At 51.4% G+C, this 70,671-nt stretch overlaps 1 protein-coding gene across 5 annotated transcripts; it reads right to left on the reverse strand.

Annotated features, from left to right (window-relative positions):
* Nucleotides 1–316: 316 nt before the first annotated feature.
* Nucleotides 317–47,642, reverse strand: FRMD6 (FERM domain containing 6). Of its 5 annotated transcripts, none has more exons than XM_030949694.1 (15): nt 47,496–47,642; nt 47,198–47,270; nt 16,475–16,659; nt 15,422–15,512; nt 15,158–15,291; nt 14,485–14,561; nt 11,991–12,177; nt 10,046–10,201; nt 9,435–9,500; nt 9,283–9,351; nt 8,023–8,197; nt 5,855–6,187; nt 3,651–3,776; nt 2,189–2,280; nt 317–1,133 (listed from the first exon to the last, which is right to left on the reverse strand). In XM_030949694.1, the coding sequence occupies exons 3-15, from the start codon at nt 16,571–16,573 to the stop codon at nt 849–851; spliced, it is 1,890 nt and encodes a 629-aa protein (XP_030805554.1). In that variant the 5' UTR covers nt 16,574–16,659; nt 47,198–47,270; nt 47,496–47,642; the 3' UTR covers nt 317–848. The 5 variants fall into 5 exon arrangements, with proteins under 5 accessions (XP_030805554.1, XP_030805555.1, XP_030805551.1 ...); XM_030949695.1 differs by lacking the exons at nt 47,198–47,270; nt 47,496–47,642 and adding exons at nt 23,878–23,996; nt 25,947–26,068 and having other exon boundaries at nt 15,212–15,291; XM_030949691.1 differs by lacking the exons at nt 47,198–47,270; nt 47,496–47,642 and adding exons at nt 23,878–23,996; nt 25,947–26,068.
* Between the last annotated feature and the right edge of the window lie 23,029 nt (nt 47,643–70,671).

The following is a 70,671-nucleotide window of genomic DNA, read 5'->3' on the forward strand; positions in this document are numbered from 1 at the left end:
GTGCTTAGGAAGAAAAAAAATAGGATTTTTGATAGAGTTCATGAAAGAAGAGAGGCAGATCTTTTGTATAAAAGGTGTTTCAGAGCAGGAGTAAAATGCAAATGGGTCTATAAGATCCAGACATATATAAACATACATACCTTGATATATTTATATATGTATTCTCTAGATATTCAATGTTTGGAATGCATTATTGCATTATCCTTATAGGGGATTTATTTTTTTTTCCCATCCTGCTTTGCTTTCTTTTTTTTTTTTTTTTGGAAGGGTGGGTTCTTTTTTTTGGGGGGGTTTTGGGGTTTTTGCTCTCAAAAAAAAAAAAAAAAAAAAAAAAAAAAAAATAAAAACCAAGTTGCAAATGGCTCTGAGAGCTTCCAGCCATCATCCACCTGGCTGGGACTGCTGTGGCCTGACCTCCAGCACGTGTTTTTGGAAAAAAACTGGGCTCACGCTCTGCCCCAGGAGCTGCTGGCCATGCCTTCCTCCATGGAACATCACCTGGCTGGTTATTGCTTAATTCTCCCTTCCCATACTGGCCTTTAGGGTTATTTACATTTCTTTGGCTTGGCTTGAACAAGACAGTCTGGCACTTTCCATCCACCCCAGAGTCACCTGGGGGCAAGGAGTGGGGGGAGAGAGGCCACGACAAAGCACAGGCGGGCTCCTGCCAGCTCCAGCTGAGCTGCGCCCCTGCCCCTCGGAACGAGACAGCTTGTGTTGGGCACAAACTCCTCTGGAATCCACTCTGTGCCCGCGGGATCCCCATCCTGCCCCTTCCCCAGCAGGGCCAAGGTCTCCAGCACGGTCTGCAGGGAGCAGGGCAGGGCGGCGCCGGAGCCTCCCCACGCTCACACCACGAACTCGGGCACCTCGTCGTGGGTCAGATCCAAGGAGAAATATTTGCTGGTTCTTTTCACAGGGAAGGTGTCCTGGATGTTGATGCACTGCTGGGCCAGGCAGCCGTTGCAGTAGAGCCCCTCGTGGTCCAGGCCGTGGGCGCAGCCGAAGGTGAAGCTCTGTGCCGTGTCCTGGCACAGGTTGGCCAGCTGCAGGAAGTCCTTCTGGTAGAGCCTGATGTCATCCAGGCTCAGGCTGTGCCTGTCTGTTGATGTCTTGGGTTTCCTGCACGTCGTCTGGGAAAAGCCAAGAGGAGGCTCAGGATGTGCCAGGGAGCCCCCGGGGTTCACAGAATTCACAGAATCACAGAATTCACAGAATTCACAGAATCACAGAATTCACAGCATTCACAGCATTCACAGACTCACAGAATCACAGAATCCACAGAATTCACAGCATTCACAGACTCATTCACAGAATTCACAGACTCACAGAATTCACAGAATCACAGAATTCACAGCATTCACAGACTCATTCACAGAATTCACAGACTCACAGAATTCACAGAATCACAGAATTCACAGAATCACAGACTCACAGAATCACAGCATTCACAGAATCACAGAATTCACAGAATTCACAGACTCACAGAATTCACAGAATCACAGAATTCACAGACTCACAGAACTCACAGAATCACAGCATTCACAGAATTCACAGAATCACAGAATTCACAGAATCACAGACTCACAGAATTCACAGACTCACAGAATTCACAGAATCACAGCATTCACAGAATTCACAGACTCACAGAATTCACAGACTCACAGAATTCACAGAATCACAGAATTCACAGAATCACAGAAGTCACTGAATCACAGACTCACAGAATTCACAGAATTCACTGAATTCAAAGACACAGACTCACAGAATCACAGAATTCACAGAATCACAGAATTCACTGAATTCACAGACTCACAGAATAATGAGGTTGGAAGAGACCTCTAAGATCAAGTCCAACCTATGCCCTAACACCACAACCAGACTATAGCACCCAGTGCCACGTCCAGTCTTTTTTTAAACACATCCAGAGATGGTGACTCTACCACCTCTCTGGGAAGAGCATCCCAGTACTTTATTATTCTTTCAGTGAAAAATTTCTTCCTAATAATCCTGATAATCCAACCTGTACCTTCCCTGATGTAGCTAGGCTGTGTCCTCTGGTTCTGTCAGAGACCAACCCCACCTGTCTGCAGCCTCCCTTCAGGGAGTTGCAGAGAGCCATGAGGTCACCTCTGAGCCTCCTTTTCTCCAGGAAAGTTGGGAATCCCGAAGCCCCAGCCCCACGTACCTGGGGTAAGGAGTCGGTGCTCTGCCCGCGCAGCTTCACCACGGTCTCTGAGGAGCTGGAGGTGGAGGAGCTGATCTCCTTCACGATGAGTCCTGCACAGAGGAGGGTGCAAAGGTTATTTTGGGGTGGCTCAGCTCTCTCGGCATCCACTCCTGCTGTCCATGGGGGCAAAGGCTCCCTCAGTGCAATGCTTCAGCCCAACAGCTCCACCTGCAAACAGCGTTGCCTACAAAGCATCCCAAATTTGCCCCAAATTGGCATCCAAAGCTGTCCCCAGGGAGCCTGGCATCCCCAAAGACCTCCCAGTAGCTCCCAGCTCAGAGCTGCAAGCGACTTTCTGGGTGCAAGCACAGCTCCAGAGAAGGTCATGGAGTCCAACTGTTACCCCAGCACTGCCAAGGCCACCACTGTCCCCTGTCCCCAGGTGCCACATCCACAGGGATTTTAAATCCCTCCAGGGATGGGGACTCCAGCACTGCCCTGGGCAGCTGTGCCAGGGCTGGACAACCCTTTCTGTGAAGAAATTTCCCCCAATATCCAATCCAAACCTCCCCTGGCACAACCTGAGAGAGGTTCCTCTTTTCTTTACCCCATCACTCCTTCAACCCATTGAGTGAACAGCTTTTCCCAGCATCCCAAACAGACACCTGGGGCTAACTCTGCCCTGCCAACACCAGAGAACCACGGTGTCCCAGGGTGATGTTGTGATGCTTGTAGCCCCATCTGTGTGTTCTGTTTATGCTGAATATTATGGTCTGTGCCTTCAAAACTGGCTCTGAAGAGTGAAAGTTTTGTTTTGGTTTTGTTATCAGCCGCTCCCCCATGTCTGGCAGGACACACAGACAGGGCAGTACCTGGTGCTGCTTTTGCTTTTTGCTGGGCTTTTCGCTTTGCTCTTGCTTTTTGCTTCTGCTCATTAGTTAGTTTAGCTAAGCAGTCCAATTTTTCCCTGGACTGTTTTTCCTTTCTCTTTTTTGGACCTACTCGAGCCTGCTCCGGACTGGGGCCTGGGAACTCCAAGAGTTTGCATCTTGTGGCTGCAGCAGCTGCCCCAGCACAGGAGGGACTGATAACAGAGCGACCACCCCAAGAGAGACTTTCTGAATTTGTCATCATTTCAGAGCAGTGACAGAGTGGTGTCACCTGGTATTGTTCACTGTGTGTGCTGGGGATGCTGTGCCTGTTAAATAAACAGGTTCTTTCTACTTATCTCTGAGGAATCCTTCCCAAACCGATTGTGGGGAGGGGCTGTGTGGGTTTGCTTTCTGCAGGGGCCCCCTTTTGGAATTTTCTCCCAAATTTGCCCTAAACCAGGACACATAGAATGACCAGGCTTGGGAGAGACCTTAAAGACCTCTTTAGACCTTGAAGACCTCTTTAGACCTTGAAGACCATCCCATCCCAGCTCCCAAAGGCGTGACTGGCACCAGGGCATTGGGAAGAGAAGCAGCCAGCACCTTACCCGAGTGCCCGTTGAACTTGCGGGACAGCAGCATGTCCTCGGTGATGTAGACACACATGTCGGGGCTCACCTCCATCTCCCCAGCCTGCTCCAGCTCCCGGGGGTCATCCACCAGCATCTCAATCTCTGCAGGGCACCAGCAGACAGGACAAGTCAGCCGTGCCCCTTCGGAGCACCCTCTGTCACATATTTTATGGAAAATCCTTTCGTTAGGATCTTTTCTCCTGAGAAGCTGGGAAGCTTCAGCTTCTCCATGTTTTGCTGCTTTGGAATGTGATTTGGAGAACTGTTTACCCAGCATGTGAAATTGTTTTTACTTGATGACCAATGACAGCCACCTGTGTCAAGGCTGTGAGCAGCCACAAGATTTTGTTATCATTCTTTTCATTCCTTCTGATGAAATCCTTTCTTCTATTCTTTTAAGTATAGTTTTAGTATATAATTTTCTTTTCATATGATATTTATCATAAAATAATAAATCAGCCTTCTGAAACATGGAGTTTCGCAGGGGTTCTTTTAGTATAGTTTCTTCTATTATTTTAGTATAGTTTTAGTATATAATTTTCATATGATATATATAATAAAATAATAAATCAGCCTTCTGAAACACGGAGTCAAGATTCTCATCTCTTCCCTCAATAATAACATCTAGCAGAAAGCAAATCTGCCATTTGCAGGAATAAATTGTGCAAGATGCTGTCAAAATAACAACTATCAGGAGCTGTTACCCCCGCTAAAGAAATCTTAAAAAAATTAAAATCTTTAGTGTCTGACAATCTATATAATGAGGACCTGAGATCCTTGCAAAGACCACCACACACCCTCCAACCACCCTAGTGCCTGGACAACCTGTGGTATTCCCATGCCTGAACAGAGAGAAGCTGTGAGACAAGCAGAGAAGAAGGAAAACACAATTCTTATCTCGCTTGCTGTGCCTGTGCTGTGCTAAAGTAGAATGCAATATGGAGACTGTTTACCCAAAGCGAGGATGTTCTGTTCCCTTGGCCTAGCAGGGCCAAGTGTGTGTGTGCTGGACTGTCATGGGATAGTCATGAGAGAATCAGAGATGAGTGCAGGGTGAGCAGGTGTGTGCAGAGTGAGTGCAGGGCAGATTCAGTTTAGATACAATGCTTAGTGTCAGTGATAGGGCTAATATGAATAAGATTATGTTTATTACTCTTCTCTGGATTTAAAGCAGATTCTGAGGATTGGAAGTTGACTGTAATTAATATACTAGAAGAGTAAGATCCTCATCAGTAGATAGAAATGTAGAGGAATAATCATACGAAGTGTCAGTATCAGGCGGCTGCTTCAAATCCCAAGTGGTGATTTGATGTGAAGTAATAATAGCAATAATAAAAAAATAGTAATAAATAGTAAAATAGTAATAAATAGTAATAATAAAAAACATAGTAATAATAAAGTAATTAATTAGCCTTCTGGTGATGGAGTCTGTTGAAGATTGCAATGCAAGATGTTTTCAATTACCATCTGTATGGCAGATTATCTTTGTCAAGTGGGCAGTTTGCCTTTGAGTGACCACATTCACACCTCCCTCAGGAGGGGACCTCTGCTGATAACAGACTATTGAATGTCACTGCATGACTGATAAGAACTAGAACACCCCATTGTGAGATGCTCCGCCCAGGGGGAGGAGCCAAGCATTGCTACTCGGATATAATCCAGAGGTTTTTGAGGCACCAGCACGGCTTCTCCACGGGACTCCCCAGAGAAACAGCGGCTGTGTCTCCTTCCACTGGATCTCCAGAAGAAAAATACATCTTTCTCTACAGGACCCCCTTGCTCCAACAGAACCACCCCTGACACTGCAGGAGGGCTGCAGCCACAATTCCAATGGGACTGCCACCAAAACCCTGACCCACAGGGTGTCAGGTTGGGTTCTGACTCTGGCAGTGTTCTTCTAGTGGACTGCATTGTTTATTTTATCCTTTTATTTTTTTTTCTTCTCTATTAAAGAACTGTTATTTCCTGCTCCCATATTTTTGCCTGAGAGCCCCTTAATTTAAAATTTATAGCAATTCGGAGGGGTGGGGAAGGCTCACATTCTCCATTTCAAGGGAGACTCCTGCCTTCCTCAGCAGACTCCTGTCTTTCCAAACCAAGGCAAGTCAGATGCACCATTCTCTCTCCCCTTTGTCGGAGTCGCCTTTGATTTACAGTAACAACCCAAGGCAGCGCCTCACCGTCATCCTGGGAATCCTCCTCCAGCCGCTCCTTCCCGCCGCTCTCCACGCCCGAGGTGTGCGAGCTGCCGTGGCTGGTCATGGAGCTGCAGGTCTTCAGCTTGCGGTGGGCACCACCAGAGAAGGCGTCCTCAGGCCCCATTTCCCTGGCCTTGGGGTCGGCCTCGATGCCGGAGGTGTGGGAGCTGCTGTGGGAGGCCGTGGAGTGCCGGGACAGCCGCTTGTGCCGGGCGCTGCCGGCGCTGCTGCCGCTGGCGCGCGAGCGCTTCTCCAGCTGCTCCATGTCCAGGTCCAGCGTGTCGCTGATGTACGACTCCCGGTACTGCTTCTTCTCTGCAGGAAATAAAATATTGCACAAACATGTTTTATGAAAAATCCTTTCGTTAGGATTGTTCTCCTGGGAGGCATCAGAGGAAAAGGAAAACAATGATTATCTGCTGCTGTGGAATGCAGCAGGTGCATCTTTGATTGGTCTCATGTGGTTGTTTTTAATTAATGGCCAATCACAGTCCAGCTGTCTCGGACTCTCTGGTCAGTCACAAGATTTTATTATCATTTTTCATTCCTCTTCTTTCCTTGCTAGCCTTCTGATGAAATCCAAAAAGAAAATTATATACTAAAACTATACTAAAAGAATACTTTTAGTATAGTTTTAGTATATCATTTTCTTATAATATATATCATAAAATAACAAATCAGCCTTCTGAAACATGGAGTCAAGATTCTCATCTCTTCCCTCATCCTGGGACCCCAGCGAACTCCACCACATTTGGTGAACCCAAGTGAGGAGCATTCCCACATTTGGTGACCCCAAGTGAAGAAAAATTCCACATTTGGTGACCTCAAGTCAAGAAAAATTCCACGTTTGGTGACCTCGCGTGAGTGGCATTGATTACCCCTTCCTGGAGTCATCACCACAGGTAGGAACAGAATCAGAGTGATTCCCATGACCCCCAGGGCAAACTGGATCCTCTGGAGGGACATGGATGTCCTGGCACACAGAGGAATTGTCACCTGAGCCCTGGCACAGCTGGGGATGGCTCTGTCCCAGTGGCATTAGGGAAGGTGGGGCAGGAGCTCCAAAGCTCCTGTGCTGGGCTGCTCCTCCAACAGAGGAGGAGGAGGGAGAAGGGGAGGAAGAAGAGATGTGGAGGAAGAAGAGAAAGAAGAAGACAGAAAATAAGGAGGAGCGGGAAAAGAAGAAAATAAACGAGGAGGTAGAAGATGCAGATGAGATGGAAGAAGATGAGGATGAGAAGGAAGATGAGGATGAGAAGGAAGAAGATGAAACAAGGTGGAAGAAGATGAGGAGGAGAAGGAAGACAATGCAACAGGGTGGAAGAAGATGAGGAGGAAGGAGAGGAGAGAAAAGAGGAGAATAAGGAAGAGAAAGGAAGATGAGAAGGGGAAAGACATGAAAGGAGCAAGAGAGGAGGAGGAAGGAGAGGAAGAGAAAGAAGAGGAAGAGAAACAGGAAAAGAAGGAAGAGGAGGAAGAAAACAAGAGCAGAGTGGGATGAAGATGAGAAGGAAAAAAAGATGAGAAGGACATGGAAGAAAAAGATGAGGAGGAAAACAAAAGAAAAAGAGGATAAAGATGAGAACAAGGAAGAATATGAAGAGGATAAGGAAGAAAAAGATGAAAAGGATGAGAAAGAGGAAGAAATTGAGGCAGAAGAGGAGGATGAAGAAGAGTAGGACAAGAAGAACAAATAAGAAAAGAAGGAAGAGGGGAAAGAGAAAGATGAGGAAGAGAAGATGAGGAGAGGAAGAAGAGGAAGAAGACCTTATGCTTTCACAAGGATGAGGGACACTGGGAAAGGGACACACGAAAAGGATGAGGGAGAGGAAGAAGTTGAGGCAGAAGAGGAGGATGAAGAAGAGCAGGACAAGAAGAACAAACAAGAAAAGGAGGAAGAGGGGAAAGAGAAAGATGAGGAAGAGGAAGAGAAGATGAGGAAGAGGAAGTGAAGATGAGGAGAGGAAAGAAGAACACCTTATGCTTTCACAGGGATGAGGGACATGCCAAAGCTGTGCTGCAGCAGAACCGCAACACCGGCGACGGCAGCAGGGCTCGCGCCCATCCCTACGCAGAGAACCAGGAGCTCCTACAGGTGCAAACACCCCGTGGGAGCCTGTCCTGGCTGGAATGGGGCCTGGAGCACCTACCCTCGTTCTCCTCCAGCCGGCGCACCTGGCGCAGCACGGGCTGCAGGTTCATGTAGAGCCGGTGGCTGCTGCTGAGCAGCTGCAGGAGGTGGCGTGAGCGCAGCGGGCAGCCCGTGTAGTAGATGAGCTTCCGCGCCGAGGGCAGCCCGTCCGGCAGGATCTCGAACTTCTTGCCCTGCGTGGGACAAGGGAGGCGTCAGCCCCAGGGAGGACAAGGCTCCAGTTCTCACCCAGCCCTGCTGCAGTGTCACAGACATCTTTTATGGAAAATCCTTTCCTTAGGATTTTTCCTCCTGAGAAGCTGAGAGGCCTCAGGAATAAAATGTAAACAATGGTTATCTGCTGCTGTGGAATGCAACAGGTGGATCTGTGATTGGCCCATGTTGGATGTTTGTAATTAATGGCCAATCACAGCCCAGCTGGCTCGGACGAAGAGCTGAGCCACAAATCTTTGTTATCATTCTTTGCTCTTCTATTCTTAGCTAGCCTTCTGATGAAACCTTTTCTTCTACTTCTACTCTTTTAGTATAGTTTTAATGTAATAGATATCATAAAATAATAAATCAGCCTTCTGAAACATGGAGTCAGATCCTTGTCTCTTCCCCAATCCCAAAACCCCTGTGAACACGGTCACACTGCAGCTCTTGTTAAGCCCATGGGTCTCATCACCTGCTGCGGGTCGGTGCGAAAGCGTCCCACGCCCACATGCAAACCCTGCCTGGGGATGGTGGGATCACTGAGGGGTTTGGGGTGGAAGGGACATTAAAGAACACCTAGATCAACCTCCTTCCACCTTCCACTGTCCCAGGGTGCTCCAAGCCCCATCCAGCCTGGCCTTGGACAATTCCAGGGATCCAGGGGCAGCCACAGCTTCTCTAAACACCCTCCCCACCCTCTGAACACCCAGGGCCTCACCACCCTCACAGGGAACAACTCCTTCCCAATCTCCCACCCATCCCTGCCCTCTGGCAGTGGGAGCCATTCCCTGGCTCCTGTCCCTCCATCCCTTGTCCCCAGTCCCTCTCCAGCTCTCCTGGAGCCCCTTCAGGCCCTGCCAGGGGCTCTGAGCTCTCCCTGGAGCTTCTCCTCTCCAGGTGAGCACCCCCAGCTCTCCCCAGCTCATCTCATAGGAAATGGTGCTCCAGCCCGTGGACCATCTCCATGGCCTTCCGTGGACCTGCTCCAAGAGCTCCATGTCCTTCCTGTGCTGAGGACCCTGGAGATGGAAGCAGTGCTCCAGGTGGAGATGGTGGCACTCACCACAAACACCAGTTTCCCCACGTTCGTCCATGGGAAGTCATAGAGCAGCTGCTTTTCCTCATCCAGGTTCTGCAAAAAGAGGAGAGGGAGCTATGCCTGAGGATTCTGGCAAGGGCATGGAGCTGGGCTCAGCCATCACCTTCATCACCTACCTGGAAAATCTGGATGCCCCGTGTTGTCAGCCCCAGAGTCAGGGAGGCCTCCACTTCCCTTTTGTCCTAAGGGGGGGAAAATGCTTTTAAATACACAATTTGCAGCATGAAGTGGATAAATCCACCCCACCTCAGCCCAGAGATCCTCCCACAATCACCCCAATCACCATTCTGTGATTAATGTGCCAAATTAAAAATGGAAAGTGACTTTGGACACAGGCAGAGAGTGACAGGATAAGGGGGAATGCTTTTGAACTAAAAGAGATTTAGATTAGATGTGATGTGTGTCAGATTAGATCCCTGTGAAGGTGGTCAGGCCCTGGCACAGGGTGCCCAGAGCAGCTGTGACTGCTCCTGGATCCCTGGAAGTGCCCAAGGCCAGGCTGGAGCACCCTGGGACAGTGGGAGGTGTCCGTGCCCATGGCAGGGGTGGCACTGGATGAGCTTTAAGCTCCCTCCCAACCCAAACCATTCTGAGATTCAATTAAAACACCCCATGCTCTCTCAGCAAACAAACTGCTTTATTGCCAGGAGAGAAAAAACCAGCATTTATTTCTCAGGGAGAGCATTCCCAAAACTCAGACCCCAGCAGCCACAGGGCCAGGGCTCACCTTGTACAACCTGTAGTAGTGCACGGCCACATCGTCCAGCCTGACGGCCTCCTTGATGTACTTGAGATGGGCCTCTGAGGCTGTCAGGGCAAACTGGTCCTTGTGCATGTTGGGGACGTGCTTCAGGATGTAATCCTTGCCCCTCTTGGCAACCACCTGTTTGGAAGGGGGAGAGAGGCTCGTCCAGCCGCCCCGTGCTGGCCCCTGGGAGTGGTGGTTTCAAGGGAGAAGGGCAAATTGGAGCTTTGTTCTAGAGAGCTCCAAGCAAAAAATGAAATCATTACAGCAGCCAGTGACTTCTTGCCAGCAGGATTTCCTGCTGGGAATTGCGCTCCATGTGGCCATTCCATGGTGGCACCTGTGCTGGGGCACACGTGGGCTCCCTGTGTGTGGGCTGGGGACACAGGCCCAGGGCCACCACTCCTCAGTGAGTTGTGTGAAAAAAGGAGATTTTGGGACATATCCAAGGAAAGAGGTTGAGAAGGAGAAGAAAAGGCACCAGGGAGAGATTTGAGCACCTGAAGGGGCTCCAGGAGAGCTGGAGAGGGACTGGGGACAAGGGATGGAGGGACAGGACCCAGGGAATGGCTCCCAGTGCCACAGGGCAGGGATGGATGGGAGATTGGGAATTGTTGTGCCCTGGCACAGGTGCCCAGAGCAGCTGTGGCTGCCCCTGGATCCCTGGCAGTGCCCAAAGCCAGGCTGGACAGGGCATGGAGCATCCTGGGACAGTGGAAGGTGTCTCTGCCATGGCAGGGGTGGCACTGGAAGGGCTTTAAGGCCCTTCCAACCCAAACCACTCTGGGATTCTGTGCCACCAGCTCCCAAAGGGCTGCACCTGATGCTGGTGGGGCAATGACTGCAGAGAATCCCTCAGGAGCATCCCTGCAGCTCACAGGGAATTCCCCAGCAGCCCCAGCCTGCAGCTATTCCCACCCCCACAGCTGTCCTGTCACCATGATATTCTCTGAAAAATCCCTTCACCAGGATTTCTTCTCCTGGGAAGCTGAGAGGACTCAGAAAATAATGAAAACAACAATTATATATGAAAATGTATGGTTTGCAGATCATTTACCAACAGGTGCATCTTGGATTGGTTCCATGTGAATTGTTTTTAATTCATGACCAATCACAGCCAGCTGTGTCAGACTCTGAGAAGTCAGTCACAAGCTTTCATTATCATTCTTTTCTAGCCTTCTGAGGTATCCCTTCTCTTTCTTTAGTATAGTTTTAGTATATACTATAATATAATATATCCTGTAATACAATATACTGTAATGCAATGTAATATAATGTAATATACTATAATGTGATATAATGTGATATATGATATAATATTATATGACATAATATGATATGACATAATATGATATAATGTAATGTAGTATAATATAATATAATATAATATAATATAATATAATATAATATAATATAATATAATATAATATAATATAATATAATATAATATAATATAATATAATGTAATATAATGTAATGTAATGTAATGTAATGTAATATAATGTAATGTAATGTAATGTAATGTAATGTAATGTAATATAATGTAATGTAATGTAATGTAATGTAATGTAATGTAATGTAATGTAATGTAATGTAATGTAATAATGTAATGTAATGTAATGTAATGTAATGTAATGTAATATTATATTATATTATATTATATTATATTATATTATATTATATTATATTATATTATATTATATTATATTATATTATATTATATTATATTACATTATATTACATTATATTACATTATATTACATTATATTACATTATATTATATAATATATCAGCCTTCTGAGAACATGGAGTCTCATCTCTCACCTCGTCCTGGGAACCCTCACAAGCACCACACTGTCCCAGGTTATTTACAACCAGGACTAACCCAGGACGCAGCCAGAGCAGGGAGCAGAGCAGGATTCCTTACCCAGGCAGGGAAATAGGCCTCGGGCTCGAAGTATTTCCCGTAGTGCTTGTTCCTCTTGAAGTCCCCCAGGTCGGCTTGCAGGGCGAAGGCAGTGAGCAGGAAATAAGCCTCTTCCCTCAGCACACACTGGGAGTGCAGCACCTGCTTCCTCAGGTGCCAGTAGTAGTAGTACCGAGCTGTCCTGTCACTGGGGAGGGACAGGGGACACAGAGGGGAAATTTTCCAGAGTAGGAATCTGTCACAGACATCTTTTCTGAAAAATCCTTTCCTTAAGATTTTCCCTCCTAAAAAGCTGAGAAGCCTCAAGAACAAAATGTAAACAATGGTTATCTGCTGCTGTGGAATGCAACAAGTAGATCTTTGATTAGCCCATGTTAGTTGTTTCTAATTAATAGCCAATCACAACCCAGCTGGTTCGGACAGAGAGTCCGAGCCACAAGCCTTTGTTATAATTCTTTCTTTTTCTATTCTTTGCTAACCTTCTGATAAAATCCTTTCTTCTATTCTTTTAGTATAGTTTTAACATAATATATATCATAAAATAATAAATCAAACCTTCTGAAACATGGAGTCAGATCCTCATCTCTTCCCTCATCCTAAGACCCCTGTGAACACCGTCACAGAAATCTATTTTGATTTAGGTGAAATGTACATCTTTAAGTCTGTAGTTTGAAAATGTAGCTGTTTAGTCTGACTACCTGTTCTCATAAAAAACCTATGCTCAGAGAAACTGCTTCAGCCAAAGGAAAGAGATAAGGGGGGGCAGACAAAAAACCAAAAAGTCTGCTATGAAAGCAAGTCAAACTGACCCAGGAATTCTTTCTGATATAGAAGAATTAGCGGCAAATGTCACGCAAAATCAGTAAAAATTAATAAGTATAAACCTATTGTGAAATTGCATGCACATGTATTTGAGAGGAAGATAAAACAGGATCTGGAGTTCCCAGAGGTGCCCATGTCTTTTAAGGAGAACAATCTCCAGATGTGTCCAGCGCTGTACTAAACACAGCAGCTTTACAACTTTCACAAAGTTGTGGAGTTTGTTTGCCTCCGCAAAACACAGGGGACACCGGGAGGAGTCAGCAGCCAGGGGACACCAGCAGGGAAGCCTTCAAGGAGGGGGCACCAAAGGGTTTTGTTCCCTCTTCCCTATTTGTTAAAATTTGTTAAATTCTGCGAACGCACAGCTGCTTCACCAGCCAGGTGGAGGAACCCCCTCAAAAACTCTGTGCAGGTGCCACTGTGTCCCCAAAGCCCTCGGGACATCATTTTAACCCCAAAGCAGGAGCTGCAGCTCCCACCCAGCCTTGGGTAAGTTCAAGTCAGGCTGTGCTAAACCCCTAAACACAGCATCCATCCCCTGTGGCATTCACATTTTCTGCAAAAATCCCCTTGCCCAGGATTTTTCTCCTGGGAAGCTGAGAAAACTCAGAGAAAAGGAAAACAATAATTATCTGATTTGCTTCTCCTGTGTTTTGCTGCTTTGGAATGTGTTTGGAGATTGCTTACCCACAGGTGATTGTTTCACTGGATTTTTGGTGTGTTTTGACTCTTTGGCCAATTAGGGCCAAGCTGTGTCAGACTCTGGAAAGAGTCACGAGTTTTCATTATTATCTTTTGAGCCTTCTGTAAGTATCCTTTCTGTATTCTTTAGTATAGTTTAGTTTAGTATTCTTTAATATAATGCAGATCATAAAATAATAAATGAGCCTTCTGAGAACATGGAGTCAGATTTATCATTCCTTCCTTCGTCTGGGGACAACCCAAATACAATAATCCCAAATAAAACCCGACAAAAGGCTTTGTCTGGAGAAGATGTCCCCACCTGGCCCTGTGAGAAACCACTCAGCACCCAGCCATGTGACAGTTGTCACAAGGGGTCTTGGGTGATGGAAGAGACGAGATGGTTGACTCCATTATCAGAAGGCTTGATTTATTATTTTATGGTATATATATACTACATTATATGTATACTAAAAAGAAAAAGCAGGAGAGCTTTTCAGAAGCTTCCTAAGCTAAGAATAGAAAAGTAAAGAATGTTAACAAACCCCGCTCTCTCGGACTGTGTCTGAGCGAGCCCAGTTCTGGATTGGCCATTATCTCCAAACATCCAAGCTGGGCCAATCCAGACAGACCTGTTGCATCCCACAGCAGCAGATAACCTATTGTTTACATCTTGTTGCTGAACTTCTCAGCTTCAGCAGGAAAAATCCTGAGAGAGGATATTTCATAAAAGAAATGTCTGTGACACAGCCATAAACAGCCCCAGGAGGTGCCCAGCCACCCCAGGAGGGGTACAACAACCCCAAGAGATGTCCAGCCATGCCAGGAAAACCCCCCCACCCCAGAAAAACACAAACACCCCCGGAAAGGCACAGCATGCCAGGAGGATCCCAGCCATGCCAGGAGGTGCACAACCATCCCAGGAGGGGCACAAACACCCCAGGAAGTGCCCAGCCCCCCCAGAGGTGCCCAGGCAGGGGGCACCCCGTACCTGATGAGCCGCCCGTTCTCCACGTAGTACTGCACTCGGAAGTGGATGATCATGGGGGGGCCAAACTGGTCGATGCCCTGGAATGGAGGAGGTTTTCAGGAATCCCCTGGGGATCCCAGCATCACACCCCAGCCCCTCTTCTCATCTGTCTGGGGTCATGTCTGTCACAGCCACCCCCTGCCCCACATGGCACTGATGGTGTTTTTGTTCCTCACTTATGAGTTTGGCGCCCATTTTTCCACGTAAAATGCTGGAAATGAAGGGGGTTTGGATTTTAAAAGGCTGGGTGTGACAAGCCCAGGAGTTCTGCAACACCTCACTGCTGCTCTCCCTCTCCCACACCATCATCCACCAGCACTCAAGCCTGCACACCACCCCCTGAGCACTGAAAGAATGAAAAAGTGCTTTAGGGAGAAAAACCCCAAATTTATCTCAGAATTTGGAAGAAGGGACCTCAAAAATTCTGCTGAAGGATAAGGGAGGAAAAGAAAAATCATAGAAAAAAAACCCCAGAGCTCCAAGGACGGAGCATGCAGGACACACCCCAGCTGGGGCACATGGTGGCACTCAGAGGGACAACCCCAGGGCTGTGGTTTTGCACATCCACCCCCAGCCCCACAGTGACCAAGTGCCCCCCCACCCCTTGGCAGCATTCCCGGGTCTTGGGAGTGACCTGTGATGGGGACAGAGGTGGCCTCAGCTCTCCATGCAAGACCTCACCGCTGACCTTGCTGGCCTCCTTCTTCCACTCCTTGGGGCAGTACTTGTAGAGCTTCTGGGCCAGGTCCATGTACACATGCTCATTGTCTGCGAGGGACAGAGGTGGCATCAGCATCCCCACATGTCCCCTGCCTCCCACTGTGACCCATTGGTGAGGGGGGATGGGGAATTGTGAGCTCCTCATCATCAAAGGTGTTAATTTTTCACCCTGACTTACTCTGGATGACGCTGAGCCCGAAGAGGTGACAATCCTTCAGCCTCAGGAGGTCACACACCTGCACCAGTAACTCTTGGCACAAAATCTTCACCTGTTAAAAAAAAGCCTTTAAATGAGCCCTGGATGCATCTGTGCCCCCCAAACCCCTCAGCAGGACCCCGAGCAGGATGGGGGTGACAGGATGGGCTGTGGGGCTCAGCTGTGGCCCCAAAGCCTGGACCAGAGCTCTGCCAGGGCTGGGATGCTCAGAGGACCATGGGGCAGCTCGAGAGCAGCGGGTGGTGGAGGAACCCAGCACTGGGGAGATGTTCTGGGGGCAGAAATCAGAACATTCACAGTCATGTTCCACCCCACAGACACCTTCCACCATCCCAGATTGCTCCAAGCCCATCCAACCTGGCTTTGGACAAATCCAGGGATCCTCAGCTTCTCTGGGAAACCTGTGCCAGGGCCTCCTCACCCTCCTAGGCAAGGATTTATTACTATTATCTAATCTAAATCTTTCCTCTTTAAGTTTAAAACCATTCCCCTTATCCCCTATAAGGATAAGGGGAATAGTTTTAGATTAGAGGTGGATATCATTATCCACCTCTTTCCATCATTTTTTATAATCTCCCTTTAAGTCCTAAAAGGAATTCCAACATTTTCACGACTCAAAAGCAACATTGGGTGGGGGCGAATTAACAAAAAAATAAAAACAAAAAGTGGGGGAATTTCACATTCAATGCTCATCCCAATCTGAGCCAAAGCCCCTCCTGTTTATTCCCAGGGCTAGAGGAGGCTGAGGAGCCATCCAGAAGGGATTGGTGGAGTGATGGGGCTCGTGGCATGCTGTGGGATGCCGAGCAGCAGGTCACCCTCCCCAAACCCAGCATCACATCCATCAAGGAGACTCAGGAGAGCCTAAAACACCACTGCAACCCCCAGGGGAGTAACCCATGTGCATTTCCCCAGCAGAGCAAGGCCAGGCAGGCTCCAAATGAAACCCAGGGTGTGCAAACACAACCCAGGGGGTGAGGGAAGTGTCAGGCTCAGGAGGAGGAGGTTCCTTACGTTGATGATGATGTTGAGGGAGTCGTCGTTGGGGAGGAAGATGCACACGCTGCGCCGGTCCTGCATGACTCTGTTGTTGTGGAAGGGCAGCTTGTTCATGGTGCTCTGGCCTGGGGGCTCGGGGGGGCTGCTGGGGGCACCTCACCGGCGGGCCGGGGCGGCCTCGGGCTCTGTGGGTGCCATCCCTGGGGGAAAAGGGGGGATGAGCCCTGGGCAGGGCACCCTCAGCTCCCCAGCTGCATCCCCCAGCCCTCCCACCCACCAGCACGTCCCACACGGTGTGGGCTCGTGGTTGGGGTGTCCCCCTGCTCCAGACTGCAAGGCAAGATGTGTTCTATCACCATCTGTGTGGCAGCTGGCTTTTGCCAAGTGGGCAGTTTGCCTTATCTCTTCCACAGTGGGAGGGGACAGCTGCTGATAACAGCCATTGAATGTCCCTGCATGGCTGATAAGAACTACAGCATCCCATTGGGAAATGTGAGCCCAGAGGGAGGAGCCAAGCATTCCTACATGGATATAATCTGGAGATTCTGGAACACCAGCACGGCTTCTCCACTGGATTTCCCAGAGGATTTCCCTCTTCCCCTGGATGTTCAGAGGAAGATTCCACCTTTCTCCAGGATCCCTGCTCCAACAGAACCACCCCTGACACTGCAGGAGGGCTGAGCCACAATTCCAATGGGACTGCTGCCAGCACCCTGACCCACAGGGTGTCAGGTTGGGTTCTGACTCTGGCAGGGTTGTTTTGGTTTACTGCATTGTTTATTTTATCATTCTATTTTCTTCCCTAATAAAGAACTGTTATTTCCTGCTCCCATATTTTTTGTTGCCTGAGAGCCCCTTAATTTAAAATTTATAGCAATTTGGAGGGGTGAGGAGGGTTCCCATTTTCCATTTCAGGGGAGGCTCCTGCCTTCCTCAGCAGACACCTGGCTTTCCAAACCAAGACACCCCCAAAAACCCCAAGCACACCTCACCCCACCACAGCCACCCCACCACAGCCACCCCCATGGTTTTTGGCCCAGCCCCAAAAACCTGAGCCAGCAGTTTGATTCTCCTGGCTTGGGCTCAGGAAAACCTCAGGAAAGGCTTTTCTGGCATAATTAAAATAAATAGAAGTTTATCCACTGGGAATAACCCGGTTGGGGCAGCGAGGAGCTGTGCTGGAAGCAGGAGGTTTCCCTGCCAGCCATGGAAAGGCACGGAAATGCTGTGGGGTCTCCTAAGAGGATCCCCACATCCCTTCCAACATCTTTCCCCCCAGTTCTGACTCTTCACTGGGGTGAAATAAAACAATCCAAGCACCAGCAGGGATTTACAGACTGAGATTGACATTCAGAGCCAACAAATCCACCCTCACACTGACCCCAGGGAATTCGCATTTCCCAGGGTGAACATTCCCAAAGCACTTTTTACCCCACCATCCCTGAGGACACGAATTCCCACGTGACACCATGAGGAAGGACTTTAAACTCTGACCTAGTTCAGCCCTTTCCTAGCCCAGATTTACGCTGGCAGACAGCAGAGTGTCTCCCTTGTCACCAAATATTTGCTTTGGTCTAAATGGAAGCGCCTTTGGCTTCCAAAAGCGTGGAATTCCTGCAGCAGCACAGGGGGGAAAAGTGCCCTGAGGTGACTTTTGCTTGGTGGTTCCTGGGGTTTTGCAGAAGTTGGGAAATCTGGAGGTGATGCTTTCCCATGGCCAGGGCACTCTGGGACTGCAGCACAGAGGCTGTGTCCCTGCATCGTGGATTCTGGATTGCAAATGTGCATTGCATCCATGCATTGCATTCCTGCCTTGGGATGGTGCATTTTTGCACCTGCACGTTGCATCCATGAATTGTGGTGGTACATCACAGATTCTCTGCACTGCATCTGTGTGGATCATGGCCCTCCACTGCATCCATGCATTGTGGCATCCATGCATTGAGCTGGAACACCATGGCACCTACACATTGCATCCATGCAGCACAGATGTGCAACCTGGCCATGCATTGCACCTACACATTGCATTCATGCATTGCGGCATCCATACATTCAACTGTAACATCATGGCACCAATGCACTGCACCTGTGCATTGCAGCACTGCATTGTGGCACCCATCAATTGTGCTGGATCTTCATGGCATCCATGCATTGCATCCATGCAGCACAGACGTGCAGCCTGGCCACGCATTGCACCTACACATTGCACCCATGCATTGTGGCATCCATGCATTGAGCTGGAGAACCATGGCATCCATGCAGTGCATCCGTGCATTGCAGCAGTGCATCATGGCATCTGCACATGGCATCAGTGCATTGTGACATCCATAAATTGTGTTGGCACCTCATGGCATCCATGCATTGCACCTGTGCAGCAAACTGGCTGTGCATTGCACCTGTGCATTGTGGCATCCATGCACTGGGCTGGAGCATCACGGCACAATGCATGGCACATTGCATTACATCTGTGCATTGCAGCACTGCATTATGTCACCCATGCATTGAGCTGGAACATCATGGCACCCATGCCATGCACTTGCACAGCACAGACACGCAACCACACATTGCAACCATGCATTGCACCTACATATTGCACCCATGCATTGTGCCATCCATGCATTGAGTTGGAGCACTATGGCATCCATGCAGCGCACCTGAGCATTGCAGCACTGCAGAACAGCATCCATAAATTATGCTGGAACCTCACGGTATCCCCGCATTGCACCCATGCATTGTAACACCCATGCATTGAGCTGGAGCACTATGGCACCCATGCAGTGCATCCCTGCAGCACAGCTCTGCACCGTGGCCATGCCTGGCCCCTCTCCATGGTATCCATGCTCTGAGGCTGTGCCCGGCCATGGCCAGGTTGGTTTCAGGGCTCACTGAAGATCCCGGTGCTCACGGATCAGGGCTGAAGGAATTTGGCACGTCCTGGCCCAGACGGGCACCGGCAGCTCCCAGCACCACTGGGATGTGGCTTGTGAGGGCTGGGCTGGGGAGGGGCCGCATTCCCAGCAAAGCAGCCGTGTCCCGGGGCTCCTGCAGCACCTCCGTGTCCTGCTCCCACCCACAGGCTCCTCAACTCCCAGGGGAGCACCAGAGCTTCTTCCGGAACCAGCTCGAAATTCCAGCCACGGGCAGCACCCACTGCTGAGCGACTGGAGAATCCATCCCTGGGATTCTCTCCCCCACATGGGCAGGAACACCTTCCACCATCCCAGGTTGCTCCAAATCCTGTCCAACATGGAAAACTTCCAAAGATGGGGCAGCCTCAGCTCCTCTGGGCAGCCTGTGCCAGGGCCTCTCCTCCCTCACAGACAAAAATTCCTTCCCAATATCCCAACTAACCCTGCCCTCTGCCAGTTTGAAACCATTCCCTCTTGTCCTGTCACTCTCTGGCATCCTGGGGCTGCTCATCCCCACACCAGTCACTGCATTTCCTCCTCCTCCTGCAGCCTGGATTGATCCCAGAGCACCAGGGATTAAACCACACGAGCTGGCGTCAGCAGAGCAGGGACATGGCAGAGGAAAAAACCACCCGAGCCCAAACCCTATATTTTGGTATTTGTATAGGAAACATCCCAGCTCCTGCTGCTGAGTGGGAACATTCCATCAGCCCACCACACAGGGACGGTCCCTATGGAGATTCCCTCAGTTCCAGGGGCTTCCCAGGGGCTCTGCCAGCCCTGGAAGCTGCAGGGATTCAGCAGGGGACACACAAAGCCCTTTCCAGGGTGCTGTGCCTGCAGCAGCCCCGGCCAGACGCTGGGAAATTCTTTCCAAGCATCTGCTGCTCATTCCCACAATGCGGGCTTTGATTCCCTGGGACCCCACGCCGGGTCACTGCTGCTCCAGAGGAAGTGCTGATAGCAGGCACAAACATGGAAGCATGGAATGGTTTGGGTTGGAAAGGACCTTTTAAAGATCTAGCCCAACCTTCCTGGCTCCAAGCTGGAAATACGGATTGGAGGGAGAGCCCCCCTGGATTGCCCCACAGCAGAGGGGGTGACGCAGATCACCCAACACTCCAAGCAGGAATGTCCACCCCAGGCAGTCCTCCAAAGGGTTTTCCATCCAAAGTCAGCTGGAAAAAAACTGGGAATGAGGGCTTGGGCGTGGATCAGCAGAGTGAGGAGATCCAAGTCTTCCAGCCATGTTTCCCCTGTTATGGGGAAAAGAGCATTAAAACTCCATAGGAAGGCACTGCAAACTCCTCGTGACTCCAGAGCTGAGAAAATTCCTCGATCCACCGTGTTTTCCAGGCCCAGGCTGCTGGAATATTGTCTCCCTCCCTGGTGCTGATGCCATGGGATAAATCCCGTCACAAAGCTCGGCTGCAAAGAAAACATCCCACAAAAAAACCTGGGAAAAGCAGCCGGGGCTGGCGCTGCTGACTCGGCGAGGGATTTGTTCATCCCGGGGTCCTGCAAACACATCCGAGGGCAGGCGGAGCCTGGGATTGGTTCAGATGGAGGTGCTGGAGCAGGATCTCGTCAGAAATAGAAAGTTGGATGTAATTCCAGGGTGGGGATTGAACATGGTTTGAACTTGCTGGCTGAGGTGGGGTTTTCTTCCAGATTCCGTACGTGTGAAGCGAGGCTGAGTGGATGGGCAACGTTTTTCCCTCTCCGTGGATTTAAATGGATTTAAAAGAAGCTGATGAGTCTCCATCCTCATGGGTCTGGGGCTGGTTTGTCCCTCTGTGGTACCCACCAGACATCCCAGTGGCCCCCCATTCAATCCAGCCTCCAGGTAGATCCTGTCCACTTCTCCCTTAACCAAATCCATCCCTCCTTACCAAAATATCCACTTTTCCAAAAAATGCAGCCCTATCAGACATCCATCCCTCCTTACCAAAATATCAAATTTCCAAAAAATGCAGCCCTATCAGACATTGCCATCCCTGGAGGAATTTAACAGCCACGTGGCTGTGGCACTTGGGGACATGGGTTAGTGCTGGGGGAACGGCTGATTACAATCCCAGAGGTCTTTTCCAACCTAAAAAAACCTCCACGATTCCCTGATTCTAACCCACCTCCAGGCTTTTGTTCCAGCCCTCCTGAGGCACCCCGGGGGCGAGGGAAGGGATCCAGCCCAGGACCCACACGTAGGCAGGGGCCATCCACAGCCAGAGGCTGCCCAGAGCGCGGGGCGAGACGGGAAGATGAATTCACAGGGGCAGGAATTTCTTGTTTTGAAGAGTCTGGAGTGGGTCTCACCCCACATCACAGGCACAGGTATGCACAGAGCTGTTATTACAAGTTTTAGGGCCGTCCCTTAATGCAGCTTCTCCGAACCCAAAACCCAGATTAATTCCTGCTTGCGGTTGCCCCGTAATTAAAATCGTCTCCAATTCTTCATGAACTCAACAGTTTCCTCCTAATGAAGAGAGGCAGATGAAAGAGACCTTCACTGGGAAAAAGGACTCAGTTATAAATATTCCATTACTTCATCCACCACAAAAGCTATTTGGATGCTGGAAGCTCAGCCTGGGCAGCCAAGGCCAGCCCCCACCAGCCTCAGCAGATACCCCCGAGTGCTGGGGGGATCCAAAAAGCCTCTCCAAGGAAAATTCCTCCAGGAGCTCGCCTGTCTCCACCTCTTCTTCCTCATCCTCCTCCCCTTTGGCTACTGCAGTGGGACAACAGCAACGGGCAGGAATGGCTGGGCCATATGGATCATCCTAAAAATGGGGTGATGTCCCCTCCTGCTGGGGCTGAGTCCCATGGGACATCACAATCCCTGGGGAAACACAGGAAGCTGCTTGCCCTGCCTATCTCCTCATGCACGGAGCAGAATCCAGCCTGGAAGTGCTGATTTTCCATCCAGCCCACAGCAGAGCCACCCCAGGCCTCTTCATTCCCTGACTTTGGAGCACTAAAATATAAATAAAGCGCCCCTGGCTCCACCAGGGATGGACACAGAGATGGATTTCTCCTGGCAAGGGCTCCAGGGAGGGGAGGGACAACGCCTGCTCTTCCTTGTCCCTCCTCTGCTCCAGAACCAGCCCCTTCCATCAGATTTCCTTCCAGGAAACTTCGCCTGAGCCGTTGGGATTAGAACAATATCAGGACTGGGTTGGAGGGGGTTGTGCTCAGGGCAGCCCAGCTCTCCCATCCAGCTCCAGAGCCTGTCCCACAGCGCTCCCAGGCATTTTAGGAACCATCCCCCAGCACCAACAAGCCCAAAGCTCCCAGAGCTCTGATCCCACTCCCAGGATGACAGGCATCACTCCCAAGGCTGCACATGGATGTGGAGCACTGCCTTTGCTCCCCTCTCCGCGGGCAGGCTGCAGCCCACACCAGCAGCAGCTGCCATAAATCCCTTGGGATTTGGCTGCGGGATCCCTGGACCACAAAGCAGCCCCGAGGGCCAGAGTCACCATCCCAAACCCCTGCACCACAGAAAGCACAGCCCCAAGTCTCCAAACCACAGAGATCCCTATTTAGAAATTAAAGCCATATTTTAAATTTAATTAACAATATAATATTAAATAATTAATAATGCCACGTAAATATTAATATTACTAATATGCAATGATGAATGTTTACGTTATTTTCTATAACAACACACCCCCAAGATGCTGTGACCCTGGGCAAACCCTTCCTTCCCAGTAGGAGGCACTTTTGGGGAGCCTCATTCCCCATATCCCAATAATAGAGGAGTTCATAGGCTCCTCTACATGGGATTGGTGCCCAAACCCATTCCCACTCTGGGGACTGTGCAGTGCTTGCTGCACATGGAGAGGGAAAAAATGGGATGCAAAGTGCTCTGCAGACACACAAGAACCCAAAAACCAGCTCCATTTTATGCCAAAAAATTCAAATCCACGCCTGGACTATCCAGAGCTCCTGCTGCCCTCTGTGGAGTCCTCGCCTCCAGCTCCAAATCCAGCAAAACAAAGCCAAACCAAGTTCCTGATTTTTTTAATCCTGGGGCGGGCAGAGGGAGATTTGTCTTCCCTCAGCAGCGCCGCTCTCCAGTTTCCCAGCTGGGAAAGCTCCTCAGCCACGCCACAGCCTCCATCAACTTCCCTGCCCCAGCCACAATCAGGGAAAGCTTTATGGGAAAAATATCCAAAGTCCACTTTTCAGTCAAGGAGGGGGAAAAAAAAAAAAGTATAAAACTCAATTAAGGAGCAGGCAGATATTTTAACCAGCGCCATGGTTTGTATACTCCATCTGGAGTCCAAAGGCTGCCGGGTTTTTTTTTAGCAGGAGGGAACTGACATCATCTTAATTTCAAATTCCCATTTATTTTTACATCTGGTCTGAATTAATCTTTCTCAGCGTCCTGCCTTTCATGTAATGGAATAATTGCTTACAGACTCGGGGTTTAAAGAGCCTGAATAAACCCAGTTAAAAAAAAAAAAAAAAAAGAAACCCCTTTAAAAACCGATAGTAAAAATCCAGTACCTAGAACCAAACTCCAATATGCCTTCGGGATTGGGAATTTTAAACGGAACATCTCTTTCAGGCAAGAGAGCTCGAATTAATCCCAGCTCTATCCAAGATTCCGAGAGGGAGAGCGAGCCCTGTGGAAAAACACCAACACAAACCAGCCCAGAATTAGGCAGAGCAGCAAAGCTCCATCGGTGCCACGCGGGAAGCGGCTCTGGAAAAGCAGAGTTTGGCTCAGAGGGAAAAACATCCTGATGGCCAGAAAGGCACTGGCCACGAGCAGGAAGAGGAGGATTCAGGAATGGGAGATGGCAGAAAGGTGGCAGGGGGCCAGGGGCATGGCAGGGTCTGGATGTGCCTCACTCCCACGGGCGAGTCAAAGGACACAGGAGCACCGAGGATGGTGCTGGGAAAGCTCAGCCCCATTCCCCTGCTGCCACCAGGGCGCCCGGTCAGATAAAGCCCGGCTTAGGAGCTGCATGGATTTATCCAGAACGTGTCAGGGATGGCATTCCCGGTGGGAAACGGGGAGAGGGCCATCAGGGACACCACCAGGGAGCAGCTGAGCACCTCCACGGGGTGAGGGGAGCCCAGGGACAAGGGCATCCCACAGGTGGCTGTGACCCAGGGACAGGAGGATCCATGGATGAGAGGATCACAGGCATGGGAACCAAGAGATGGTGGGGACCACGGCTGAGGGGACCTGTGGGTCACCATGAGCCACAGAAAAGAGCTGGCACAGGCACAGGGCACCCAGGGGTGAGGGGACCCAGTGGGGATGTGTGACCCAGTGGGGACTTTGACGACGTGAGGGGGACAGTTGGGCTGAGCGCCTGGCCCAGGGACAAAGGGGACTATGAACAGAAGTGGGTTGACCAGACACCAGGGCTGTGAGAAAAGACAAAAAACGATGGGGACCCATGGGCACCTGTGACCTAGGGACAAAGGGACCCATGGGCACCTGTGACCCAGGGACAAAGGGACACATGGGCATCTATGAACCAGGGACAAAGGGACCCATGGGCAAGTGTGATCCAGGGACAAAGGGACCCATGGGCACCTGTGACCCAGGGACAAACGGACACATGGGCACCTGTGAACCAGGGACAAAGGGACCCATAGGCAAGTGTGACCCAGGGACAAAGGGATCCATGCCCAGCTGTGAACAAGGAATGAGGGGATTTGTGGGTGAAGGGACCTGGGGGTGAGTGTCACCCATGAGCAAGGGGTGTCATGGGTGAAGTGACCCGTGGGTGAGTGCAACCCAGGGACCAGGGGACCCATGGGTGACTGTGAACCAGGAATGAGGGGAGCCGTGGGTGACAGTGACCCACAAGTGAGAGGACCTGGGGGTGAAAGCAAGGGGTCCCATGGGTGAGGGGGACCTGTGGGTGAAAACAAGGGGTCCCATGGGTGAGGGGGACCTGTGGGTGAGTGCCACCCAGGGAAAAGGGTCCCAAGGGTGAGTGAGACCTGTGGGTGAGTGAGACCCGTGAGCGAGTGTGACCCAGGGGCAAGAAGATCCGCGGGTGGCTGAGACCCAGGAGCCAGGGCTCCCGCAGATGTGGGGACTCAGGGGCGAGGAGTCCCGCACATGTGGGGACAGTGTGACCCGGGGGCCGGGGGTCCCGCACATGTGGGCACCCAGGGGCCGGGCTCCAGCAGATGTGGGCACCCAGGGGCGCGGGGTCCCGCGGGCGAGCGCGCCCCGGGAGCGGCTCCGGGGTGGCCGTGGCGGTGTCGCGGCGGTGTCGCGGCGCTGTGGCGGCCGTCGGGGGCCGTGGGGGGTTCCGGCGGAGCCGCAGCTCCCGCGGGCGGGCGGGCGGGCGGGCGGGCGGAGGAAATGACTCGCATTCCTGCAGCCGGGGCCGCTCGCACCGCTCCGGCTCCAACTCGCCCCCGAGCGCAACAAGCGGCCGCGCCGGGCCCACCCGCGGCACGGCCCCGCGGGGGCCGAGCCGAGCCGAGCCGCACCGGGCTGAGCCGAAGCGAGCCGACGCGAGCCGAAGGGAGCGGAACCGGGCTGAGGCGAGCCGGGCTGAGGCGAGCGGGAGCGCGGTGCGGGGCGCCGGGCACGCACCTACCTGCGGCTGCGGGAGCGCGCTGCGTGCCGGCCGTGCCGAACCGAGCCGAGCCGTGCCGTGCCGAACCCCGCCGTGCCGAGCCGAGCCGTGCCGAGCCCAGCCCAGCCCAGCCCATCCCGCCGCCCCCGCCCCTTCCCGGGCCGCCCCGCACCGCCCCGAGCGGCACCGGCGCCGCCTCCCGCCCCGGCGCCGGGCCCGGGACAGCGGGGACAGGGTCGGGAACGGGGTGGCCCCGGGCTGGAGACACGAGTGGTGGCCCCGGAGGAGGCGTGGGGAGCCGGGCACGGTGCCCACGGAAGGCTCTGGGAAGAGCCTGAGCATGGCATCCCCTGGAAGGACACTCGGGCGCCGTCCCTGCGGGATGGAGCCAGCGAAGGTGCCCGGGAGCGGAGCGGAGCATCCTCCAGCGGGGAGCGCGGCCGGAGAAGCCTCCGAGGGCTGGGAAACCCTGCTCTGGAGGGCTGGGAGAGCTGGGGTGTCCAGCTTGGATTGACTGTAGAGCCACTTCCAGTGGGGCTCCGAGAGAACTGGAGAGGGAGTTTGGATAAGGGGGAATGGCTTCCCACTGCCAGAGGGCAGGGATGGATGGGAGATTGGGAAGGAATCCTTCCCTGGGAGGGTGGGAGGCCCTGGCACAGGGTGCCCAGAGAAGCTGTGGCTTCCCCTGGATGTGTCCAAGGCCAGGCTGGACAGGGCTAGGAGCACCCTGGGATAGTGGAAGATGTCCCTGCCCATGGCAGGGGTTGGAACGAGATTTTTTAAAAGATCTCTTCTAATCCAAACAACCCTGGGTTTCTATGATCTCCCAGGGAAGGGACTCACATGTCCTTGGGGGGGTCCCACCCTTGTGTAGGGGACCCCCCACACCCATCTCAGTATCCCCAGCCCTTGGACATCATAGAATCCCAGTTTTTAGCATGCAGGTTGAGGCAGGAGCTGAATTAAACCCCATTCCCATCAAACCCCCCCAGCAGCTGGATGAAGGTGAGTGGGGCTCACTCATGTGAGGCCTGGCCACCCTTAGGAGCTGATGCACACACAGATCCCTCTCCATAGGTGACCCAGGCCCGGAATAGCAACAGCAGCGGCACCATAAATTAGCAGCAAAGCATCTCCGAGCCGCTCCTCCTTCAGAAGTGCCATCTGGCGAGATTGTTTTTGGAGGAGTTATTTATTCCTCACTTTTAACCGTCTAAAGGCGTTCCTCGGGCTGACCTGCGAGGCCGCCTCGGCCCCCGCAGTGTCTCCAAGGCTCTGGCAGAGAGGAGCCGCTTGTTCCCAGCCCTAAATAAAGAGCAGTTCTGCTGTGAGCACCCTGACACTCCTTGCTGAAATCTGTTTGCAGCTCAACAGCTCGTGCTGGGTAATTCCATTATGGGAGTGCACGCTACGGGCGCTGGGAATCCAACGCGCCGCTCTCCTCGTGGAGAAAAACAGCCTGGCTTTCTGCAGGGATGGAGCTGGATATCCCTTGGATTTGGGCTCACTCACATCCTCCTGTCCACGCCACGTGGAATTGGGAGAGGGTTTCTACCCCACAGCTCCTGCTCGAGTCCTTACAAAGCCACTGGTGCCACTGCCAAGGGCATGGAGAGCATCCTGTCCAAGCAGGGCCTGTCATTCCAAACAGGGCCTGTCTTTCCAGCCAGAAATGTCTTTTTTTCCCCAAAAACTCCTTCTGGAAACACCCCTCCTGCAGTTAACACAAGCAAAGCCTCCCTCTGGCTTATTCCTCTGAACCCACAAATCATTTTAGGGCTGTGGGGCGGCACAAGCAGGACACGGCCCCGTTGCTGCGGTGCTGAGGAGGATGAGTGGGTCCTGCTGAGCACATCCCAGCCCCATCCCAGGCCCTGTGGAGCACAGGGATACAGGAACCCAGCTCCTGCCTTGCTGCAGAGGCTAAATAAAGCAGCAGGAAGAGCTCTGGGATGCCAGCGAGGCGATGTATAAACACCGATGTGGATGGCGCGGCTGCTCCAGAGCCGGGGGGAAAATCTCAGCTCATTCCAAAGGGAGAAGCTCCCAGGGCTGGAGGAGACACTCCAGGAAAAGCCATCCCAGGCTGCAACGTGGGGAGAGCTCGGAAAGATGGACCTCAGCCAGGGTCTGCTCTGCCTCTGCTCTCTGTGAGAGGAAAAGCCCAAAGACTCCGGTGACATTTCCCTCACAATTCTGGAATTAATCTCCCTCAGAGTCCCAAGGAGCGGAAATGCAGAAGAAAAATGGAAAAAAAAATTGAAACATTTTGGGGTTGGTTTGGTTATTTTTTGAATTGCCAAGCCCATCTCAAAATAATAATAATTTAAAAAAAAGGTGGTGTGGTTATGACTGAAAATACCATTCCCATAAAATACATGGATTTTTCTCTCACTGGATGTATTTATATGGAAAGGACAGGAAATAGCCGCAGCTCACTGTGATCCTGCATTATCACCAGGCGAGTGTCTCCCATCCCAGAATTTCAATGCTGCCATTGTCACTGGCAGGAAGGGACACAGAGACGTGGGAGCTCTCTTATCTCATAGTGTCCCTCGGATTTTGTTAATGGCATAAAAATTATTATTCCAAAAGCAACAAAATAACAACTGAACACATCCCTCTCTGCATCCCATTCCCTTCCCAAAGGCTGATGGATCAGGCTTGCTGCTTTCAGTGCCCAGCATCCATTTCTAGGGATTTTTGGGATGTCCTGCAAGGAAAATTGACCCTGGAGCCACAGCACAGAGACCTCAGCGCTGACCACAAGCCTTGTGGGGGCATTTGGGGACAGGGGTGTCACCTCTGCTCGGTGAGACCTGGCACAGCATCAGACTCCACCATCCTGATGGGCCCCTTCCACCTCAGCATATTCCAGGGCTCCAGCTCTGGCTGCAGCTGGGATTTAGAAATTCCTCCCTGGACAAGAGAGGAAAACAAATCCCAGCTACTGTGAGAGGGCTGTGCTGGGGCTGGGAAGGTTTCTCAGCCCATAAGGGGAAGAAATTAAATAAAGAATCCCTGGTGTGGAGCCACAACAGCCGGAGCGTTGCTATAAACTGCGGAGAGGAGCTGGAGCTCGCTCCCATTCCTGCATTTCACGGGGATTTCCAAGGAAGCTCTGCCTCCCTCCCTGGCCAGGCTGGGGTGGCTGAGCCCCTGTCCCCCCAGCACAGAAGCAACCAGGCTGGAGGGACCCTCTCCAGCTTTTCCTGGGCTGTTTAGGAGAATTCCATCCGATTTTTGGCCATAAATACCCAATTCACGGTGATCCCATCCAGCCTCTGCTTCAATTTGGTTTGAATGTAATATAATTAATAACCTTGAGCTTGAGCACATATTGGGACCCTTCCTCAGGGATTTTGCTCCAGTGTTGCCCCTGGGGGTACCCACCTGGGGATAGCTCCAACTCCATCCATCCAGCTGAAATTTGGGAAAACTAATCCCTGGATGGTGCTGGGAAAGGGGGAACATTCCCTGGGAGTGGCCTGGGGACACCCCAGCTCAGGAGCCAGGTGGGGAGCAGGATGGTTCCTTAATTCTGGAATTTTGGCAATGCCAAACCACCTCTGGCTCCCCAAGAATTCAGGGGATGCTCCCAGAGAGGCTCTTTCCATCCGATTTTAGCTGAGGGATGATGCAACTACATTTAACTGCCCCCCCAAAAAAATCCCCCTCTGTATTTACCGTGCTCAGCTTTTGCCTGGTAAATCAGCAAGGACAAAAATAAAAAGGAGCTGCATGAGATTTAAACCCAAAGAGGCTGGAAAATGAGAAAATCCAGCCTGAATCCCCGAGTGTTGGAACCATCAGGAAAATCCAAGCGTGCAGCCGGCAGGGGAGCATCCCCCGGCTCGGCAGCGCTGATCGGTGCCTTCTGCTGATGGAGCCCGGGCATTCGCAGCTCCTTCAGCCCAGCATCCTCCTCCTCCTCCTCAGGGATGCCATTGGAGCCCGGGACATTCCTCGGGATGGCCGGAGGGAAAGGCAGGATCAGTCCCAAACTCAACCCCCCCGCTCCTCACCCAACCCAGGCCACCAAGGTGGGATTTATCAGCAAATTGTTGATAAATTCAGAGATTTCCAGGCAGGGATTTTCTATGGAGTAAGCCTGCTTTTCCCACAGCGCCATTCCCAAATCCACTCTCATTTCCCTCTTTAAAAACCCCATTTCCCCCCTCCCATCCTTTCTGTTTTGGGGGACCCCAAAAGGCTTTTTCATGGCCTGGAGGTTATTCCCAGAGTTTGCTCCCAGGCTGGCAGAGCTGCTGCAATCCCATGGAATTGTGGTGTAAAGCAGGAAAGGGCGGTGGGGAGGCGCAGACGGGGAGGAAAGATCACAGGAGCGAGCAGGGGAATATTTTTAGCCCGTCTGTTCAGCAGCACTCCATGATTCCAATCCCATCTGACAGAGGGGCAGACGCCTCAGGGCTGCTGAAACAGGAGAGAAACCCCAGCAAGGGCCCCCTCGGGGGGGGTCACCAACAGCCCTGACCTACAAAACATCAGAGAATCCCCCTCCTCAGTGGGGTGGGGAGGGAGGAAAACTGGGAATGTGTCTGCTGAAAAAAAAAAAATTAAAAGTGGAGTTTAAGTGGTGAAAGACATCAAAGAGCCAGGGCTCTAAAGGAGGAGGTGTGGGGGGCACATCCCCCCTGGCACCCTGGTGATCCAGCTCCTGGCTCACCCGTGCCCATGGATTTTCCATGGCAGCAGGGCTGGGTTACAAGTTTGCAGGAGCCACGGTGAAATTTGGGAATGGGGTCATGAATCTGAAGGTTTTGCTCCAAACCTGATCCAGGGTGGATCTGGGATAAAGCTGGGAAAAGGGGTCAGGGGGGCAGGGCTGGGTTTGCTCTGTGCAAAGTGCAGCAGCATCAGGAACGGATTGGGCACGAGGGGTTATGGAGCAGCACCACATTCCCACTGGGAGAACTGGAGATCCTCCAATGCACTTCCTGAAGGGAACCTAGCAGAGCCCTCACAGCCTGAGCCAGTTCAATTGGCACCCTGATTTTTTTAAGATTTTCTAAGCCTTCTGATGTTTACACTCTTGTAACAAACTTTCTTACACGCTTTCTGGAAATAACTTCTTGTTTTGCATTCTTTTAGAGAGGAGGAGAAATTTGATGTATTGTTAGTTTGTCCAGTGTCATTGGAGAGGTGACACTGGACAAACTCCAATCCACTGTCACTTTTGAAAATCTATAAATGTTAGAGTCAGAAAATAACTTCCCTTTTCCACCTTGAGAACAGCAGTGTGTGCGCGTCGTTATTTCGTGTCCTATAGTGACAGTTAAAGTAGGATTCCCCATGACTTAATAATTCAATTAATTAAAATATTTTTTAAATAATTCATTAAATAAATTTAATAATTCCCTATAATTTAATTTAAACTATCACAGAAGGACACAAAGGCTCCCATCCCATCCCGTTCCCTCCACCCACACCACCGTGCCCTGGCGTGGCACTGCCCTGCTGGGATGTGCTTTCCTTGGCACGGTTTGTAACAACCCTGGTGCTAGCACAACTGTTTTTGTGGAGCTTCTTGAGTAACCCTAATCCTCATCCTAACCCTAACAGCTCTGCTGGTGCTGTTTCCATCCCCAGGGAAAGCAGGCAGGCACCTTTTGCCCGTGGAAACAGGACACCAGCCTGGTGCTGTGTAAACAGGATATTGCAGCAGGGAAAAGCCAGCCCAGTCCCCCCCTCCATGCCCAGGGAGCCCAGGGAGCTTGGCCATGGCCCCATGTGTCCATCAGGCACCCATCAATGATTTACTGCTGCTCTGAAGAGCTGTTTGTGCTCCCGGCCTCGCCGGCGGCCCCGGCCAAGGTCAGCGCTCCATTTGGCAGGGAAGGGATGGATGCCAAAGGGGAGAGCGGATGGGAGTGCAAGGCAGGGAGAGGCAGAGCCCCCTTGGACCCCAGAGCCCCCTTGGACCCCAGCAGCAGCTCCAGGAGCTCATCCCAAGCATCTCTGCTCCCACCCGAGGAGCCCAGAGCAGCTGGGGACAAATGATTCCACATTTCCATGATTTGGGGCGGATCTTAAAGCCCATCTCATTCCATTCACCACTTCCACATCTTCCTCACCCCCCTCTGGCACCCCAGGGGTGCCAAGGCTGGTGCCAACAGTCCCTGCCTGGGATTTGAGTCACAGCAGGGCTGAAAATCCCCTTTGGAGACAGCGGGAATCACTTCCCACCAGGGTCACCCACATGGCCTAAAACCTGTCCTGGGAGCACCAACATGGCCTAAAACCATTCCTGGGAGCACCAACATAGCCTAAACCAGTCCTGGGAGCACCAATATGGCCTAAAACCATTCCTGAAAGCACCAACATGGCCTAAAACCAGTCCTGGGAGCACCAACATGGCCTAAACCAGTCCTGGGAGCACCAATATGGCCTAAAACCATTCCTGGAAGCACCAACATGGCCTAAAACCAGTCCTGGGAGCACCAACATGGCCTAAAACCAGTCCTGGGAGCACCAACATGGCCTAAAACCAGTCCTGAGAGCGCCAACATGGCCTAAAACCTGTCCTGGGAGCACCAACATGGCCTAAAACCATTCCTGGGAGCACCAACATGGCCTAAAACTACTCCTGGAAGCACCAATATGGCCTAAACCAGTCCTGGGAGCACCAACATGGCCTAAAACCATTCCTGGGAGCACCAACATGGCCTAAAACCATTCCTGGGAGCACTAGCAAGGCCTAAAACCAGTCCTGGGAGCACCAATATGGCCTAAACCAGTCCTGGGAGCACGAGCATGGCCTAAAACTACTCCTGGGAGCACCAACATGGCCTAAAACCATTCCTGGAAGCACCAATATGGCCTAAACCAGTCCTGGGAGCACCAACACGGCCTAAAACCAGTCCTGGGAGCCCCAACACCAGGATGCTGGGGTTGGATCAAACCAGGCACCTCACACCAAGGGTTCCACAGGTGCCAGGGCTGCCAGGCAGGATTTGTGCAATTTCTCTGCTTTTTGAAGCTGCCGCCGTGCCCTCCCCCCGCGCCTGCCCAAAAGAGAATTGATTTTCATGAAATGGACTGAGGCAGCCTCCAGGAGGATCCATAGCTGGGCTAATATTTGCCTAATGGGCTCCCACAAATAGCTCGTTAATCCCTTGGTGTTTATTAATGGCCCATGGGAGCCAGACAGCTGCAGCCAGGCTCCCTGTGCCCCTGAGCTCCCAGAGAACCCAGATTTCGGGGTCTCCAAGCTCCCTGTGCCCCTGAGGTTCCAAGGACCCCAGATTTTGGGATTTCCAATCTCTCTGTGTCCTTGAGGTCCCAAGGATCCCAGATTTTGAGGTCTCCAAGCTCCTTGTGTCCCTAAGCTTCCAGGGACCTCAGATTTTGGGGTCTCCAAGCTCCCCAGGTCCCTGAGTTCCAAGAGGCCCCAGATTTCAGGGTCTCCAAGCGCCTTGTGTCCCTGGGCCCCAAGAGACCCCAGATTTTGGGGTTTCCAAGCTCCCCAGGTCCCTGAGCTCCCAGGGGTCCCAGATTTCAGGGTCTCCAAGCTCCCCAGGTCCCTGAGTTCCAAGAGACCCCACATTTTGGGGTTTCAAAGCTCCCAGGTCCCTGAGCTCCAAGGGAAACCAGATTTTGGGGTCTCCAAGCTCCCTGTGTCCCTGAGCTCCAAGAGATCTCAGATTTTGGGGTTTCCAAGCACCCCAGGTCCCTGAGCTCCAAGGGACCCTAGATTTTGGCGTCTCCAAGCTCTCTGTGTCCCTGAGCTCCAAGGGACCCTAGATTTTGGGGTCTCCAAGCTCTCTGTGCCCCTGAGCTCCCATGACTCCAGATTTTGGGTCTCCAAGCTCCCCAGGTCCCTGAGCTCCCAGGGACCCCAGATTTCAGGGTTTCCAAGCTCCCTGTGCCCCTGAGCTCCAAGAGATCCCAGATTTTGAGGTCTCCAAGCACCCAAGGTCCCTGACCTCCCTGGACCCCTGAGCTCCCAGGCTCTCCAAGCTCGCTGCCCAGGTTGCTGTCGTCCCATATCCCTGAATCCCTTCACTTTGGTCACCTCCTTTTTTCTCCCCACTTCACCCCAAGCCTTTCCTTCCCTCTCCCTCCCAAAAATGGGCTAAAACCCCCCATTTTTGGGGCTGCACAGGGAACCAGCACTGGACACCAGCTCTGAAACCACCACAGGCTTTGGGCTGGGCTTTATCCCAGCCTGGTTCCCTGGGGAATCTCACTGGACAGAAGTCACTGAGTGTTCTGGCACCCATGGGACAGCCTGGAGCTGGCACCATGTCCCAAAAAAGCCTTGAAACCCCCCAGATTTAGTCATGGATTGGGAATATCTCCCTGCTGTGGCAGCAAACAGTTCATTTATGTGTTCATTTGCTTATTTAGCTGTAAATTAATATCAGAGCTCAGGAATGTTCTTCTAAACTTGTGAGCAAATGCATTTGAGGGCTGGAAAAATCATGGTGTATTATTGCAATGTGTTCTTCCAGATGGGATTTTGGGGTGCTCCTTTGGTAGAGAAAGTCTGTGGAGATATATATATATATATATTTAATATATATAAATATTAATATATAAATCTATATTTTATATAATACTATATTATATACAATGTTTCATTATATAAATAAATATTAATATATAAAATATACGTTTAGATAATATTTAATATATATTATATATAATATAGAGCTAGATATATTTTATATCTATATATATTAAAATATATAAATATATGTGTTTATATATTATACATAAATAGACATAAAATGTATATTTATATATTATATATAAATCTATAATTATAGATATTATATATATTTATAATTATCTATATGAGATATGTTATTTATATATATCATTTGGTCATTTAGATATAAAACCTGAGCAACTTGTGCTAGTGGAAAGTTTCCCTGCCAATGGCAGGGGTTTGGAATGACATGGTCTTCAAGATCCCCTCCAATCCAAACCATTCTGGAATTCCATGATTCCTGCTGCCTCCCCTCCTTTCTCTGCAGCAGGAAAAGGCATAATTTCATTTTGGTTTGGTTTGAAGGGCAGCTTTCAGTGAAATGTTTGCCATACACCATTTCCCTGGCAAGCAGTAGCTGTGGATCTCTGGGGGTTCCCCCTGCCAGCCCCACACGCCGCTCCCAGCCTGTGGCACAGAGGAAAGGAGGTGTCTGAATGGTGACAATGCCATCCCCAGCTCTCACCCAGCAGGGTTACTCTGCTCCAGAAGTGTTTATCCCTCAGGAAGTCAGCAAAGCTCCTCTTGGAAGAACATTGCCTCCCAGATCATCACCAAACTGAATTTCTGGAAAACGTGGCCTTGAAATGGCATCACTCCTTCTTGTCTGGGATGTGCAGGACACCTGAAGGGGCTGAGGGGACACCAAGGCCAGGTGAGGCTCAGGGATGTGCCCCAGCCCAGCTGATTTCCATCCTGGGGGATGTGCCAGACACCTGAACGCTGAGGGGACACCAAGGCCAGGTGAGGCTCAGGGATGTGCCCCAGCCCAGGTGATTTCCATCCCAAAGGATGGGAGCTCCTGGGGTGAACACAGTGCCCAAGCCACCCCCCATGAGTGGTGTGGTACCCTGACCTGGGGTCCTGCACTTCCAGGAGGGAATTTGCTCCATGTTCAGACCCTTCCCAGGCTCTGGGATTGTCCCAGGAGCCCAGGTTTCATTAGAGCAGACTGGGAGGGGAAGAGCTGGCTCAGCCTTCCCCAGGGCTGTGTCTGGGAGCTGGGGCAAGGCAGGAGGGAGGAATCACAGCTTTGGGGACGGATCTGGGCCACCCCAAAAATGTTCTTTGCTGCCCTGGAAGCTCCCAAACCTCTGTCCCATCCCTGGAAGTGTCCAAGGCCAGGTAGGATGGGGCTTGGAGCAACCTGGGACAGTGGAATAAATGGAATGAGTCCCTGCTTCTGTCAGGGGGGTTGGAACTGGGTGGTCTTGAAGGTCCCTTCCAACCCAAATAATTCTGGGAATTTAGGGTTCTAGCCCATTGTGGGGTCCCATCCCAGCAATGGCTACAGCAGCCCTCCCCTCCAGGGCAGGACCTGTGTCTGTGGGATTATCAGGGCAAGGCTCCAGCACCAAAACCTCAATCCATTCTCCCACGAGCTCACATTTTCATGGCACCCTCAAAATCCCTGGGTTCCTACCCCAAACATCCCAGAGCAGCTGGACCTGGCCCTCTCCCCTTCCCAACCAAGCTGTTTATGAGCTCTGTGGGCACAAGAAACCAAAAGCAGCTGTGGCTACGACCTCCTTTGATGTGATTCCTTTTTTTCCTTCCTCTGAATTTTTGTGATCCAGATATAAAGCCCTGGGAAAGAGAGGTTTAAAGGAGAACCCTGACACCCATTACTGCAGGGGCATGAAATGCAGAGCCCTGACTCTCATCCATCGCAGGAGATTATTTCAATCCAATCCAAAATGATGTCAATGATCCAAATGATTTCAATCCAAATCCAATGGGGTTTTTTTTTTGTTTATTTTTAAAGAAAATACTAAAAATAAAGCTCCTGGAAGCCACTGATGGGCAGTGAGGGAGAAATCCCAGGTGTTCCTTGTTCAGCCTTGCCCACCTCATGTTTGCACAATTCTGCCCCGTGCCAACATTACCTTGTCCAAGGCCTTCCCTGAAGGAAGGAAAGGGGTAAAGGATGCTCTGGGCATCCCAGGAAAACTGGGAAACGGTCACCCCACTGCCACCTTGCTTGTGGCACCATTCCCAGCTGCTCCAGCAGCATTTGCTGTATTTAAAATTAATGCTTTTTTTTTTTTGCAGAGAGTCCTGCTGTGTTATCCCATCCAATAAACCCAATCCTGGCTCAGCCCAGATCCCATCCTGCTCCAAAGCCCAGGGACAGATGCTTCCATCTCCAGCCATGATTTTCTGCAGTGTAGGGCTCCCCTTTGCACCTTTCCTGGTGCAAACTCAGCCCTTAGACTCCTGTTCTCAAAGGATTCTCTAATTTTGGTGCTTTGCAGAGGGGGGTCCCCAGACTCAGCCATCCCAGCTAATCAAGCCCCCCCAGCCAGCTCCCCTGATTTATGGAATCCCAGAATGGTGTGGGTTGGAAGGGACCTTAAATCCACCCAGTTCCACCCCTGCCATGGCAGGAACACCTCCCACTGTCCCAGGCTGCTCCAAGCCCTGTCCAACCTGGCCTTGGGCACTCCAGGGATCCAGGGGCAGCCACAGCTGCTCTGGGCACCCTGTGCCAGGGCCTGCCCACCCTCACAGCCAGGAATTCCTTCCCAATATCCCATCTGTCCCTGCCCTCTGGCAGTTTGAATCCATTTACACCCCAAAATCCTCCCATTTACACCCCAAAACCCTCCCATTGGATGTGGCAGCACATCCCACACCCCAGATTTCCACAAACCCTCAGCACACACTTGGAGCAGGTTGTTTTATGGCACCAGTGATTAGGAAGATGCTGCCTTGAAGAAAAGAAGGGTTTGGACTGTCAGAGCAGGAATTCAGGGCTCTCTCCAGCCCCGTGGTGCTCTGGAGAGCCTGGAGCTCCCCAGGGCTTACCCTGACACCAGCTGCTTGGCTCATCACCCTCAAACCAAAACTCCCCCAAATAAAACTTAAAAAACTCACAAAATCTCCAATTTTGTGCTCTGTATGTGAGGAAAGAGCTGCAGCATCCCTCCTTGGAGCAGCCAGGACTCCTGTGCTCTGCCCCTGGTGAAGGCTGGTGCCAACTCCTCATCCTCCCTCACCCACAGTGGGGATTTCCCCCTGTTTCCAGCAATATTCCCAGTGCCTGAGGCTTTCCCAGTTTCTCAGGAACATGGAATGCTGCTGCACACATGGATCTGCCCAGCCAGTGCTCCTAGGAGGTGATCAGCTGAACAAAGTAGAGAAATAACCCTCCCAGTTTCTTTTTCCAAGTATCAATCTCTGTTTTTAGGTATAATCAGGAGAGTTTCCAAGGCACAAAAAACCTTTTTTCCATTCCTCCCTCTTCAAGCTCAGCAAACAGCCCTACCTGCAGAGCCTGCTTGGATTTATCACATTCCCATGGCTGTGTTTATGACAGGGCTGGATCTCAAGCTGTTGCATGAAGAACACCAGGCCTGCCCTCCCTTGAGCTAGGCTTCACACCCAGCCTAAACCTAAACCTAATCCACATCTCATCCCTCAGACACCCCAATTTACCCCGTGCAGGGATTGCTCCTACCAGCTCCTGGAATTGTGCTGCTCCTTCCACACACCACAGGGAGATCCTTTACCTCCCCAGCCATCTCAGGAAAGGACAACACATCTGTGGGAGCAGCAGAATCCCATCCTGGAGCTGCCCCATCCCAGCACTGCCCCATCCCAGCGGCGTGGGAAGCTCCCCACACAAGTGCCCAGGCCAGCTGGGTGGGGTGAGCCTGGAGAAAACATTTAATTACACAGGGCTGGGTGTTTTTCCAGTTGCAGAAGCCCAGCTGATTATTCCCTCCCTGTGCCAGGTGCCATTAATGCTGTTTGACTACTAATTGGCAATTAATAATGTCTTTGCATGATGCAAATGGGTTCTAAACACCTACAGATCGATTATTTTGATGCCTTCAGGTTTGCAAAGTGCAGCAGTGTTTGGGGGCTTGGATGATGTATTTTTGGTTTTGCTATGAGCTGGAAGAGTGGGTGTTTAGGGGTGCAAAGGGATCATTCCCGCAGCACCTGTGGATTCTTTGCTTCTTTTTTGCCAGGGTTGGGATTAAATATGACATGGTATTTCTTGTTGGGACTCAGATGTTTATCAGTACTTATCTTTGTTACAGTCTCACAAACCCTGAGTTCTGCAGCACTTCACTCTGACAAACTAAAAATGGAGCCCCATCTCTCTCTCTCCAAGGCCTTTTAAGGATAAACTGTCCAATTAAGAAATGACACCTCTGTTATTTTCACTTTTAACCCAATAACCAACCACCCCTGCCTGCAATGGGGACTTTTTTATCCAATTACACAAAACCACCCAAACCCATGGAGAAGAAGGTGAAGAAGGAGCAACCTCCACCCTGAAACCTCCATCTTGTTTTTTATATATTGCTATATTCTAAAACTTTAAACTCTGAGTTTTCCACCCTGTGATATCACACACTTCTATTCAAACCCCACACCCACAATCCCAGTGCTGTCATTCCATTCTGGAAGCTTCTCCAGGCCTCAGGTCAATGCAGGGTTCTCCTGGGGGTCAGAGCCTTTCAGCACAGAAAGTTGCTGAAATTCTCAGCAATTCCCAGGGTTCCAAGAAGCCCCCAGCAGGAGTGGGCATCCCAGGGAATGCCTGGCTGGGGAATTTCCCTGGCTGACCCACGGGATGGGTGCCAGGGCTGCGGGGCAGGGCTGGGGCTGCTGCTGCCCAGCTGATCAAAAGGCCACTGGGACGTGTCTGTCTGCCCATGGACGGGACATGCCAGGCTGGTCCTGCTCCAGATGCCACGGGAGAGGAGGGAATGACATTAAAAACAGCCTCAAATCCCAACAGGAGCCGGGTGGAAGGCAGCATCGCAGGGAGGCAGCTTTGCTTATGCTAATGGGGGAGAAGAGTCTGCAAACAGCTCCAGGTGAGAAGATCGGGCTGGGATTTTCCACGGGCAGGCAGCCAGCCCCAATCCCTTTTATCTGCTCTCGGGAATGTCTGATTCCTGGGGGGATGGCTGCCCCTCACCCCGAGGCTCTCCAGCATCCTTGAGTTGCAGCATCCATGGGCCCCACTCCCCAGGTTGGGGTTTTGGGGGGATTTGGCTGCCCCTGAGCATCTCATTCCTGCAAACATCTGCAGGAGACTGGGGAGAAGCTGGATGAGCAGCACAGGCTCCACCCATGGTGTTCCAGAGGATTTGGGGTTATTTTTGGGAAGAAACACAGCATCATTTTGTTTTCTATTTCCAGGGGCTTTCATTGGGAGGGGGAATTGTGCAGAGAGGTCCTTTCCCCTCCACAGCCCCATCCCGGCAGGATCAGCTCCCTTGGGATTGTAAATAAAAGCCATGGTGGTGGCAACCCCTCCTGAGTAATTTACCTGCTTTAAATCCACCAGGATACAAAGCTGAGGTGACTTTTTCATAGCACAAGTTATTTACACTCCGAGCTGTGTTCCCACACTGTCATTCCCTTTAATTTTGGGGGATCAGATAGCTCCTGTCAGCCCTGCTAACTCTGCTGGCTGCCCAGCAAGTCTTGCTCTGGGCTTACAGAGGCATCTCTAGGAAAGATAAGCAAGATAAAGGAATTACACACCCCAAAAGAAAAGAAGAGGCTCCCCAAGTGCAGTGGGAACACCTGCCTGGAATTCTGTCTCCCTGACTCCAGGACTGGTTTTGCAATCAGATCTCCCAGAGTATGAACTCACACAAAGAGCATGGAAAACCAGCAAAGGCCCCATTTTTCCTCCCATCTGGGCAATTCCCAGAGATGGGTTTGCAGACCTGGAGAGCAGGAAAATATAAGTCACTTGTGCAATGGGCTGTGTGATGCTGTCAAGTGCTCAGGGAGATCTTTCAGGGAAGGGAAAGCGAGCTGGGAACAGAGCAAAAGTAATTTTTTCCCTGTTTCTGCCCAAAAGCTTTTCCTGACACTGAGCAGACCCTGCTCCGAGAACACCTCAATAAACATTTTCCTTCCCAGGCTGCACATGAACTTCTCACAAAAAAATAATCTGTGTTCCTTTGATGAATCATTTGCATTCAAGGTAATTAAACTTTAATCAGCAAAGCTAAAGAAAATGAGGGTTTTTTTCTCTCCAGCAGAGATGAGATAGAGCTGGACCTGATTCCTATCAAACCCAACACTGCCCAGCTCCTCCAGGTCTCCCCATCTCTTGTGGGAAACAGGGTGAGGAAGAACAAAGGCTGCTAGGAAACAGCAGGATAATCCATGGGTTTTCCAAGTGAAATGGCAGCACTGAGTTCATGGGGATAAAAATTCCCTGCTCCTCCCTGTCTGCTTTCTGGTGCCTCACTTGCAAACCCTCAGTGCTGGAAAAACCCTCCCCACCCAGGCAGGGCAGCCGAGGGCAGGGGAGCTGCTCATTACCTGGGCTGGCTGAGCTGCTGGGAATGAGGCTGCTCCCTTTCCCTTTCTGTCCCCTCCCTCTCTCCATCCCCATCCTTGTCCCCATTCCCATCAGAATTCCCATTCCTATGCTTGTTCCTGTCCCCATTCCTGTTCCCATCCCTATGCTTGTTCCTGTTCCCATCCTTATCCTTGTTCCCATCTCCATTCCTGTCACCATTCCCATCCCTTCTCCATGCTCATCCCCATCCTTATGTTTGTCTCTGTCCCTGTTCCCATCCCTATTCTTATTCCCATTTCCATCCCTAGTCCTTTTCCCATCTCTATCCCGATCCCTACACCTGTTCCTATGCTTGTTCCTGGCCCCATCCCCACCCTTATCCTTGTTCCCTTCCCCATTCCTGTCACCATTTCAATCCCCATTCCTGTCACCATTCCCACCTCTTCTCCATGCTCATCCCCATCCTTATGTTTATTTCTGTCCCTATTCCCATCCCTATTCTTATTCCCGTTTCCATCCCTATTCATTTTCCCATCTCTATCCCGATCCCTACACCTGTTCCTCTGCTTGTTCCCATCCCCATTCCCATCCCCATCCTTATCTTTGTTCCCATGCTTATCCTTGTTCCCTTCCCCATTTCTGTCACCATTCCCATCCCTCCTCCATGTTCATCCCCATCCTTATGCTTGTCTCTGTTCCTATTCCCATCCCCATCTTCATTCCCATTTCCATCCCTAGTCCTTTTCCACCTTCATTCCTGTATCCATTCCCATCCCTTTCCCAGTTTGGGGACAGATCCTCTCCTCCCTCTCCTCCTCTCCCCAGCTGGAGTGGTTGTAGATTTTTAGCCAGCCCTGGTTTTTATCAGGATTTCAGTTAAATCCCAGGTTTCCAGCTAAATTCCAGCTTTTCTTGGTGAGGACAAAGCTGTGTAGGGCTCAGCCAGGCTGTGGGACCCAGCTCAGGCACTTCCCTAAGGAATAAAACTCTGGGAAGCAGAGATGGATGATCCTGATCTGGTGGGTGACGTCCCTGCCCATGGGATCCCTTCCCACCCAGACCACCCTGAGGTTCCATGGGTCTGTGAAGAGCATGGATATGGAGCAAAACCAGCCCTGGGGACAGTTTGCAAACCAGCAAGAATTCCTCCTGCTCCCTGCAATCCCCAGCACACTTCCCCCTCTGCTAATAACTCACTGGCATGTCACAATAACAGCCTGCACCCTTCCTGTGGGTGCAGCTCCTCTGCCAGGGACAATGGCTGGAAAAATAACTTCAATCCTTCCTTTCTGGGGCTAAAATTGGGTCTTAGTAGGGAAAAAGCTGGGATGGACTCTGGATCTTCTGCTGGGAGCAGCGTGGGTCCCCCCTGCCAGCCACTGCATGGACAGGGGACTGTGGGAAATAAACTGATAGGCCAAGAAATGCTTATAATTCATTGTAATTAAGAAATAGTTGGCTTCTGATTGTAATAGTGTGAATTAAATATATGTTATCTGTATTGTCTCACCCTTCACATGAAACTAAATATAAAATAAAGTTTTTAAAACATGTCTCAGTTGCCCCATCTCTGGGTCAGAAAAGAGCTTAATCCAACAGAGGACCAAGAGCTGGGTCTCTCTGCAGAAAGAGTGATGTTTTCGGGGGTGGGTGATGGGGATATTTATGGGATGGAGGTCCCCAAAGTTTGCTTTGCAGGAAAGATGGGGGAGAGGGCTTGCTGTGAAGAGAAGGGAAGAGAGGAGGAGGAAATGCAAACTAATTAACTAATAAATATGCTGGGTTGGCTCAGGGCAGCAGGAGAGCAATCCAGAGGGCTGACTCACTCTGACTCAGGCAGAGGAGTGGGATGGAATCTGGCTCAGGAGCATCTCCTGCCTCAGCCACGCTGCCAGGACTCAGGGGCTGATCCCAAACCTGACAGGGCCAAGCATCCTATGGGGACCTTCTTGATGTGGGCTTTGCTTTCTTTGGAGAAATCACTCTCTAGAGGGAAACAAAGCTAAATTCACCGGCTGGAGCAAGCAGCTGAAATGGAGTCAGGCTTTAGGATGCAATTCCCTGCCTCTCCATTTCCACCTTAAAATCAGGACAGGTGGGAAATCCCCCTTGACACAGCCAAAGTAACTGTCGCTTTGGGAGGAGGTGATGGTGTCACCAGAGCTAGGATCCCAAACATGAATCCCAAAGCCATCAAAAATGTCCGGAGCCAGCAGGATGACCAAAGGGATCATGGAGTCATAGAATCCCAGAATGGTTTGGGTTGAAAGGCACCTTAAAGATCATCTCATTCCACCCCCTGCCATGGCAGGGACACCTTCCACTATCCCAGGTTTCTCCAAGTCCTGTCCTTGGACATTTCCAGGGATCCAAGGGCAGCCACAGCTGCTCTGTGCCAGGCCCTCCCCACCCTCACGGGGAAGAATTCTTTTCCAATATCCCATCTGACTCTGATCTGAGCAAAGTTATTGCCCCTTGTCCTGTCCCTCCATCCCTTGTCCCCAGTCCCTCTGCAGCTCTCCTGGAGCCCCTTCAGGCCCTGCCAGGGGCTTTGAGCTCTCTCTGGAGCCTTCTCCTCCCCAGGTGAACATTCCAAGCCCTCCCAGCCTGGCTCCAGAGCAGAGGGGCTCCAGCCCTCAGAACAACCCATGACTTTCCCTGGGCTTGTTCCAGCAATTCCAATCTTTCTGATGCTGCAGCCCTGCAGGTGGGGTCTCAGCTGCGTGGATCAGAGGAGGAGAATCCCCCTTTCCCTGCTGCCCCGCTGTGGGCTCAGCCCAGCACCCAGCTGGTTTTGGGCTCCCAACCCACATGGGCGCCTCACACTGAACTCCTCACCCACCAACACCCCCAAATCCTTCTCATCAGCGTTCCCCTCCCTCCATTCTCTGCCCAGCCCGTGCAAGGAGGGCTCTGAAGGGATGGAAGGAGCCGGGCCCCGCGGGGAGGCCGTGCAGGCCCGGCATGTCGGAGCAGGCCGCCGGGGAGGTGCTGCCTTCCCCCGGCTCCTGCTCGCCCCGGCTTCGCCCCGTTCCTGCCCGATGACTGCCTGGGATTGCTTCACCCCACACGCTCCAGCCCTGCGGCAAAAGTTCCCCTTGGCACCCACTCCCTGCTCCCCGTGGTGCCGCCCCGGGGACGGGCACGGCCGCGGATCCAGCGAGGCGTGGGGGATGTGGGTGCGTGGCCCGAGATGTGGGCAAGGGCATCACGTCTCTGCGCCCCCACTTCCAAGAGGATGTGCCAAAATTTTTGGAGGAGATGAAGCTCCTCCATCAGAGCTCTGATATTCTCCCTCCACCCCACAGAAGTGACAGCGTGCTCTTGGAGAGATTAGTTCAGTGAGACAATCCTACCCTCAGCACAGGCATGAAAGAAAACAGAGAGAAAAAAATTCTGCAGTTAGCTTAGGTTTTTTCCCACCCCCAGAGGCTTTTGCATAGACTGACTTTCTCTTTTTTTTTTTTTTTTTTTTTGTTCTCGCTCTCTTTTTTCTTTTTCAAAATATTTTCAACCGACGCGTTACTGAAGTCGTTTGCCTCCTGACAAAACCCGGGCTGCCTGCCAGCACATATTTCTGATAATTCATCCATTATTAAATGAAATCAAAGATAGGAGTTTAAAGAAAAAAAAAAAAAGCCATGGGAGTGCTTGCATCTGTTTACAGCTGGGCTGGGAGTTTCTTCCATGGCAAAAAGATCTCCCCAGGGAAAACCAACCCAAAATGCCTGCCCTGCTCCTCACACTGCAAACATCTCTGTGTGGCCATGCTAAAACTCAGGGATTCTATGAAGTTTTCCTGCCTGGTTAAAGGAGATTCCATCCTGACTTGGGTGGGTGCTGCTGGATGTTCCCCTTCCTCAGGGACAGCCTGCAACCCCTGGCCAGAGACAGCCCGACTGGATCAGCCGGTCCTCTCCAAACTGGAGCGAGAGGAAAATCTGATGGAGAGGGAGGGGCCCAGCAATTACAGTCTTTTCTTTTTAATAACCCTCGCTGCTTCCCCGAGTCCATATTTACATCCTTGGCACCAGAGTAGTAATTAAAGTCTCTCCACTCAGGTCTAAACAACAGCAGACCCTCCTGTCATTAAAATAAGAGGCAAAGCTGAAAATAAACCTGATTTTTATGGCTTTGGAGCCTCAAACCTCTCTCTATCACCTGGCTGGGCAGCGGGTTTTAGGGTCACACCTCAGTGCTTTGCTAGGACATAGATAAGCTGCATCCATCTTCATGGGATGCTGGGGGTGGAAAACTGTGTGGAAAACTTCTCCATGCCACTGGTCCCTTCTTGTGCCATTTTTTGGCCATTTCCACTGCCCATGAGGGAATAAATGGGCTTTGGGATCTGCAGGCACCAGCTAAAGGACTGAGCCATGGTCATGCCAGGAGCTGCTCAAACCCTCTTGCTCTAAAGAAGCTATCAAAAAACCTGTGAGAAAATTAATTATTCACTTAGACTGCTAATTAAGCTGATTTGCTCTGTGAGGGCATTGAAGGAAATGAGCTGGAGAAGCTCTTAATTGTTTAAAAAGAGCAATGCTACAAACACTCCTCCCAGGCTGCTCTGCTTGCCAAGAGAGCCTGGTCCCATGTTCCACCAGGCCCAGAGGAGTTTCACGGAGTCATGGAATGGTTTGGGTTGGATGAGGCATTAAAGACCACCTTGTTCCACCATGGCAGGGACAATTTCCACTATCCCAGGGTGCTCCAAGCCCTGTCCAGCCTGGCCTTGGACACTTCCAGGGATCCAAGGGCAGCCACAGCTGCTCTGGGCACCCTGTGCCAGGGCCTCCCCACCCTCACAGTCAGGAATTCCTTTCCAATATCCCATCTATCTATCCCTGCCCTCTGGCAGTGGGAAGCCATTCCCTGGGTCCTGTCCCACCATCCTTTGTCCCCAGCCCCTCTCCAGCTCTCCTGGATCCCCTTTAGGCCCAGCCCAGGATCCCTGGAGCCTTCTCTTGTCCAGCTGGACCCCCCCAGCTCTCCCAGCCCAGCTCCAGAGCCTTGGAGCACCTTCATGGCCTCCTCTGGACTTGCTCCAGGAGTTTGACAGTGTCTGTGCCAGCATCAACCTTGCAGATGATTGCAAATAAGGGAAGATCAGCCACAAAGCATAAAGTGCTCCTGAGCCCTTGTCCCAAAAGTGTGTGACCCAATGCAATCCAGAGAGGATCCCTGACAAAAACACCCAAGGAACACCTGCCATACACATGTATAAAAACCCAAAGGCCACAGGCAGCTTGGAATTCAGCAGTTCCAGCTCATTCCTCAGGTTATGGAAGCTTGGAAGCAACAGGCACCAGGACCCGAAGGCAGAGCACTGCATCCACTGCCCAAAGCACCCTCGGGTGGGTGGCTGCGGAAGATGGAGCTCTGGGTGCCCTGTGCCAAGGGAATGGGATCCCTCCCAGCTGCTGGGCACAGGGTGGGAGCAGAGGTGCCCCCAGGACCTCACCCAGCCTCCCACAGCAAGGAGTGGTGCCCTGCCCACGCCCAGCCTTGCCCTCCCACTCCCACCAGCATTTCGCTTGGATCCCACTTCACCGGGACCTTCCCCTCTCATCCTGTAGGGGTTGGTGGAGGAAAACTCCCCGTGTCACATGGCAGAGAACAAAAGGAGCTGTTTTTAACCCAATGGATTTGTCTTTGACAGGAGCAGGGCGATGCCACACCAGCCTCGCTTCTCCCACAGCAACCAGTCAGGCACAAACACAGTGGGTTTGCTGACAAGGAGCACATCCCATCGTCTCCAACCCTTCCACCTCTGGCAGCTCCCAGGATGGGACAAATCTGGGGCTTGGTGCAGGTAAAAGATGGAAATCATGCCAACAAAACCAAGGGAAAAGCCAAGATCCAAGCAAACAGCGTTGCAGCGGGAGCTCGGGGTTTTCCCAAGACCATACCATCCTCCACAAGAATTCCCAGACATCTTCACCATTCCTGGCACAGCTCTTGTGCCAAAAATGCCATGATAAAGGAAAGCACAGCCACAAGGAGCATGGCTGCCAATGCTTGGCCAACCATGAGCTCAGCAGGAGAAAGCAAAGCTTTCTGACACTGAGATCCTCTGCTGAGTTTCCAGCAGGTGGGAAGGATTTCACAAGCCATGGGAAACACCTGGATAGGCACCTCTCAGTCAACACCACAGCCCCACATCTCCGGTGTCCCCACCAGTACCAGGTCACTGCCTGCCCCACCACTCCCTTCCATCCCCAACACCACTGAAACAGGCCCTCGTTTTCCTACCTGGTACTGGGAACATCTACGAGTCAGGTTCCTCCAGCAGCTCCATGGCGAGCTCGGTGTTGTCTCAGCACAGCTGGAAGATAAAGCCACCAAGAGAAAAGCTCAGTGTCCCTGCAGAGGTGGCGTTTCTCAGGGCAGGTTCCTCCTGCGTGGCCACTGGGAGCCCATCCCGCGGGAGCCGTGGGGCTCTCCACGTCCTGCTGGGCTGGTGGGGTGCCGGGATCCCTGGGAATTGTGCTCTGCTTGGAAGGACCAACCCTTTTTGACTGGTGTCCAAGCCCAAAGCGCATGTTCTTACCTGCTCGGTGGAAGACAGGGGAAGGCTGGACCACCTTTCAGAGAAACACATGGATCTCAGCAGGATGTGGACGTCCTGCTCCTCACCCAGACGTTGTTTTGGAGAAAAGGGGGCTGTGAAGTTGTGGGAATTTGGAGAAAAGAGGTCGGAGGTGCGAACGCTCCTGCGGCTGGAGCCAGCAGGGCTCTGCCGGTTGGTTCACAGCAGAGCTGTGATCAACAGGGATGGGGATGTCAAGCTGGGACTTGTCTCCTCGGCAAGGAGAGGGAACAGCAGAGATTACTAAGCGATGCAGGAATGTGGTTTGTTTAATATGAGCCATCAACACAGAAGAGTAAAATAATGACAGATGTGTAATCACATTTCCTGAGTCTAAAACCATGAGATCGAGAATTTAAACACCACTTTTCCCAAGATCAAGAAGAGGAGCCGTTTGGCTAAGAACTGATTTGGTTACTAATTTCCTTGGCATTAAATCAGCTGTTTCCCCAATCTCTTGACAGGCTTTGCTCCAAGGACGGGGCTGGTCCCTGCCTTGCTTTGATGTGAGGGTAAGCAGAGAGGGAAGATGCTTTGGAAACAGGGATTCACCAACTGACCGAGCTGGCCTGGATCAGAGGCTCCTCAGCGTTGCTTAATTGGTTTATTTTAATGAAAGATGGTGAGATAAATTTCACATGGATCTTTATCAGGGGAGAGGCGAGTGGTGGGAGACACAAATCCAGAGCTGGGTTAACCCAACCTTCCAAGGGCAGGATGGGAGAAAGGGGAGCCCTTTCCCCACCATGGAAAGCCAGAATTTCTGCAAGGTTGGATTGCAGAAGACACGTCGGCTGAGGGACCCCAGACTTGTAACCCACCAAGAGTGGGGATGAAATCTCTGCTCAGCCCCTGGACGTGGCAGTGTCCCAAAGGTCACGGGTGCAGGACCTGCAAGGGAGCAGTTCCATGGGGGTTAGGGCTGGGAGGGAACGGTGTCATTTGCTTGTCAGATGTTTCCATTTGTCTCTTGAGATCAAAAGTGGGAAAAACACCGAGTAGGGAAGGTGCTGCTTGGCACGGGAGCTGGCCTTAGAGGGACTCCAGTCTGCCTCTCTTCTGGATTTGGGAAGCGTGTTCTCTATTCCAATGGGAAGGCTGAGAAACCAGGGGGTGTTCACCTGGAGAGGAGAAGGCTCCAGAGAACCCCTTCCAGGGCCTAAAGGCTTCCAGGAGAGCTGGAGAGGGACTGGGGACAAGGGATGGGGGGACAGGACAAGGGGGAATGGCTTCCCACTAACAGATGGGATACTGGGAAGAAATTCTTCTCTGTGAAGGTGGTTTAGGGAGCTGGGAAAGCCAAAACAGAGGTCCCCAAAGATGCAGGACCACTCTCCCAGGTAATGGAAAACACAAAACCATTTAAGGCCTAACAGGGAGAATAAAGAACAAAACATGTCAATTTATTTTGTATTTTTCTTCATGGCCCTGTGTTGGAACTTGCCAGTGCTGGTGCAATTCATCCCTGCTCACACCTGAAGGAGCTGTGCTGACCCTACAGCTGATGGTGCAGAGGTGCCATCAGCTCACACCTCCCTGCTGTGAGCCTGGGAATGTTCCTACATTTCCAGGTAATTGAACAAAGTGGTTCCTTCCCTGAAGGTTTTCAACGAGCAGTGTCCCCGTATCCATGACCACGTCCCTGCTTTCCTCCCTGGCTTTATTAGAGCCCATGAAGCTGCTGTCTCCTGCCACAGGAAAGGCAGCTCCTTCCCCTAAATGGACTTTAATTAGCTCAACTCCCTGCTAGGAGCTATTTTGGTGACACACATGCTCCAGTTAAGTCATGGTTTCACCCCAGATTGTGCAGGACTTGGACATGACTTGCGCCTGGCTGGTGGGACCATGTCCAGCCTGGGGAACTGCGGAGAAAAGGCCCAGTATTGGGGTGGTATTGCTGGTGATTGCATAAGATCATGGAATCCCAGGATGGTTTGGGTTGGAAGGGATCTCAAAACCATCCCTTCCTTCCTCCTGCCAAAGGCAGGGATACCTTCCACTACCCCAGGCTGCTCCAAGCCCTTTCCAACCTGGCCTGGAACACTTAATGTGGCCTTGAACTCTTATGAGGCAAACAGATAACTTGAAATATAGAGAAAACATCCCAGGCAGTGGATTTGGGAGCCTATGGAAGCATTCATGGAGCAGCCATAGGAGGCAGAGCAGCCTGCCAGCCCTGCCTGCGTGGAGCAGCTCACCCCATGCCTGGGGCACTGATACGTTCCTGGGAGCGTGGTGGCCTCCATCCAGGGCTGCCATTCCGTTGTCACTTGGAGTCACCTGGGAGGGGGGGATGCAGATGGGCTGAGTCACCCCCTCCCAGCTGTGCACAGGAGTCTAGACGGCGGCTGATGTGGAGACATCTCCTCTTGAGATACCTGCGCCACGTCCCCACATCAAAGGGCCCTGGGCTGCTCCAGTGAGGATGTAATTAAGCCACCCCACGGCAAGAGTTTCTCCCAGGGCCAGCTGATCTCCCTGCACAGCTCTGTCGGTTGGGGTGGTGGCCTCTGTCACCCTCCCAGGGGGAATTGGTGGCCCTAGCAGGGTCTCCTGTCCCACAGTTCGTGTGAATTGTGGCTGTTTCATGCTGACCCTGCTCTAAAGGTCAGAACCCAAAATATTTTCCAAGCCAGCCTTGCTCTGTTCCAACTTCTTGTCAAGGAGAGGGGCCCTGTGGAAAGACAGAGGTGTCAGGAGCTCCTTAAACCCTTTTCCCTGATAAATAGCCCCAAAAGCCAAGGAACAGCCTGGGCAGACTCTGGGAAGAGCAGGAGGAAGCTGAAGCCCTGGAAATCCTTGCAAACACCAGCACAGCTTGCCAGCAACTCGCTCCATAGGTGAGCATTGAAATGCAGCAGGATGGAGTTTTCAGGTCAGGTAAAGCCCAGGAAAGCAGACACATAACCAGAGGAACCAGCTCTGTGTCACTCCTTGCTGTGAAGAACATCAGAATCTCATCTTTACCTGAGCAAAAAGCCCCAAGAAACCCAATGCCTTGCAGGTGGGAGATGCTGGATGGGGTTCCCCCCTTTTAGTGTGGATTTGTACAGCTGGACTGTTGAAAAGAGCCAGCAGCTGACAACAAAAGAAAACAAAACAAAACAAAACAAAAAAAAAAAAAAAAAGAGAAAATTGGCACAAATAAGAATTTAAGATCTGGAAAAAGGATCCCACCATGGATTCTACCTGCAGCACTAGCAGGGCCAGGTGTAATGTTGCCTTAATAAAGGCAGGGAGGGGCTACTCAACTTGCTGTTAAAACCTAAGCTCCATAGAATATCCATAAAGATCACATTAAAGGATTAAAGACTGGCAGGAAGATCCCACGAGGCAGCTGTCCTCCAAAAACAAACCCACTCCATGAAGTACAGCATTGCTGCTGTAGTCTAAATTACAAACTTAAAGAAAATAATTTATTCAAAGGTGAATTTTTTTAAAAGCCACCCAGCTGGCTCTGCAGATGGATTACCCCCCTTTTGGGGGGGTAATTTGGTAGGGTGATGTTCTCACCCCAACACAATCTGAGCCTTCAGTGACATGTCACGGAATCCCAGGATGGTTTGGGGGTTGGAGGGACCTTAAAAATCATCTCATGCCACCCCTTTCCATGGGCAGGGACACCTCCCACTATCCCAGAGTGCTCCAAGCCCTGTCCAGCCTGGCCTTGGACACTTCCAGGGATCCAGGGGCAGCCACAGCTGCTCTGAGCACCCTGTGCCAGGGCCTCACCACCCTCACAGAGAAGAACCAAAGCTGTCCTTGTTCAGCCTTGATGGATTCATGGTCATCTTCTCTCATCTTGGAATTGATTTTCAATTTTCCAAGAGAAGAGTTTCCCCTCTATTTTTCCTTTCTCTATCCTCTTTTTAATCCAAACTCAAGTGTGGGCACAGTGTGGGCTCCTGCAGATGCACAATGGCCTCATTTCCCAACAGAGGCCACCAGGAAAGGCTTACCTGGGAAGGGTGATGGGATTAAAAAAGAACACCCCTTTGAAATGTGGAAACCTTGCTTTAAGCTGGGTAAGGATTTAAGGTTAGGAATATTCTAGGAGTGAGCCAATGCAAAGTGACTTTTATGATTCATTCTGTCTCCAGCCTGATCTGGAAGTCGCTGCAGACGTAGATGGTGGGTGACATTGAGATGAGAGGGACAATATAGATGCAAAGAGAATAAAAGGTGCAGTGACATGATTTTATGGGCTAGATAATATTTTACAGAATATAATAATACATGGAATATGAATATATCCTCTGCCCAGGCAAGAGTTCACCCATGTGTTCATCCCATGGGATACTGGACAGAAAACTAGAGCTGGGCATTAACATCCCTTATGCAGGAGCATGAGGGGCAGCAATTATTCACTAATTATTCAATTATTTCACTCCACAGGGTGAGCAGGGGAACCTCTGTGCCCCCAGAGCCATTGCCCTTCCTCCCACAGCTTTTGCAGGTCTGCTCCTCATAGAGGAGCAAAACACCAGCTTGACTTTGAGGCAGGAGGAATTACCCAACCTGACTGCCCTGAGCAGTTCCAGGGCACTGCAAATGCAGGAACTTGTCAGAGCTGCAGTTGATTTGCAGATTATTTATTTGCTTATTAGATCACATTTGGCTGATGGCTGCCGTGATCCTCTAGAGCACGAGCTCAGAGATCCTCCCTGGAGACCCACCAGTGTCTGGCTTGGTGGCCAGCTCTGAGGCACCCCTAATTAACCAGTTTTGCATTTCTAATTGAGCCCTGGAAGTCAGCCAGCAAGAGCGAGAGGCGTTCACCTGGCTGCCACCCTTTGATGACAGCAGTGGAGGTGAGGAGGAGGTGGTGGCGTGCCTGAAGCTGTGCCATGTGTCCTGTCACAGCCCCGACCTGCTGAGACCTCCTGTGGGGCCTGAGCTTGGCTCAGCCTGGCGGTGTGTGGTGGAAAAAGGTCCTTCATTCCTGTCCCACTGCCTCTCCTGGCATGGGGTGGGGTGGAAGGGCTCTCAAGGGAAGCAGAGCTTTGCACAAAGTGTCACCACAGTGTTTGCCAAGGGAATTGCTTTGTGTCTGTTCTGGAGGGACATTCCAAACTCTGCCTGCATCAGAGCTGCTGTACAAATGGAGCATCCATCAACCTGCCTGGGAAAGCTTGCCCACCACTCTGGTGCATCAGACACCTCTTCCCATCCCACCTTCTCCCCATGCCACCAACGATGTCTTCTCCAGGGATCTGACATTCCTTCCCAAACCCTGCTCTTCCCATCCCACCTTCTCCCCATGCCACCAATGGCATCTTCTCCAGGGTCCCAGTGTTTCTTTCCAAACCCTGCTCTTCCCATCCCACCTTTTCCCAGCACCACCAATGGGCTCTTCTCCAGGGCCCTGACATTCCTCCGCAAATTCCTCCCCAAATCCTGTTCTTCCCACCCCACTGGGCCCGTGCTTTGCCCTGTCCTGCCCCTCCAAGGCACGCACCCCTCTGGCACAGGGATTGCCTCTTCTTGACACGGCTCAAGCATTGCAAAAATGCGTCCAGGCTGGCTGGGGCTGGGCGAGCAGCACGCCATGGGCAGCATCCCAAATCCGCCTCTTCTCCAGCTCCATCCCACCACCCCTCGCCCTTCCTCGCCTCCCTCTTCCTCTCTGCTCTCCCCCGCCTGCGAAACAAGAGGGCTTTGTCTGCTGGCCCCGCTCGGAGCAGCACGAACGGCCTGAACTTTCCCTGAGTGAGTTTTTCCCCTCCAGCAGGATTTTGTGCTGCGCCGATGCCAAGGATTAACTAAGAGCATGACTCAACGAACCAGTTCAGACCAAGCAAGAACAACCCATCATTTTTCTTCCAAGATTCTGGCTCAGCCCAGCACAGGCTGTTCTGGAGCATCAGAAAAGGGTAGTTAACTTGAAATATGACTTTTTAAACAGTTTATTACTTTTCCTGTCCTTTGTGTTGCAGCTGGTATGGGAGGCTGATGGAAATGCAATCAAGGAGATCATTCCAAGGCAGTTTTTCCCTGCATTTTCTGTCTGATTTTAAGGTTTCCCTGTGAGATCCTGGAGTGTATTTGACAGAAGTGACACATGCCAGGGGATGGAGATGAACATTTTCAGGAGGGATGAGATCTCCAGTTTTGTTTCATAGAATAATGGAATCATTAAGATCATTAAGATCATTGAGTCTAATGTTAACCTCGAACTAAATCCACAACTAAACCCCATCCCATGGCTGGGCAGGGCCACACTGGGGGCTGGAGCTGCCCTTTGGGATTGAAGCTGCCATTTTCATGGAAAGCATCATCAATGCTGTGTTTTCCTTGCTGTCCTAGAGCTGCTTCCAAGCCTGAGAGCCCCGACGCTGCCAGGAGCTCACCAGGAACAACCTGCACTGCTTGGGATTGCCCAGGTGGGATGCCAGGTGTGCACTGCTCATCCTGCATGAGAAACATCAAGGAGACATTGGTGAGGCCCTGGCACAGGGTGCCCAGAGAAGCTGTGGATCCCTGGAAGTGTCCAAGAGCAGGTTGGATGGGGTTTGGAGCAACCTGGGATGGTGGAAAGTGTCCACTGCTTAGAGATGAGCTTTAAGGTCCCTTCCAACTCAAACCATTCCATGATTCTGTGATTGTGTCTCTCCCTTTGCTCTCCTTGTGGATGATATGGAAAAGGAGAAGGAGGCAAGGCAGGAGAATGAGGTGTGGAGCAGCAGCAGTGCCCAAGTGTGGGGCAGGAAAGCCTCCTGAAGTTTGGGAACACCAGGGGTTGTTCTGGAGCACTGGAGGTTTGTCCTGCCTGCAGCTCAGGCATTTGGAGAGAGGGAAACCAGGAGGTCCTTGATGGCAACTTAACACCTACACCCAGGAGAAATCCTGCCACCAACTGGGACTGTCCCAGCAGGGAAAGCAGCCAGACCAGTTCAGGATTGCTCCAGACTGGGCAGTGACCTGGGAGTGCAGCCCAGGGAGAACAGCTCCAAAGCTCCATGGAGGTGGGAAATCAGCTCCTCATGCACCTGCAACAGGCTCCAGAGTGAGGAGGTGCCCAGAGAGAGGCTCAGGAAAGTGTCCTGAGGGTGAGGAGCACACAGCTCTGCGTGTCTCACAGGAATTTCATGTTGGAATGTCCCCAGCACCTCTGGAGCCCGAGTAGAGCCATGTCACCAACATCACTGTCTGTGCTCCTCATCACCCAGCAAACAGATGGGCTGGGAATGGCCTTCCCTGCAAAATCCCATGAGGATGGGCAATTTCAGTGCAGTGCTACCTGAGCTAATTCCAGCCTGATGTCTCTGGCTCCCTCTGAGCGTGGCAGGCACCTGCTTTCAGCCTGGCAAGGACAATCAAGGTGTCACCTCCACTTCCAGCAAAAAACACCTCCCTGGGCTTCCCAGGAAGCTGCTCAGTGACTGAACACACTCAGTGCCCGTGCTTGGCAGGAGGGATGAGCAGTGGGAAGTGCTTTGTGCTCTGTGCATCCCAGACAGAACAGGGGGACAGGGCTGAGCCCTGGGTTTGCAACACGAGGGATTTTCCACGGGGAGAACCAAGCAAAGCCAGAGCGGGTGGGAGGGAAGGTTTCCCAGTGCTGAAATGTTTCATTTGGATGTTTTTCTACAGGAAACTTTCTGCTTCCAAACAACCAGGGCTTTCTGTTCAGCAGTGACCTCAGTGGGAAGAAAAATTCCTGCACAAAAGGGTCGGGGAGCTGACGCCAGGAGCAAAACCTCGGCGCTGGTCCCACGAGCAGCTCTGGGTGGGTCCAGACAAAGCATTTTTCAGAGATTTTGTAAAAGTAGTGGAATAAAAATCCCTCCAAAATCTGGCTTTTTTGTTTCTTTTTTTTTTTTTTTTTTTTTTTTTTTTTTTGGGAGCACTAGAGAACAATTGGTCTGGACCCCCTACACCAGAACCTTCTCAGCTTCCTGGCATGGCCACTACAGCAAAAGTATCCAGATCTTTCCCATTTCTTCATCTCTCCAGGCTCCTTTTGCTCCCTCATGTTAATTGAAAAAACAACACCCCAATTAATAAACCCTGCAAGAATCCTGAGGGCCTCATTAAAATCCTTCCCTGGGAGGGTGGTGAGGCCCTGGCACAGGGTGCCCAGAGCAGCTGTGCTGCCCCTGGATCCCTGGAAGTGTCCAAGGCCAGGCTGGATGGGATTAGGAGCACTCTGGGATAGTGGAAGTTGTCCTGCCCATGGCAGGGAGTGGAACAGGATGGGATTTAAGGTCCCTTCCAACTCAAACCATTCTGGGATTTTCTGATGTTGATCCACCCTCATTAGTCTGATTTTATTCCTCTTTCTGCATTATTGACTCCTTTATTTCAGTGGGAATTGGGGCAATTTATATTCATATATTCATCTGTTCGTGTATTCAGGGGAGCAATTTTGGTGACTACTGATGACCCTTCCCAATGACACCTTCTCCAGATGGAAGAGATTTCCCAAAAGATGCTTCACTATTTTGACCCCTGAGCAGTCGATTTGGGGTGAATTTTGCTCTCCAGAGAAATCCACCATGGATCACATCCATGCTAGGAGACACCCAAGACAGATTTCCCATTACAAAACCAAGCCATGGTTCGCCAAACTGTGCACTCCAAATGCCTCAAAAAGAGTTTTGGACTAAAAAGTACTTTTTCTGCATGTTCTGCAATTATTTCACTCCAACACTGAGCTCAATTAATTCCAGAGTACACTTGAGAGAAGAAAGAAGATGAAACCTGCACTCTAATTTTCCAGAGCATTAGGCCTGTGGCAAAACACATCTCAGCTAAGCCATCCATGAGATTTGCTTCCCAGTCCCAGGCCAGGGAGTTTTCCAGAGGATACATGGGCAAGGAATCCCAGCCTGGAAATACCACTGGGATTCAGAAGTGCTTTTCCAAGAAAATGCCAACCAAGTGCTTTTCCATCCTCTGAGTGCTTCAGGACCCCATCCTGGAGTGTGTTGCTCCAATTCCCCAATTGCTGCCAAGACCTCATTTAATTGCTTTAATTTGTGATGTTTTCCACGATTTTGTATGGATAGAAATCCCAGCATCTCCTGCTAGGGATCCATGATGGAACTGGAAGGGGTTAAGGCTGTAAAAGCCCTCTAAGGTCATCAGACCCATCCTTTAGCCAGCACTGCCAAGGCCATCCCAAGTGCCACATCCACAGGGATCTGTAACCCTTCCCTTCTCCACTTTTTTTTTTTTTTTTTTGCACAGCTGAGCAACCAACAGCAGCTTTTTGCCCAGGAGAAAAACTCTGGGAGAGGAAAAAACAGGGAAAATCATCACTTGCAAAAAAAGGGTTTACTTGAGTCCATCTCTACGAGGAGCTCACAAAGGAACTGCTGCAGGTGGAGGGTTTTTCTCCATGCCTTGGACTGCTGTGGGATGTTTGGAGCTGCTCTCTGCCAGGATTGCTGGGACCGCGCTCCATGTTTGCAAACTGGTTTCAAAAACACCTTGGAATCTGCCAGGAAACAAAGCTCCAAAGAGAAACCAGAAAACTGAGATGAATTCTGGCCTTTTATTCCAGCTCTGGTTAAAAAAAGATAACCTGCCTTGTCATGGGGAGAGAAGTTTGTCCCTGAAGGAAAAATCAAAACATGCCCTGGTGAGGAGGGTCAGCTATATTCCCACAGAACACCTCAGTTTTGATGGAATCACTGTTCTCTGCCAGAAAAAAATCCCTTTGTAACAAAATCCCAGCCCCTGGGAGATAGGATGTGACCGATCCCATCCATCAGGACCGTGCCAAGGAGGACGTGGTACCAGGGCGTCGCTGGGAGATTATCCCAAGTTTACCTTGGCTCCAGAAGACCCTTGCAAGTTATCCATGTGTCTCTGAGCTGACATTTAAAGCTGGGAGGTTCTGGCTGGCTACAGAGCTCTGATCTAATTCCATTCCAGTGTTTTCCTTGTCATGAGCTTGTTCCTGGCCCGATCCAGAGTCATATTTTCTCCGGGAACAGTTGTGTTTTGGAGCTCCTCCTTGTCAGAGGCTTGTCCCAGGAGGGCTTTGAACCAGAAGGACTTTTTCCAGTTTTCAGGACTCGCAGTGACCTCAGCGTGTTTTCTCGGCGCGGATCAGAAGTTGAATGTCAAGAAAAATAAAAGTATTAATCCAAAGATTAGGCTTGCAGGGAACGTGGAAAAGCAGCAAGCTGGGAAAAACAAGCTAGAAGACATGAGAATATCAATACCACAAGAATATTAAAAAAAAACCCTCAACCCACAGACAACCTCCCCCTCCAAAAAAATGTGAAGAATTCCCACTGCTTCACAGGAAGTTTGTTACGCTTGTTGTTTTCCCTTCTCAACACTAATATTTTGATTTTTAAAACTTCTGTCATGAGCACAAGGCCACCTGCTCCATGCCCGAGAACAACCAGCTGGGTTTTGGATGGGATCCCTTTGGATGAGCCTGGTTTTGGGATCTGCCAAACAAACTCTGCTGAGGTTCCCACCCACAGGCACAAGGCAGGAGAGGTTGGGTTGTATCTGCATCCAGGTGCTGATTTGGGCTGCAAATTTGGAATTTGGGGAGCAGCACCAATTTTCATCCCAGCTATCAGCAAAGTGGGGTTTGATGCTGCTGCTGCTTCTGCTCGGGGTGGAGATGACACAAACGCCCCTGGGAAGCTCTCAAAAGTCAGCTGGGGCTGTGCAATGCTAAGCTCAGCCCAAAAAGGGGTTTTTTAAATGTTTCTAATTACAATGCTCTTCAGCGACAGCAGAGCAGGAGCAAGGGCTGCTTTTCTCTCCCCAGTCATCTCAGTGCCATCTATCTCCCAACAGTTCGTTTTAATTATGCAATTACAGTGTGTACAAAGCTTTCTGTGAGCTCCAGTGGATAATTAAAACAGATGGGGAGCTTAATGGGACCAACTCCTTTTTCTTCTTTTAATTAATGTGTTAACAGTTTATGGGCCAGCCTGTGGAGATCTGCCCCTCAGCAGCTCTGGGGGGTCCACAAGCCCCCCATGTGTGTGCAGCCCTGCCATGGGCTGGTTCCAAAAGTGGTGGTGGTCACCAGAAGGTCCCTCATGTGTCACCTCCGTGGTGTCCAGCCACTGGTGAGGCATGGACACCCTCCAGGTGGTGCTGGATGGATGAGGAATGCACGGATCTCCTGCAGCTCCAGGACATTCCAAGCTCCTCAGGAGATCATCCCAAGTGTCTGCTGGAAGAGACAGTGGAGGAAGAGCAAGAGGCAGGCATGGAAATGTGAATTCCAGGACAAAATCCACTCCAATTCCAACCTGTGGGGGATGCAAAGAGTTTTTGGGGCCAAGCTCAGTGGTGGAAGACCAGGGAGGGGATGGGGCAGGATAGAATAATGGAATCACAGAATGCTTTGTGTTGGAAGGGACCCTAAAGTTCACCCCATTCCTCCCCCTGCCATGGCAGAAACACCTTCCACCATTCCAGGCTGCTCCAAGCCGCATCCAGTCTGGCCTTGGGCACTTCCAGGGATCCAGGGGCAGCCACAGCTTCTCTGGGCACCCTGTGCCAGGGCCTGCCCACCCTCCCAGGGAAGGAGCCCTCTGTTTGCCCAAGGTGACTTGGAACTCCAGGGTAAGGCAACAGGAGGCTGTGGAATCTTGGTGGCCATAGGAATTAGGAGCTGTGTCCAGTTAGAGCTGATGTGGAAGCAAACAGGCATCAAATGATGCAGGTGAGAGCACCCAAAAGAAGGGGAATCTCCAAATTGCCCCTATTTAACTTGCTGAGCTCACAGAACACCAGGGATGCCAATGGTACTGGAGAAGTTCATGGGATAGAAATCCACCAGGTTCCTGAACTCTCAAAAGCCCCATCAGGAAGTCTCTGAGCTGGACAAGTGAAATGAAATATCCATCTCTGAGTGACTCTCATGGGATAGGATGGGCTGGGAGAATTGAAGGTCTTTTCCAACCTAAACAATTCCAGGATTAATTTAATCTATAACCAACTTCAACAGGGCAGTGCATGTTCTGGAAGCAAAAGTGCAAAAACTGAGAGAAGGAAGGAAGGATTTGGAGAGCAGCTCCCAGCCCTGTGTGTGGCTGTGGGCACATTTCAAGAGTAGGCTGATAAACTGATAATGTTTTGTAAACTGGCCCTGATTGCAGCAACAAGCAAATCTGGAGGAGAATCCCCTCCAGCCCACCACTGGATTGGGGATAAATCCCAGCACTTCCTTGGGCTCCACTGCACCACTGGGATGAGCTTCCTGAAAGAACAACACTTTTGTGGGAATGATCCCCGAGCAAAAAAGTGCCACTTGATGTCATTTAATAGGAAAACCTCCCTGCAGAGGTTTGCTTTCACAGAATTCACAGAATTCAATGATCAGGTTGGAAGAGACCTTCAAAACCATCAAGTCCAACCCCGCCCCAACAGCTCAGCTCAGCCCTGGCACCCAGTGCCACATCCAGGCTTTGTTAAACACACCCAGGGATGGGGACTCCACCACCTCCCCGGGCAGAACATTCCAGAATTTTATCACCCTTTCCATGAAAAACTTTTCCTGATATCCAACCTGTATTTCCCTTGGCGCACCTTGAGACTTTGCCCAAGTCCTGATGCTCTTCCAGGCTTGGAGTGCTGAGTTCCCACCAGGAGCTCCCATACAAGTTTTTTCCTGCCAAAATCCTGGCTGAGGGATGAGCAGGGCTGGTCTGAGCGAGCTGGCCAGCTGAAATAATAATCCCATGGTCAAGGGGAAAACAATTCCTGAGAGCCTTGGGGTGTTGTGTGGATTTGATTTCAGGATTTTCAATGGCAGAGTGCAGCTCCATGGAGGTGCTCAGGGATGTGCACAGAGGGCAGACAGGGCTGGAGGGGACAGGGACACACACATAGATGCTGCAGGCTGGCTTTCCCCACATCTGTAGCCCAGCTGTTGGGCCACAGCTCAGCATTGCACAGCTTTTCCAGCTGAAAAATGTTAATAGCAGGGAGAGGGACACCTCGGGGAGGGAAAGCACAGCTCAGCAGCTGCATTCCAGCCCTGGGAGAAGCTCTGCATGGCACTGGAGGCATTTGGATGCTGGGGGAATGGATTTGGAGGAAAGCATCCAACCATCCAACCACAGGGATGTTCTGAGCCATGCCAAGCACGCTGTCCCCAGTGAGGGTCGCTCAGCTGGGCCAGTATCAATCATCCTGTGATAAGCCCTGTCGCCCACCCAGCTGTCCCAATTCCCCTCCTGCCCCTCTCCAGACACAACCCCCAGCCCTTCCGTTGCACAAGGAGCTCGTTGCTACAACAGGAATTGCAAAAATCCCCCATGGAAACTGCTTGTCTCAGCCAACCCCAAACTTTGCTGTATACACAGCATAAAATTTAGTTGCTTTAAACTTGCATTTTTTGGCTCAACCCTCCTGGCCACATCCTGAGCCCGAATGGATTGAATTACTGAGCACAAAATAAATTCCATCTGAGCAGGCTGCAGCCCTTGTCTCCCTGAACAAAGGCTGAGGTGTTTGCTTTGCCTTTTTGGGTTTTTTTCCTTTTTGGAAGAAAACGAACTGATTTTGTCCACGTGGAGGGAGAGAGGGGCTGGGGCACTGGGGAGAGCCGTGTTAGCCACGATTCCCTGACACCAGCCAGAGCTGGAGAGACACCATCCATTGCCTCTGGGTCAGTCCCAGGGCTGTGATGATACTGCCACCAGCATCCTGCTGGCAAATGTCACCTGATGTGGCAGTGCCACCTCTCTTTGTCCCCTTCTGCTTTGGAGCAGGGACCGCGCAAAGAGGGGAGGACTCTCAGAGAGGGAAGGGAAGGGAAGGGAAGGGAAGGGAAGGGAAGGGAAGGGAAGGGAAGGGAAGGGAAGGGAAGGGAAGGGAAGGGAAGGGAAGGGAAGGGAAGGGAAGGGAAGGGAAGGGAAGGGAAGGGAAGGGAAGGGAAGGGAAGGGAAGGGAAGGGAAGGGAAGGGAAGGGAAGGGAAGGGAAGGGAAGGGAAGGGAAGGGAGAAGGGTGGCACAAGAGCTGGAGGGTAGACATGGCACACAAAACCTGGGCAGGGAATGATCCCAATGATCCCAGTGTCCTGAGATGGGGCAGGAGCGGCTGGTCCGGACTGTGGGATGGCATGGGGCACACAGAGCTCATCCTGGCCCAGGGGCACCCCAAACCCAGAGCACAGAGCAGCCAGGGCGGCCCCTGAGCGCTGTCTCCAGAGGGAATCTCGGGCTGGGCATGGGAAGCGGCTCCGCCGGCTCTGCCTGTCCCGGCAGCCGCTCCCGCAGCCTCTCCTGCTCCCCCAGAGCCAAACCGGGCTCTCCTCCATGGAAAACACCTCCCCAGGGGCTCAGCCACAGGGCCACCAGAGCCCCTGGCCATGCTGGAATAAACCCTCCAAGAGGTGTGACCTCAGAGCAATCCTTCATGAGGGAATCCCCCAGATATGCTTTAGATAATGCCCCCCATGCTCATCTCACAGCCCCGTTCCAGCCCTGGAACTTCAGTTTCCCAGAAGTGTTCTAGGAAAGGAATCATGAGGAAAATCGTGAGGAGAATGAGAATCATGAGGAAACTTCATGAGGAACTTCATGAGGAACTCCCCAGAAGTGTTCTAGGAAAGGAATCGTGAGGAGAATGAGAATCGTGAGGAAACTTCATGAGGAACTCCCCCAAAATATGCTTTAGATACCCCAGTGCTCATCTCACAGCCCAGCTCCAGCCCTGGAACTTCAGTTTCCCAGAAGTGCTCTGGGAAAGGAATCTCTGGCAAGTTTTCCTCGCTAATTTGCTCTGAGGAACCAAAATGCTTCATGATTTGTGCAATTAATTCTCTGCTGGGGGCTCATGGACCCTTCACCTGCTCAAGGAGAGCTGCGGCTGGGGAGAAAAACTGGAGCATGTGTCTGCCCAAAATTTCTTGGAGATATTATTTATTGACTTTACTATTTATTGACTTTACTATTTACTATACTATAGTATAGTATTATTATCAATTACTATTCTAAATTATTATTATAATTATATAATTATATATGTAAATATAATGTAATGTAATATAATGTAGTGTAATGTAATGTGATATAATATAATGTGATATAATATAATGTGATATAATATAATGTGATATAATATAATGTAATATAATGTAATATAATGTAGTGTAATGTAATGTGATATAATATAATGTGATATAATATAATATAATATAATATAATATAATTAATATTTACTATACTAACTACTATAGTCAAGCCCTTTTTGGAGGGAAAAAAAAGGCCCAAACAGGGTTACCAGTGACACAGTGGGGTCTGTGCTTTGCTAAGGCTGTGGTGGCCATGGTTTGGTGTCACCCTCCAGCTCTCCCCACTGTCACGGTGCCTTCTCACAGCTTCCAAAGTTGGCTGGGAATAATGGGAGAATGGCTGAGGATGTGGGGATGGTCTTCTGGGATTCATCACATCCTATTTGGCACAGTGAAAGGGCAGGGATCTCCTCAAGGACAGTCTTGCCAAAAAGGGATGGATGCCCTGGAGCAGGACCATCCCTTGTGGGTGGGCAGAGCCATCCAAACCCTCCTGCACATCGAGGTGGGGCTGAGCCACGTGCAGTGAATTCCTCCTGCCGCTTTCTCAGGCCTGGCATTTAATGAGGAATTAATTACCACTTAATGATTTGCACACACGCCGTGGAGGTGGAGCAATAATCACCCAGCTCCTTTATCAAACCCCACATCTAGCCAGGAGAGTTTGGCACGGCTGTGGCTTTGATCCCAGCTCCCTGGGACTGCCACACCCCAGCACTGGGTCACCTTCCCTGGTGTGCCATGGAACGATGGAGCAGCTCCCAGGGAGCTTCTCCCAAAGCACAGCATGGCAGTGACATCACCACTTCCACAAAATCCCAGAGTCGTGGAATGCTTTGGGTGGGAAGGGACCTTAAAAATCATCCAGTGCCACCCCTGCCATGGTAGGGACACCTTCCACTGTCCCAGGCTGCTCTAAGTCCTGTCCAACCTGGCCTTGGACACTTGCAGGGATCCAGGGGCAGCCACAGCTTCTCTGGGCAACCTCACCCTCACAGCCAGGAATTCCTTCCATATATCCAAGCTAAATTTCCTGTCTTTCAGCTTGAACCCATTCCCACTTGTCTTATCATGACAGTTCCTGATGAAGAGTCTCCCTCCAGCTCTCCTGGAGCCCCTTTAGGCCCTGCCAGGGGCTCCAAGGCCTCCCTGGAGCTCTTCTCTCTTCTCTCTTCTCTCTTCTCTCTTCTCTCTTCTCTCTTCTCTCCCCCAGCTCTCCCAGCCTGGCTCTTGCTGAAAATGGTGCTCCAGCCTTTGGAACATCTCCATGGAGATCTCCCACAGCCAGGCTGCCCCAGCCCCTCCTTGGTGAGCAGGTGAGGCTGGAGAGAGGATGTCTGTGAGAGAAAAATATTTAAAATAGCAGAGGGTTCCCTCCTCTTCCTGACCCACTGAACCTCCTTTTCCAAGCAGTGGAATCCTGTCCTGTAAAAGCAGGGCTGTTATTACAGTAAATGAGTTTGCAAACAAGGATGAGAAAAACAAACAAACCCAAGGGCCAGCCCTCCTTCTTGCCATGGAAAGAGGGAAAACAGCAACTCCCTGTGGCCTGTGGCTCCATCCCAGCCCCCTGGAGCCGGAGCCAGCATTCCAGTAACTCCAGCTCTCCCAGAGGCCTCGCTGCTGTGACCCCATCCCAAAATCTGCCAGCTCTGGGAGCAGAGCTCTGCCTGCTCCATGCCTGCTGTCCTCACAGGGTGAGCTCCAGTTCAGCAGTGGGACAGGAAAAACCCTCCATGGAAGTGAGCAAGGGTGAGGGAGCTTCTCAACAGAGGAGGTTTCCTGTGCTGCTGTTCACAGGGGTCCCAGGAGGAGGGAAGAGACGAGGATCTGACTCCATGTTTCAGAAGGCTGATTTATTATTTTATGATATATATTACATTAAAACTATACTAAAAGAATAAAAGAAAGGATTTCATCAGAAGGCTAGCTAGGAATAGAATAGGAAAGAATGATAACAAAAGCTTTTGTCTTGGACAGAGAGTCTGAGCCAGCTGGACTGTGATTGGCCATTAATTAGAAACAACCACATGAGACCAATCACAGATGCACCGGTTGCATTCCACAGCAGCAGATAACCATTGTTTACATTTTGTTCCTGAGGCCTCTCAGCCCCTCAGGAGGAAAAATCCTAAGGAAAGGATTTTTCATAAAAGATGTCTGTGACAGTTTCCAAACACATCAGCACAATCCAATACCCACTCCCATCCAGCACAGCCAAAACAACATCCCACAGGCAGAATTTTGGGATAAAATGGGAAAGTTCGTCCGTTGAGTAATGGGATTCTGCTCTAGGGAGAGGCAGTCTGGGGTCTCCTCTGGCCCCACAGCCATGGCACAGGTTTGTTGTCCTCAGGGCTTGGCTTTTCCCAGTCCCAGCACGAGGTCAGGATGCACCCCAGGAATCTGGGAGCTGGGAAGCTCCAGAGGAATCTTCTGGCAGCCCCAGCAGGAGGGAGTGAGGGATCAGCCCAGCTGCAGGCACATTCTGAGCACACAAAAGCATCCTCCTGACCCTTCATTATCCATGTCTGAGGAGCTGGTGCATATTTAAATAATCCCTTCAAAGAGACTGGAGGAGACAGCACTGAAGTATTGATGAGCCAAGCTGGCACAGGGATTGATCTCGATGGGTTTGTGAATTTTATTAAGAACTTTAGAGAGGACACCCAGCACACAAACACGTCCCCCTGGCTGGGCTCTGAGGGCTCCCCATCCCAGGCTGAGCCAGAGGTCCCCTGATCTGACCCCAGGCTGGCTCTGCCTCATCTGCTGCTCTCAGAGCCTTGGAGACAGAGGACCAAACAAGAGATAAGGGCAGGATTGGATGCTGCAGATAAACACCAGCTAAAATCAGAGGGGGAAAAAAAGCAAAGCCTCAAATGAGATTCCAGCTCTGGCTCCTCTGGGTTTTCTCATGGAAATCCCCCACATTCCCATCGTTATGTCTCTCCTCCTCCTAAAGCCAGGACAACCTTTGCTCCAGCAGAGCATCTCAGCACCCAGGAGAGGCTCTCACCACTCCAATGGGAAAGGTTCTTCCCCAGAGGGTGCTGGCACTGCCCAGGCTCCTCAGGGAATGGGCACAGCTCCAGAGCTGCAGGAGCTGCCAGGGATGCCCAGGGTGGGATTGCTGGGGGTCTGGAGCTGCCCTGGATGGTCCCCGTGGGTCCCTTCCAGGTGAGGATATCCCACATTCTATAATTCCACAATTCCATGACCCTGACCCAGTGCAGCTCTGCTCTGCTCTCCTCCAGAATTCCTCTCCTGATAGAGATCAGAGAATTTCCAGGACTGTGCTGTGAGGCTTGCTGTGTCTTGTTTCCAGGCTGGCTTGTGTCTGCTGCCCTGGCTGGGCTTCACAGAAGAGCCAGATGGGTATCAGCAAGGGTTTAAAGTGACCCCCAGTCCTTCCTGCAGATAAACCAGGGTTTAGGGGGGAGCCTTGCCAGTCCCACAACTCCTGGCCACTGACAAACATTGAAATCACTGAAAATAGCAGCACAAACCCAAATCACCTTCACCTGCTCATTTTAGGGGCTGAGAGGGAGCAGCAGCTGCAGGAATCCCTCAGGAACCTGGAGTGGGATCTCCCCTCCTGATGTTCCTGCCCTCACGATCAGCTCCTCTTTCCCCAAGCAAATTCTGTCCAGGCCCATGGGACTCCTCATCCTCACACTTGGGAGAACAAGGAGGCAAAGAAATAAATGTCCATTGTTTTCATGATCTCTTCAGTGACTGCATTGTCCTTTTCCCCCCTTTTTTTTTTCAAAGTCACATCTCCATCTCACTTGGTTCCAGAGCTCTCCCAGCAAAGCCAAGCCTGGTTTCCATGTGGAAGCACCCAAGGACACCCCACAGCCCCCAGTTAGCTGGTGACTCCTTCCAGCTCTGATCTCTGCCCTTGTAAATCCTGGGAATGCACCCAGGGAACAGCTGGAATGAGGCCACCTGGGGCTGCTCTGACTCACCATGGCCAGACCCAAAATATGGGAACAGCCCAGAACCGCCGTGAGCAGTGATTTACAGCAGGGCTGCTGCTCCCTGCCAGCTCCAAGGTGACTCTGTCTGTGCAGGGAGATCATTTCTAGGGCCAGAGCTCTTCCCTCCCACACCGGAGCTGTCCTGGGGGTGACACAGAGCTGTGCTCCTGGGAAGGCCAGGGCTGGAAGGGACCTTAAAGTCCATTCAGTTCCACTCCTGCCAGGGCAGGGACACCTCCCACTATCCCAGGCTGCTCCATACCTTGTCCAGCCTGGCCTTGGGCACTTCCAGGGATCCAGGGGCAGCCACAGCTGCTCTGGGCACCCTGTGCCAGGGCCTCACTGCCCTCACAGGGAGGAATTCCTTTCCAATATCCCATCCATCCAAATGTCACTGGTGAGCTCTGTACCTGTGCCCAGCATCCACAGAGCTGCATCCCTGTGGCCCTTGGATGCAGGAGGGGCAGGAGGAGGTGGGAGAAGCCCAGAGGCAAAGAATTCCCAAAGCTTTGGGCTGCAATCAGCCCCCAGCAGCACTGGGCATCGAGTGCTGCAGCACTCACAGTGTGCAGGCTCCATCCTCTGCCAGGAGCCCTCAGGAGAACCTGGCACAATTCCACCCAGGGAGCAGCCCTGGCACAGCCCCAGGGGCTGCCCCTGCTCTGCCTTTCCCTCACTCCCTGCCCCCAGAGCAGATAAATCCCAGAGAATCTTCCTGCAGCCTTCCTCCATCCTGGAGTGTGGCACAGCTGCTGTCCCCCCTCACAGCCCCCAGGAAAGCTCAGCTATCCCAAAATGCTGAAAGCACCACGAGCTTGGTGCCCTCACCATCCTCCCAGCCAGGAATTCCTTCCCAATGTCCCATCTAACCTAGATGAAGCCATTCCCTGGCTCCTCTCCCTCCATCCCTGTCCCCAGTCCCTCTCCAGCTCTCCTGGAGCCCCTTCAGGCCCTGCAGGGGCTCTGAGCTCTCCCTGAGCCTTCTCCTCTCCAGGTGAGCACCCCCAGCTCTCCCAGCCTGGCTCCAGCCCTTGGAGCAGCTCCATGGCCCTTCCTGGACTCATCCCAACAGTTCCCTGCCCTCTGTAGGAGAGCAGGGAGCCTGTGATGCATCACCCCCAGCTCATGGCCACGGTGTGCCAGCTCCAAGCAGGATGTTACATTCCCAGACGTGGTTTCCTCTCCCCACTCCCTGACTCCCTGACTCTCCTCCTGGGCTGCATTTGAACCCCTCAGCCCTGGGGCCATGGATTATGCAGTGACTCAGATCCCAGGATCAGGACTCAGAGGGAAATTTGCAATTCAGAGCAGCTCCAAGACTCTGAGAGTCTCAATTGGGCAAGTGGGAGAGGGCAAAACGTGAGACAGGGACAAACACAACTTTGAGTGCTCAGCCAGCTGGATTCAAAGCAGTGACACCTTCAGAGCTGCAGCCTCCACCATTCCCACCAGGAATTGCCCTCCATGGGGGATCCTGGTGCCCCATGGGATGCTGCAGAGCTGGAGGGGATGTGCAAGGGTGAGAAACCTTCTCCAACCCCACTGAGAATCCCATGGGATGCTGGAGCGTTTGGGTGGGGGCTCAGAGTCAGCAGGACTTGCAGGAAAACCTTCTGGATAAAGCCAAGCTCCAGCAGCTCCACCTGGCAGCACTTTCTGGATTTACTGCTGAAGGTCTCCAGGCATCCAGTGGGGAAAGATCTCCATCAGGTGCTGCTTCCTCAGCCTTGAAGAAAATAACTGCAAGAACGAGCGAGCAGCTGACACAGAACAAATTAATTTGGGAGATAAAGTACAAGGGGTGAGCTCTAATGAGGGGAGGATGAGGAGGGTGAAAGTGTCAACTCCCCCAAGGGTGAGGGGTGTGACAAACAGAGGGAGCTGAGGTGGGGTTTCATCCAGAAAGGAGCAATGTGAAACTGGTCATGAAGAGGAAAGGAGAAACAAAATGGGAGGCTCCAAAACTCAGAATTGCTCGTGAGTTTGGGTGGGGATGTTTGTATGGCAGATGAAGGAAAAAAGAACAAATCACAGGAGAAAAATGCTACCCCTATCAACACGTTTTTTTACACTGCTACAGCATCACATGAGAGCCCTGGGGTGCAGAGCAGCTCTGGGAGGTGCTGGTGTCACCCTCTGGGTGGGCAGCACAAGGCTCTGCACAGCCCCAGGCCTGCAGCTCCTCAGGAAAACCTGGAAAAGCAGCTGAGAGCTGGTCCTGGGGAGCACCAGAGGAGGCAACAGATGGTGAACCTTGGTGTGTGATAAATATTGCAGGAGAGCCTGGGCCTGCCTGTGCAGATGTCTGTCCACAGGCTGGCAGCAGGGATGAGGGGGGCAGTGGCCACCACCATGGCCATGGCACAGAAATGGAGATGCTGGGACACCAGGAGGAGCTCCTGGAAGAGCCCAGCCTGGGACAGCAGGTTCTGTTGGCGATGCGGCTCCAAGGAACACAAAAAAATTTGGGAATGAGGTTGGGATGTGCTGGTCTGTAGCTGTCCCAAGAGGAAAGGGAGAGCAGCAGCCACTGGTAGCTGGCAGGACACAGATTCTTATGGAATCATGGAATTCTTTAGAGTGGGAAAGAATTTGGAGATTGTTGACTCCAACCATCCCCCAGCACTGCCAAGGCCACCCCTGCCCCATGTCCCCAGGTGTCACATCCACATGGATTTTAAATCCCTCCAGGGATGGGGACTCCACCACTGCCCTGGGCAGCTGTGCCAGGGCTGGACAAACCTTTCCATGAAGAAATTTTTCCCAATATCCAATCTCAGCCTTCCCTGGAGTAGCTTAGGGCTTTTTCCTCTTGTCCTGTCCCTGTTCCCTGGGAGCAGAGCCTGACCTTGCTCCTGCCTCCTCTCAAGGAGCTGTGGAGAGTGAAAAGGTCCCTCCTGAGCCTCCTTTTCTCCAGACTAAACAACTCCAAGGGCTTTGAGCAGCCCAAGGGGACCTAGAGTAGCATCACCTGGATGAGAATTCCTGGATGTCGTTCCAGCAGCAATCTCTGCTCTCATCTCCTTCCTAAATGCTCCCAGCACCTGCTCAGAGGGGCTGGGAAACATTTTGGGTTCTCCTGAGGGGTTTCCTGAGGAGCAGGAGCACAGATCCAGGTCTGCACTGGGACTGCTCATCCCAGAACAAACACAGAAGAGGCTTCACCCAAGAGGTTTCAGCAGGAGGCCCGTTTGTGCCAGTGCCTGGGGAAAGCCCTGGAAATCAGGGAACACGGATGTTTGGGCTCCAGCACCATCTGGACAAGAGCTTCCCAGTGCAGGGGGGAGTGCAGTGAAGCCAAGCCATGGAGGGAGGCTGGAGCTGCCCACTCTGCCAAGCTGCTGCCAAGGATTCCGGGCCAGGAGGGGTTTCCTCCCTGCTGGAGCCAAGTGATCCTGATCTCCCATTGACAAACAGGGCTGGATCCAAGAGACACAGAAAATGAGCTGCCAGCAGCCAGGCTCGGGGGCTCCACAGGGCTTGTTCCAACAGAACAATCCCTTTCCAATGGGAATGCAATGGCAGGTGTGGAATTTGGGGGGAATCAAGGCCCAGCAGGGACAATCCCTGCTCTGACATCCATGAGGTCGCTTAATGCCGCACCTACAGGCAGGACCCCTGTGGGAAAAGGTGCTGATGAGATAAGAGACAGAATTTAACAAAATCTGCTGTTTCATCATGGACTCAATGGTCTTAAAGGTCTTTTCCAGCCTTAATGATTCCATGATTCTCCATGTTCTTCCCAAAATAAGGAAATTTCCAAGCGGGATCGCTTTGGTCCAATGAATTAAATAAATAAATTTTAAAATCAAGCAATTCAGCACTAGTCTGGTTTCATGTATTAGCACTGACAGTGCTAATGACAAATGTGATTATTCCAAAGCTCCTACATATATCAGGGAAGTGAAACTGCAGAAATTGGCAACCCTTGGGCATTCCTCTTTTCCACCTGCCATTAAATCAATTTAAAGCTCCCATCTCAATCTATCAGAATTAATTATGTGTTTTCAGGCAGCAATTACTGGAAGAAGTCCTTCATTTTGGGATTGTTCCATCTCCAGGGCCCAGAGCAGGAGGGGGATGCAGGGAGCAGGGTACTGGGGGTGGATTTTGCATCACTCTGGGGTTATTTTTGCTCTGGAGGGT

Source organism: Camarhynchus parvulus, chromosome 5 (assembly GCF_901933205.1).
Source record: "Camarhynchus parvulus chromosome 5, STF_HiC, whole genome shotgun sequence".
Classification (NCBI taxonomy): domain Eukaryota; kingdom Metazoa; phylum Chordata; class Aves; order Passeriformes; family Thraupidae; genus Camarhynchus; species Camarhynchus parvulus.

Excerpts from the sequence above, each read along its gene's own strand:
- FRMD6 (XM_030949694.1), bottom strand. The coding sequence starts at position 16,573 with ATGAACAAGCTGCCCTTCCACAACAACAGAGTCATGCAGGACCGGCGC. Across the intron at positions 9,501-10,045 it reads ACTACTACAGGTTGTACAAG|GACAAAAGGGAAGTGGAGGC; the intron begins GTGAGCCCTGGC and ends TCCCCCCCTTAG. Across the intron at positions 8,198-9,282 it reads TGGGGAAACTGGTGTTTGTG|GGCAAGAAGTTCGAGATCCT; the intron begins GTGAGTGCCACC and ends TGTCCCACGCAG.